The following is a 72,089-nucleotide window of genomic DNA, read 5'->3' on the forward strand; positions in this document are numbered from 1 at the left end:
AGTGTTAGTTGGGTACCTAGGCTTTGTTGGACTTACGAACAAATTGGACCTATGAACACGGTCTCAGAATGGAACTCATTCGTATGTAGGGGACTTACTGTACCCATAACCTCCTAAGAGAGCTGTTAAGAATTAGTGCCTTACTGCAGTTTACAGAGCTCTCTCTCCAGAATTCTGCCGAGTCTGGCTATTGCTGCAAGTGCAAAGTGTCTATTCTAAGAGCTCATATGCAGGTAGTTGAAATTTCCAAAACTTTTAGGAAGGATACTTTGTTATCATTAGTGTTGCCTGGAATTGGACATTGTTTTCCATTGTCAATGCTTTTCAGTGATTCATTATTTTTACTTTTGCCTTTTTTTTGGCCGTGCCACACAGCTTGTGGGATCTTAGTTCCTGGACCAGGGACTGAACCCTGGCTCCGGCAGTGAAAGCACTGAGTCCTAACCACTAGACCGCCAGGGAATTCCCACTTTTGCTTTATTTTTAATTTGTTGTGGGTCATTTGGTTAAGGGCCACAAAGAAATATTAAGTTGAGAACTTCTGATCTCAATTCTGGAGTCTTCATGGGATTATAAAAATGGGAATGAGCTTATAAAATTTAGTTCTACTCTTATTTTCTAGCAAAAAATGAATTTCAAGCTAATAAATTTGTACAGAACATAAATTTTAAGACAAAAAACATGACAAGTGGTTAAATATTTCTCCCTTTACTCCCACTATACATATTAGACTCTTTCCAAGGCTTACTATCTTAAGGAAAATATATGAGTAATTTATTAGTTAACCATCTGTTAGTATGAATACCTATTAAGAGGAAAATAATTCAATAGATTTTTATGATTTGTATTTTGAATCTTAATAGACGTATATGATAGAAAATGTAAAAGGTACAAGAGTATACAGTGAAAAATAAGTCTCCCTCTCACTCCTGTGCTCAACCCATCTTATTCCCTCTCTTCTTAAAGAGAGCCTCTCTTTCCAGTTTCTTATGCATCTTTTCAGGTATATGGGCCTGTGGGATGAAACAAGGCTCCTCTGAACAGGACTCCTCAACATATGGTCAAGACAAAACCACTACAGATACATATCTGGGTCATCCACATCTAAGTTAAAAACAAAAAATTACCCCGTACAATGGCAGCAGGGATCTTAGTAATTTGTGAGAACATAAGCAAAGCTGCAAATGTCAGGGATGCTCATTATAACAGGTAGGATAGTTTCTTGGTAAAAAAAAGTCTATAGATATATCAATTCAATAAATATTTATTAAGAGCTATTATGTATCAATATAAATTTCCAGTGAATGACACTTATGGAGTCTAGGTTTTATGGATAATTTGTCAGATTTAAAATAGCCACACAATTTCATAAGTGATTATTATCATTTTCACCTTATGTGAACATGATCTAGTAGCTTTTAGTTCATTTTCAATTATTTTTCACCATTCAAAATAAAACAAACTCAAATTTTATTTTAAAATAGAATTTATTGAATACCATAGTGAATTCAATACATTAAAAAAACCTGTTTTTCTTGTCAGTATTGGCACATAATGAAGAGTTTTAAAGCACTGCCAAATTAACACTTCAAAAAATTTTAAATCATGTTCCATAAAAAAATAAAGCCTAGTAGTGCTATAAAAGTACTAATTTACACTAACATATCAAAGTGTTAAAAGAAAAGAATTTCATACTCAAACCTCCATCTAAGAAGTAAAAATTCAATCATGTACTTTAAAAAAGGTTCTCATATGATCAAAAGACAACAGAAGGTATAAAACAAGCAAAACCCACCTAATTTACATTGACTTGTCTGATTGGGAAATCTCAAGGCTAACCAGATAAACTTTAGACACTGAAAAAAAAAATCCATATTCCAAAGGAAAATAAGTTGTTTACTTTTTATGCCTAACCAAAGAAACAAATAATGACATTAAATATTTCACATTTTTTTCTTTTAGTTGCCCCTTAATTGCAAATAATGTAGGACTATTCTAAAAAATTTAGTTAAAAAAATTTTCCCCAATGAACATTTTCTTAGATACAAAAGCTGTCCTTATGGAAACATTAAACAAGAAAATTTACATATATGATTTTCACTGTAATATGGCCTGTATATTACTCTTATAAATCATTTTCTTTACTCTGAAAATTCAGTAATCCAAATTGTGAGTACTACATAATTTCTTTCAAATTCCAAAAGGTTAAGTCATTTGATTCAGATCTCTTGAATTTATAGAGTATCTTTCTTCCAGAAAGCATAAACTGATTTTTATTCAGTATTTTGATTTTATTTTCATTACCCTCCCCTACCTCCTTTAGAATTACCTCTGAGGTAAATAGAGCACTGAAAATAAATTTTTTAAACTGTAAAACGGGTTGTTTGGCATAACAACTTTTTTCCTTGTTAATGGGAAAATATAAAGCCTTTCAAACTAGTACAATCCACTAGTCTGAAAAGCAATTCCTGTTTGTGAAGTCTCATTAGCTGAGATCAAGTTGACATTTTAGAGACCAAACTTAAATAAATTAGTTTTTGCTTATATCTAAGGCAGAAATTTAAAAAATAAAGGAAAACTGGAAAGCTCATTTGTATTTACTCTAAATGTACCATTTCATCAAAATCTCTATGAACATGTAACTAAAATCAATGAATGCCAACAGCAGATGGGTTAAAATTTTCTTCCTTCAAAAGAGAAATAAATTGCCGAGTCTACTAATAAGGTATTGCTAATCTAAAAAAAAAAATCTACAAGCTAGAAGGAAACATAACGTAGTAAAATATCAAAGTCCTTTCCCACAAACCTCATATTTATCTTTGTCAAACTAAACTGAAGTAAAAATCATTGACTTTACAATTTGAGGTATTTAATAATTTCTGTTTGATAAACTACAAAAATGTACATAGGGAATTTCTCAGACTTTTTTTTTTTTTGCAGTAAGTAATCTCCTACAATATATCTTATTGTTTTAAAGACATGTTTAGGAAATAAACTTCTCTTCCCCTTAAAGTTATTGGTGATGGGAGGGCAAGAGAGGACGAAATGATACAGTCTTCTAAAGCCAAATTTCCATCTCCACTATCTTTTGCTTATATTTTGATTCCCCAAATAAAATATTTCTGCACTTTATTGTAATTTCTATAAATATTTTCAGTTCAGTTGCTAGAAGGACTAAGTATAATATAAAGTTGATATTGAAGATGGAGAAACTTAAGAAATTTCACTTTTTATGTTATTTCTATTTAATCTGTAAGATTTAAATAGCAAACTAGAACAAGGTTTTACCTTCTTGATAACTAATGGTTGGATAAAGTAGAATTTGCATCAAAGAATTAAGATTCCAGATTTCTAGATGTAAAATTTTCTCTTAACATTCTTCATAAAATGTGGTTGAGGCTTTTGAATATTCTAAAGCTGGGATAAGGGTGCAGATAATTTTACTTAAAAGAGCTGTATTTTGGCAAACATTTTATTGATATTATAAATGAAAATATAGTTGGAGCTTTAACATGGCACTTAATCTGTTCTCTCTATCAGAGTCTGCCAAATAAATTAAATTCTTTGGAAAAAATTCAAGCTTTATATTATAGAGGCAAAATTAACATGAACTCTTACTTGTCAGATACTTATTTGTCATTTGCCATAAACCAAATGACCCATAAGTGCATTAAGTAGAAAGAAGGGCTGACTGTCAAGGGAGCTTCTACATCTATAAATTACTCAGCAACTTAACAATTAATCAAAAGCATCTAATTCCCTCAAATACTAAATTTAGTTCAAACATCAAAGGTCTGATCCATTTTTAAAGGCATTAGCTTTATCTTTTAATCAGTTAAACTGGCCTTAGGATGAAAAATCATGGATTTGTTCACATATCTTGTACATTATTCACAGAGAAATACAAAATCCTGCTGTCTTTGCAATCACTTTTCATTTGGGAATTTCTTAGAGAAAATAAAAGAAAATGGAAAGATAATGTGACCTGTGACTCCCAGGATAATGTTCAAGTCCACATCTGAGATTTAGCAAAGAATGAGAAAGATTTTTTCAAGCTGGAAGATACCAAAGTGATTAGTTGGTCTAACACACTCATTTTGCAGATGAGAAAGCTGAGATACAGTTTTATTGAGCTAATAAAATTTACTCAAATTCTTGTAATTAAATTGAGACTAACACCCAGTCTCCTGTCTTCTGTCTCCAATTCTTTTCTCTGAAGCACACTTTGTATATTAGTAAACCATTCTCCATCCAAATTTTAAAAAGTTAACAGTGGTTTCCTATGGGGAAAGGAGTAGGGATCAGGGGAAAAAAAGGTAGGGGAGAGGATTATTAGGGATGTTAACACTCAAACAATGAGTCATATGTATTAATACATAATTTAATAAGAAAAATAATTTTTACAAAATATTATGTCTTAACATTAGCAGAACCAAACTTCAGAGATCAGAAATACCATAGTGGAATTAAATGTTAGTTTAGAAATTTAAGCTACATCTTCAAGGAAACAGCAGAACTGAAAACTGTGGATTTCAGTTTTTGTTTCCTTTTAATGACTAGTTCTATATATTATGTTTCTCTATATCTGGAAAAATATTCTAATATAATACATATGCAGTCTGAAGTAATTTAGGTTCTCAAGTTTAAAAAAGGATTGGGATTTTTTTAAACTTATGCTACAAAAATACACATTTATATATATTCCCAAATTATATATTTCTAACCTCTGCAGTGATAAAAGGTCTAAAATTCCATTGCTGAACTGCCTTCTTACATGGTCTTAAACAGTTATTTCTATAGAGCATAAAATTTGCATAATTCTTTACAGTAAAATCTGTTCAGAAACTCACTTTGACAAATACTTTTAACTATCATTAAAGTTGAAAGAAAGAGATTTCAGTAAGAAAAGTACAGGGGTGGATGAAGACTTTTTTTTAGAAAAATATACTGTATATATTGCATCTTGAAAATTACACAGACCATATGCTTTTATTTAATGTGAAGGCACAACTTTAACATAGTTAAAAGCAAATGTATTTTAATTACTTATCATGTAGTCGTCAGTACCAGCTCTTAAAAATACATATTTGCAAGCACATCATTGAAGTTTCTTTCAGATTGTCAATTCAAAAGCCAATTTAAAACGGCCAACTCTATTTGTAGAAAATCAATTGACACATTATTGCAAGTCCACATAATATTATTATTGGACAATCTGTTCACCAGCAGTCACAGGGTTTTCTTCATTTGTTGCATAGTCCAGATGGTCCATCATCTAGGCATAAATAAAAGATGTTAGGAAATGCAAATTTTCAACTTGCCCCCAGTATTCACTAATTTGGCAAAAGGAGTCCCAGTTTTTAAGAGACACAGAGTGCTCCATGGAACCGAGCACTCCTTTTGGAGCAATGTACTGTTTCAACATCCACACTCCTAAGGAAGGACATGCTCAGGGTGACAATGACTCTTTCAGGAAGCTTAATCATTAGACTAGGGCCAATCTGATAAGTGCTTTCTCTGGATCTTCCACTATTTCCATCTCCCAATATGAATACTGCCCTGCATGGCAGTGGGAATATCCATCACAAGATATTCCTGATGCTTATTCCAGGACACTATTCCAAGCAGTGTCCACTCCTACAGGTGGAAAAACTAAAAATGGCACCACAAACCACTGTGAGAATACCTGCTGGTTCAGGGACAGTATAAACTGGTTGACACCTTGAATTGACCTTAGGATAATTTTTAAATGATACATGAAATATTAAAAAGACTGTATGACAAAAACTTCTACTAAGGGCAAAGAAATTAAAGGTACTTAAAAGTCAAATGATATCTGAAAACAAAAACAAGAATATACTTTCCATAGACTATTTTAGGGGAATTACCATGAACTTCTCTCAAATGATCACTTCAGTTCCTCCCATATTCTCATAAAAATCTTTGCATGTTTGGGAATGAAGGAAGAAACACTTAAATGTTTTCAGTGTTTTTACCCTGTTCTTCAGATAAAACTAATTAAAAATAGGAAAAAAGGGACTTCCCTGGTGATGCAGTGGTTAAAAATCCACCTGCCAACGCAGGGGACATGGGTTCGAGCCCCGGTCCAGGATGATCCCACATGCCACGGAGCAACTAAGCCCGTGCACCACAAATACTGAGCCTGCGCTCTAGAGCCCATGAGTCACAACTACTGAGCCCACGTGCCGCAACTACTGAAGCCTGTGCACCAAGAGCCGGTGCTCCGCAACAAAGAGAAGCCACCACAATGAGAAGCCCGCGCACCACAACGAAGAGTAGCCCCTGCTCGCCGCAACTAGAGAAAGCCCACGTGCAGCAACAACCCAATGCAGCCAAAAATAAATAAATTAATTAATTTAAAAAAGTAAAGTGTGACCTATAAAAAAAATAGGAAAAGAAAAAGTACTTAATGTCTTTCTGAAGATTGTCAAAGATTTTTAGATTGGTGATTAAATTTAAGTATTGTGATGTAGTTTTTCCCTTCTCCTTTACTAAGAAGTAGAAGACAAGCAAGATAAATGTTCCCATTTTTATAAACTGATTCTAAAAGCTTTAGTGTTTTTTGGAAGAGGAAGCAGAGAGAGGAATAATTTCCAGATGGGGTCTCTGGACGTGCCAGACAAAGAAGACTACAAACATGAGCTGAGGCTTTCAGCTGACAACTGTCTCAAGTGATGGAGACAGCTTATAAAACCCAAACCTGCTGATACTCTATGAGTCATTTCAAGCCCCTAAACAATCAGTTTTGAGGTCCTCTATTTGCCAAAGATATCCCCTGGATTAATGTAGTTGCATATTTATAGCACTTCTGTGGCAGGTGGGGGGGGCGCATAAATGCCAAATCAAGATAGGTAACACAAAAGACGAAGTTGTTGAAGAGTTGATTTTAGTCACAATTTAAATGAGAGAGGGAAAGAAGAAGCACGTAAGATATATTTAGCCCCCCTTTTTTTCTAGCAATTTATAGACACTCCGGTGTAAGAGGCTGGAGCTGTGGGGACAGAGAACTGCCGAATGGATGTTGGGGAAAAACCCTCTTTCTTCCCCAAGACCTGCTGACCCTGGTAACTGTAACCTAATGAAATAATAGCCTACATAACTCTAAGTTATAATGTGCCTCTTCTTTCCTAATCCTCTGGTACCTCATTGGCACTGTAATCTAATGTCTAAATATAGAAATATATTAGTTAAAAAGAAAAAAACTTGCAAAATCAACTTATTGAGAAATGACATCTCTACTCTGTATTTACTTTTCTTTACTGACTTTTCAAAAAAAACAACACAAAAATAAAGAGCACACTTGAAATAGGATTTTAAAAACACAACAAAATTTAACATAGATAATAAAATTAACCAGAAAATTCATGTAAATTTTTTTCTTAATATTTGTAAATAGGCAAGCTCAATTTAGAAAAGATGTTCTCTGAAACTGGGTCGACTAACCTGGCAGTTATTGATAGCTCTGAACCAATCGCCAGAAACAGCCTAATAAAATGCTCATTAAAGTGCAGTAACTAGAGAGTTGTTGATACTACAGCAGAGTTGTTCTAAGTATCTCTGTATTCTGACTTGTCAGTTACAGCTTGTGACTTCTAAAAATAATTAGAAGCACTAGTGACATTTAACAGAGACAAACCCACTGTTTACTGGATATTAACAAATTGAAAACTTACTTCCCACCCAGAGTAAAACAGCCCATTGGAGGTTGCTGCATAAATCTAACTCCACTGATTTAGGATTAGAAGCAAAAAATTCTCCCCAAAAGATGATTTCTATTAATTGTTCTATATGCCAAAGTAATTATGCCACCACTTAATTTTTCTCCTTAGAGAAAAAACACCTTAACTTTCTCTACACTCATTATAAAACAAGGGAAACTGAATATTGTAGCTCTTAAAGCACTCCAGAAAAATAGTTCATAAAAAATATAGTGTAAGTAGCTTTGAGCTATAGAAAATATACAATTAAGATTTCCAAACTGGTATCATTTAATGAAATCCTATAGAAAACTTTACTTTTTTGATTAGAGAAATTCATGGAAGGGCTGAATGACTCCAAGTAAAACACTAAAGTATTTCTATGAAGTCTCTAAGTTTCAGCAAAAAACAAGGTATAATTTGCCCTTCGAAAACAGTATAAAAAGGCTATCAGGGCTACCCATGACTTTAAAAAATCTCCAGTGGAAAAGTCCTGCTTTCTACTACGCTTACACTCAATGCTAAAATCAGGCATTAGAATGAATCAAATGATAACAGCATAAACAAATGTGCTGTTAGATTCTGATTTTAATTTATATTACTTGCTTTACATTTGATTTTTTTTCAAAACAGTAGCAAAAACTTTTGGCACTTGCAAAAAATGGTTATATATAAAGACTGTAGAGATATGTCTAGTTTAATGTTTCAAAAGTGCCACACTTTTACAATACCTTATTAACATTTTTGGTAATTTTATGAAGGCTGCTAAAACACAACTCAGAAGCTTACACACACACACACAAAAGTGATTAAAGGTCAGTGCCTTAAGGACTGAACATTATAATTGCTTTGCATGAAGAATTTCAATAACATAGACTGAGAATTTACAGTGTATAAAACACTGTTATCAGCACTGTGGGTTCCTAACACCTAGGAGCTAATAACTTAAGTGAGGGAAGCATACACAATATCTACACTACAAGGCAGGTGTCAATAAGTATTTAAAGTCAAAGTCTAAAAAAAATATGGGGAAAGGTGAACCTGATTTCAACTGGAGAACTCTTGGATATCTGCTTGGAGAAGGCAGATTTTGAGTTGGGAGTTATATAAGGGATATTCTGGAAACAGATAATGGAGGTAGGGGGAGAAGAGGGAAAGGATTATTATACTGTTAGCCAAAGAGATGAACCAGTAATGGCCTGAGGGTTGTCTTCAGGGCTGATTCTCAGGCCTTTCCTACACTAAGTCCATACCTAGTCTCCCTTTATTTTCCCAGGCTTGTTGAGGTTCCCTGTTCTACTTCCAAAGCCTCTGCTAGCCTTATCTGATTTCAACATCCACTTGCCTCACTAAGTTTTGGACTAACCTACCTCTATAGATTAGATTCTCCTACTTCCCTATGAATCCAACCTCATTTTATGAACGAGGAGTCTTCAGAGATTAAATAATTTGCCAGAACTGATGCCAAAGCTATAATATACTGTCTTCCACAAATGACAACATTTGAGCTAAATTAAGTTGGACTTTAAAGGTTGGACAAAAGGAATGAGAGATTTTCTTTTTCACATTAACAGAAGGCATTACATTCTATAATTTTTTAAAAGGCTAGTTTTATGGAAAAATAGACTCTCTCCTGGCAGCAGTTTATAATATTCTGCAACTAGCTTGCCTAAAATTTCAGGAAATGTCCATGCTTAATATTTTCTGTGAGAAAATGACCATGTTTAACAAAATCTTTTCTCTGAGGCTTGTGATGGCCTTTTACAAATAAGTTAAAAGGAAGCAGATTTAACAAAGACCCAAAGTTTTAATATCCAAACCAGGAAAGTAGAAATCAGTTAATGAATTGAAAAATAACCACCAAACCAAACAAATAAACCAGAACAAAAAAACTCAATTCCTACAAATAATAATAGCAAATACATTTATAGTGCTAACAACGTGCCAGGTACTGTACTAAGCAATTTGCATCTATTACAGCAAACTTCTGAAGTAGGCTGATTATTATCCCATCTTACACTGGAGGAAACTGAGGCACCGAGAAGCTAAGTAACTTGCCTAAGGTCACATGGCTAATAATTAACAAAATCAGAATTCAAACTTAGGCAGTCTGGCACCAGAATCCATGCTTTTTATTACTATGTGGTATTTTATATTCTGAATGTCTTATGTAATAAAATTATGATACCACACTACAAAAGTGAGAAGTGTATAACCAAAATTGTCCTATTTTTTGACACTTTAAAATGGATTTTCCTACAATCAACTGTCTTATTTAGCATCTATGTCTTAGAGTGAAGGCCCTGGAGTCCATCCTTCTGTAACTATTTACTATGGCTTTGTGTCCAGCTGCAATGATCTTTAACTTTATATGTAGCTGTTGTGAATCAGAATCATCATTTCTTTCAAGGTCACAATTTTTAAGAATGAAACTTGAATGGTCCAGGGCAGAGCACTTATTCATAGGGAATATAAATGCATCCCTTGGTTGAAGTCCATTCTTACCTACCATCCCCATTCTCCTCAATAAAAAGCATGGAGAGAGAAAGGAGGAAAGGTGCTATAATAAACCACCTGACCCTTAAAGCTGCATTAAAGGGGAAGGAAAAATTTACAAGTAAAAATAAAATGCTGCTGATGAAAATAACAACAAACATACTTAATTCTGTAAGATAGTACCACGTGCTCTCATTAACTGTCCCAAATTTAAACTCTAACCCTAAACAAAGTTTCCCCATGTTGCTCATCCTCTTTGTCCTGATTTGCCTCATAATCAGTTAATAAGATAAGTGCCCCTAAAAGGAGAAACCTCTTGGTCACAGTTCTGTCCTGAGCCTTTTCTTCTCCCTCTACATTCTCACTCACGGAGTATGCTAGTGACACTCCCAAATTTCTGTCTCTAGCTAGGCCTGTCTCCTGCATATCAGGAGATGTTTATTCAACTGCTTACTTCTCTTTTCCTGGTAGTCCCATAGGTATTCTGAAATGTCCAACACTGAATTCATCATCTTGTCTCTCAAATCTGTTGCCCTTCTTAATCTCAGTGAGTGGTGTCACCATCCACCCACTCAGCTACCCAAGCCAAAAATCTTGGACTCCACTTCCTCTCCCTACACTGAATCTATCACCAGATCACATTAATTATGTGAAATTAGGTCAATTTCTCTTGACCTTGTTCACTTCTCTCAATCTCACTACCTTTCTAATTCTGGCTACCACTGCTTCTAATTGTAATAGCTGCCTCAAGTTTTGCTCCCTCCTCCAATCCATTTTCTAGATTTCTTAAAACTCTTAAAATGGTCTCCAATATTCTTAGGATAGAGTCCAAGCTCTTGAACATGGCTTACAAGACCCTACAGACTCTTTCCCTTGCTTCCTTCTCCAGTTTTCATCTCCTACTGCTCCCCTATTCTTACTCAATAGGATAGCCATCCTAAACTTCATTTCGTTCCTAAATCTGTCAATGCTCTTCCCTCCAAGCCTTTGAAGTTATGGTTCTCTCAATATGGAACACATGGCTCAGTCTTAAAGGCTCAACATAAACTTAACATTCTTTTTTTTTTCTTTTTGGCTGCGTTGGGTCTTTGTTGCTGTGCACGGGATTTCTCTAGTTGTGGCGAGCGGGGGCTACTCTTCATTGCGGTGCGCAGCCTTCTCATTGTGGTGGCTTCTCTTGTTGCAGAGCACAGGCTCTAGGCGTGTGGGAGTCAGTAGTTGCAGCACGCGGACTCAGTAGTTGTGGCTCGCGGGCTCTAGAGCGCAGGCTCAGTAGTCGTGGCACACAGGTTTAGTTGCTCCGTGGCATGTGGCATCTTCCCAGACCAGGGCTCGAACCCCTGTCCCCTGCATTGGCAGGCGGATTCTTAACCACTGTGCCACCAGGGAAGTCCCATAAACTTAACATTCTTTAAGAAGCTTCCCTTCCCCAAATCACCTTTGACTGTCTCAAAACCATAAGCACTGGGTGTCCCACTTCTAGTTTTCATGGCACCTGCCATAACTCACATTCATCACACTTTATTGTTAGTGACTCTATTTGTATCCTCCACTAGACTGTAACTTTCAAGAGGCCGTGAGAGTAGGCCTGCTTCTAACTTGTTCATCTTTTATCAACAGCACCTACAACAGTACCTGGCTCAATAGAACTGCTCAATAAACATTTGCTAAGTGAAGAAATAGAAAACTATTTTTAAAAAATGATGACAAAGAGCACTTCTTGGGATGTGACTTTCAAAAACTAGTATTAGGGACTTCCCTGGTGGCACAGTGGTTAAGGCTCCGTGCTCCCAAAGCAGGGGGCCCAGGTTCGATCCCTGGTCAGGGAACTAAATCTCACATGCATGCCACAACTAAGAGTTTGCATGCCACAACTAAGGAGCCCACGAGCCACAACTCAGGAGCCCACCTGTTGCAACTAAGGAACCTGCCTGCCACAACTAAGACCTGGCGCAACCAACCAAATAAATAAATAAATATTAAAAACAAAACAAAATGAAACAAGTATTAGAGTGTGTGTTGTAGGACATACCTTAACTTTTCAAAATCTATAAAACATTCCATGTGGGTGTCCTCTTCATGGAAGTTACAAGCTATCTTACTAGTTTAGTCAAGGACCTTGTGGCCATAAACTAATTCTATGTGTATAAATACAAGTTGAGACAATGGCATTGTGAGGTAGGAAAGGCAGGTATTTATCCTAATCTTAAAGAAATTATAAGACTTACCCCAAAGAATTCTAAGCTGGTGCTTTTTTCAATTATAGTAGTCTAACTTAATGTGCTAATCACCTCTTGTTAAATAAAGATGACACTACAACCACCCACAAGGTGGATATGAACTTTGAACGATTTATCTACTAACAGAATTACAGCCATCTACCCAAAGTATCTCTATTTTTGTTCATATGATCACTGACATGCATGCATGAGGGTGGATGACAGAGGGTAGTTTGTTGTAATAGGGCAAAGAAGAGCTAACTGCCTCATGAAGGGATCAATGCCATGACCATGACCTCAACAGGCAAGGGTTTCCCAACCCTCTTTAATTTCGAAGCAAACAAACAAACTTTACAGGAATACCAAGAACATTTAGGAAAAGAAGAAAGGGGTTTAACTTCAATGAAGAAATAATTCAAACATGATAGATTCTGGTATCTGATATTCTCTGTTCTAGGAATTTTACAGAAAGGTTAATCTTGATCCATTTAAATCTGAAATGAGTGCCCTCTTTCATTTCGTTAGGCCCATTTATATGCTGGAGAGAGTACTTTTTATCTGCAAAATCTCAGGACTCTTACTATAAATAGCTAATGTCAGTATCAAAATCTAGTACTTAAACAAGGGTTTTATCTTTCATGAAGGCGACTTTTGTGTAGATTTTGAAAACTCATGTTGAAATGCCGTTTTGATTTTCCCTGATGCCCTCCCATGCTTCTTGGTAGTTTTATCTTGAGTCACCAGAATTTTGGCATCAGATTGCAGTGGGGATGAGAACTGATGATGCAGCAGGTGAATAGTAAGAGGGTAGTAGTGGAAAAAACTTAGGACATCCTGACAAATTCAAGGCAACTTTTTGGCATGTAAAAGCTTTGATATATACAAGCAGTTCCCATCCAAAGTTAGGCAATGTCATAAGATAACTTGGTAACCAAGATATAAGCACATACCTGATAGCCATTACCTTTCCAGAACTTTTTCATTTCCTTACGTCTCCAAGCAACAACTGAGGCAGTAATAAGTGTGCAAGGTACTAAATAGAGGAGAGCAGGTTGCCCCTTTTTCATCAGCACCAGAACAACAAAGGTAAGTATCATACCGACGGCATAGGCTGCAAGAAGAATATCAAGTATCAGCAATTTCTATATGCTATCAAAGGTGGATTTTAACTCTGTCACTAAAGTACTGGTTTTCGAATATTTCTAAGGACGTTTTTGCCCTATGACTTCTTTTCATAATTTCATTATTTTCCTAGACAGTAGTTAGGAGACACATTCTACAGAGCTTTTGAAAACTTTGGAAACTGGTCAGTATTTTCATTATAATTATCCTAATCATTAATCATTGATAAAGATAATAATTCAAGGAAGCCTCAATTATCTGCCACTATTAAGGATGCTGAGTTGTTCCACATTTTAGGTAACTAAAATCTGTGCCTGTAGGTACTAAAGGTTGCTTTGAAAAATCTTCCTAATATTGATTATATACTTCCTGGTCTTCTTCAACAAGCACATACCAAATGTCATTTGATCTTTTATTAATGATTCAGGGTCTCATTATGAACACAGGATCTCAGAATATTGGAGCTAGAAGGGCATTTATGGACAATGCAGTCCACCTTCTTGCTTTAGAGATGAGATAATGGAGGACCAGTGAAGTTAAGTGAGTTGCCCAAAGTTACACAGCAGAGTTGACAGACCTATTATCTGTCTTTTCATTGAGTTATTTTATTCTATCACACTGATTGGTGCTGGACTCTAATATGTTAATGCCTTTTGGGAGTACTATACTTAATGGCCTCAGACTGCTTTTCTTATTTCTTTATAATTTCCCCTTTTTCATCCTTTCACTTACTTAGCTGTTCTTTCTTACTGTCAGGGTAACTATTTCTAGCAACACCGTTTTCTACCACTAATGTACACTTTTAATTTACTAGATTTAATTCCACTGTGGAATTGAAAACCTTGCTAGAACAGTATCTAAATGGCTCTAGTGCAGGCCATTTACCTAAGAATAAAGAACTTTGGTGTACAGACTTTGAGATATCTATTTGATATGTTCAGAAGCAGAAAAGTATTTTTTGGCTTACAGCCTGTTCCTGTCTGTTTTCGATAATAGAAATAAAAGGATGAGTGACAACTACCGCTGCTGTCCCAGGTGAAATGTTATTGTGCCATAAATTTATTTATATTAATATGTAATTATTATACCGTATTTTTAAAGATTTATTATTTATTTATTTATTTATTTAATTTATTTTTGGCTGCATCGGATCTCAGTTGGGGCACGTGGGATCTTCGTTGAGGCATGCAGGATCTTTCGTTGCAGCGTACGGGCTTCTCTCTAGCTGTGGTGTACGGGTTCTCTCTCTCTAGTTGTGGCACACGTGCTCCAGGGTACATGGGCTCTGTAGTTGTGGCATGTGGGCTCTGTAGTTTGCTGTATGCAGGCTCTCTAGCTGAGGTGAGTGAGCTCAGTAGTTGCGGCACGTGGGCTTAGTTGCCCCACAGCATGTGGGATCCTAGTTCCCTGACCAGGGATCGAACCCATGTCCCCTGCATTGGAAGGTGGATTCTTTAACAGTATAGGGACCACCAGGGAAGTCCCTATACTGTATTTTTAAAAAATCTAGTATTATAGAATTTATTGACTACTTACGTGCCATGTACTTTAATAAGCATTTTATGTGTAGAACCTAAAGTTTTTCTTTCACATATAATTTCCTTTTTAAACCTCAAAAACCTTGTGATATAGGTAGTAAAGTATAATTATCTTTTTGATGGAAAAAAACATGTCTGATTCATTAATGGTGAAGAATTAGAATCCAGGACTCCTTATTTTTAGACCTTTTCCTACAGACAGTACAATTCAATATAATAAAAAGAAAAAACAAAAACTTACCAACTGTGGAGGAAACATAGTATATAGAAGAACCAGCCTGAACATCAAATCTTCTACAGTATGCAATCAACAGGCCTAAAAAAACACTCTACATTATTTTCTTAAAACAACAACAGCAACACAAATTCAACTGTTAACTATGGCAATAGAACATGTTGTATTGTATCTAACCTTCATTTTTGCATCATTAGAACATTAAACTACCTCAAATTCTGGACAAAATTTTACATGCTGATGTTTTTAAACTTAATGCCATATATTAAACATTTTCCTAGGCCATTAAACAGTCTTTAAAGATATGATTTTTATTAGCTGCTTAATATTCCATGTCATGGAGAAATTTTTCTAGTATTTCTGTGGTATCAGTTGTAATGTCTCTTCTTTCACTTATAACTTTATTGATTTGGACCCTCTCTCTTTTTTTCTTCGTTAGTCTAGCTAAAGGTTTGTCAATGTTGTTTATCTTTTTAAAGATTCAACTCTTAGTTATGTTAATCTTTCCTATTATTTTCCTGTTCTCTATTTATTTTTGCTCTAATCTTTATTATTTTCTTCATTCTGCTAACTTTGGGCTTAGTTTGTTCTTCTTTTTCTAGTTCTTGTAGGTGTAAAGAAAGGTTGTTTATTTGAGATCTTTCTATTTTCTTGATGTATATGCTTATCAGTATAAACTTCTTAGAACTGCTTTTGCTGCATCCCATAAGTTTTGAAATGTTGTGCTTCTCTTTTCATTTGTCTCACAACACATTTTTACTTCTCTTTTAATATTTTCTTTGATCCACTGGTTGTTCAGGAGTGTGTGTTAATATCTATGTGTTTGTGAATTTTCCAGTTATCCTCCTGTTACTGATTTCTAGTTTCATACCACTGTGGTCAGAAAATATACTTGGTATGATTTCAATCTTCTTAAATTTGCTAAGATTTGTTCTGTGGCCTAACATATGATCTATCCTAGAAAACGTTCCCTGTGTGCTTCGGAAATATGTGTATTCTGCTGTTGTTGGATGGAATATTCTGTATATGTCTCTAGTCTATTTGGTCTCTAGTGTTGACAAAAATTTTTACATGTATCATCAAAAAAAAATGTATTGAAAGAGCATCAAGGAAGACAATTTCAAATTGTGAGCAAAGAATCTCTTTTCCAAGGAGAATAAAATAATTTGGAATTTTAATACAGAGAGTTCAAATGGCAATGAAATATAAGCTCTAATTTGTAAGCATGCAAGTATACAGGAAAAAAAACATTTTATTACCTATTTAAGAAATGTGTTGAACCTCTCCAAAGAAGAAATCTCAGACTGTATTTATTTGCTAAACACTATTATGAAACAGTAAGAATGACATTCAACTGCTTAAAAAAATCAGAAAATAATTTTACTATCTTTATTAGTTGTTTCCGTTAATTAGTTTTGGTCCTTACATAATTAATCAAATACGTTTCTTGGTAGTTCCTTGTTATTTTTTACTATATTTGCTGTTTAATCAATATTTCCATACATTAAAAACAGTGATACCCATCCCCCCAAATTAGAATTTAGCGTTTAGAATTAAGTCACATATTATCAAAAACTCTTCTTTTTCTGGGAAATATTTGTTAGTGACCTTCGACATTTACTTCAAGAATGCAGTATTTACATACGATCACACTATTTTCACCAATTCTATGCTATGTGCTTTTTATAGCACATGGTGTGGGATTGGTAAAGTTGGGGATAAGTTTAAAGATATTCAAGAAACCTTAAGTTTACTCAACAGAATGCTTTCCCTACTTTATCAATTATGTGAACAGAGACTCACTGAGCTAAGAGAGCGGCTACACTTGTCTTTGCCATCCAGCTCACACGGCAACACTTTTTGCTTATCTCTCTATCCAGCTTTACTATGTCAATGAAAGGGCTTTTTCAGAAGAGCCAGTACCCTTTACCCAGCCACAGGCAGTTAGTACATAAGGAGACTATAAGAAAAGTGAGGAAGGAAAAACTCTCAGCTGATTGAGAAACATTATTAATTATTTCTACACTATATTATTCCTGGGCTGGGATTAACTTTATTCTACAGGTAGCCCAGTGAGGAAAATAATGCAGAACTGCAATAACTGTCAGTGAAGACATGCTAGGAGAAGGTGATCAGTTTCCACCACATGCTGTATTTTTTTTGCATTATAGGGCCCTACAAGCTGTTGTTGTTCTACTATGTTTTCCTCTTGGTCATGACCTTGTTTAGTATTCCTAAACCACTTTTCCTAGAATATAACTATTATTTTATTATGATACATTTGGTAATATTAAATTCAACTTTTAAAAGGGGATTTGTTATATACTTTCTTGGGAAAGAAGGTCAAACTGATACTAGTTACTTCTTCTAAGACACTTTTTGAGCCATGGAAAATATACTTTGGTTGTTACTATTTGGGCTTTATCTTCTACCCCCCAGAACACTTTTTCTCCGTCTCTGTCTCTGTGGCTGATCCCAGCTCTAGCTATAGCCAGAAATACTTAATACAGAGTAGGTAACTTTTAACATTTGACATTTGATACTATAGATTTGACAATGTTAAACCATCGGTATATTTCCACTCAAATTGTTACAATCACTTACCTGGTACAATAATGTCTCCAAAACCCAATATTGAAACTGGCATGAGGCACACACTCATTACTGAGAAATAGGCCAGCTTTGGTACTCTGATGACTACTGGTAACTGTAATTACAAAAAAAAAAAAGAGGCCACCAATAAACCTCTTAGGAATCTTTACCTATATCATTAGAAATGGAAGGATTGATATTAGAATAATTGTTTTAACATTTGAGAATTAACATTTTAGAAAAGCTTAGAATCAGAGAACATAAATTAGGCATATATATACTCTGAATTTATAGAAAGCTTGAAAGAAATAGATATGTAGTTTTGGAAAAACAAAACCCAACACACATGTAGGGTTAACAGTATTAATCCAGTATCCATATCTAACCTTTTTCTCTTTCCTTTTTACCAAATATAGGACTCAGGCCTTGAAACTTTTTTTTTTTTTTTTTTGGCAATCTGGATTTTTTTTCCCCAAAGAAGAGTCTTGTCTCAGAGGGTATGATTTAAAGTCCAATGAACATATCTGAAATACAATCCTTACTTTCTCATGGGGAGCTGAGGGTTGAGCAGTGGCTTCCACCAAGTTTCCATCATTCTAGGATGAAACCCAAGTCAATAGGTATTTAATAATTTAGAATAACTAATAAAAGGGCTATATTTTGTGAGAAATAAAGTTTTACAATACCTTAACATGCACTACGTGACCAATGAATTACACAAGAAGGCAAAATTATTAACTGGATACACACACATACACTGGCAGCCATTTGTATTTAATTGCCATCCCTACCTTTTCATTATTTCCAAAAGGTCCGGCTGCAAGTTCAACCATGATACTCTCACCATTCTAAAATTGAGAAGAAAGGTGAAAGAAATTGTTCAATCACTTAAAGGGAACAATCTGCCAGTGTTCAAGAAAGATTTGACCCCATGGCTTATGGCCTACTGTAAGCTGATGAAAAATGGGTTGTAGACTGATTTTTTCCTAAAACGGTCTCTGTAGATAGCAAAAATTGGAGTCATCTAAAACAAATTTCATCTAGCATGCTGTTCCACTTTATCAGAGCTCAACAATTATCAGAAACTTACAGATAAGCCACACAAAGATTATTCAATTGAGTTTAGCACTGATTTATGCTGACAACTAATATCTAGCATTTCTAATGGGTTATAAATTTTAAGCGCTTTTAATTACATGATGTCATATACTATGTGCCCTTAGTCATTCTTAGCAATAACAATGAACAGAGACACAAGAAATATTGCAATTTTTTATATTTAGATTTGTAATAAATATTGGTAACTTTATTTACATTGGACCTTCCGACTACTCACCACAATAACAATGAAGCCAAACTTGAAAAGACCCAGCCCTAAAGAACTTGAGAACATTTCTCTATCCTGACTCCTGTCCAGTTTCGGCCCTGCCTACTTTTTATGCACCAATCAAAACATTAACCTTAGCCGAAGTTTTTCTTTGTGTATGCCTAAGGTCTTTTTATGTGGGCTGTGTTTATTAAAAAGTTATTTCCTGACAGCCAAATCTACTGGGGGGAGGGAAAACATTTAGATGTAGCTAAGACTGCATGAGCACCCATCTTACACTTCACATTATGATAAATACATGCCCCAAATAGGTAGTGGGAAGATAAATAAATGCTGAATTTTAGGAAAATTTGATTGATTAGCTATACTATTTGCCATGTGGGTGGGGTGCATAGGAGAAATTACTTGAGTATTTTTAAGAAGACTTAAAAATATGTTTAAGACTCACTGATACCTGAGCTGAGTAGAAAGAAGGATAAAATCCTTAGCTATAGAAATCTTTTCCTCATGTTAAGCTTCGGGTTACAGAAGGGTTAAATCACAGGAGTTTATGAAAATAAACTAATATTAAATACAGTTCTTTACAGCAAACTCCCATGATATGATTCAATTTCCAGATAGAGTTCACGTTGGTTCATTTTTGAATTGTTATTTAAAACATTTAACTGAAGACCATTATTGACATCCTCTTATACATTCAAAGATATCTATCTGAGTAACTACTATTTGCAAGATACTATACCTAGTATGGTGGTAGATGAAAAAAAAAATGAAGACAAGCTCTTATTACCTGTACTTCTATGGCTACCTGCCCTGCCAACTCATTAGCAGTCTACTAATACCAGGGTCAAGAACATGTTTAGAATGTCTAATATTTAATCCTTGAAATTTTCAGTGATAACCACAAAAATCAGAAATCACGTATCTAATTTTCATTTTGAGTTGCCTAACAAACAATCCAGACTGAGAAGAAGGTGTTAAGGTAAATCTACAACAGTGAACGCTAAAGAGCACTTCAATCTTTTCCAGTGGATCAGATTACTAGAAATCACATTCCTAGTCACTGGGAACAAAGAAGGAAAAAAAGAAGATGAAAAATTCCCTACGCACAGAAGAAAGAAGACTCAAAGACATCTTTATTATTACCATATACCTTTTTTTTTATGGATGTTTGCAGTTTTTTTTTTAACATCTTTATTGGAGTATAATTGCTTTACAATGGTGTGTTAGTTTCCGCTTTATAACAAAGTGAATCAGTTATACATATACATATGTTCCCATATCTCTTTCCTCTTGCATCTCCCTCCCTCCTACCCTCCCTATCCCACCCCTCTAGGTGGTCACAAAGCACCGAGCTGATCTCCCTGTGCTATGCGGCTGCTTCCCACTAGCTATCTATTTTACGTTTGATAGCGTATATATGTCCATGCCACTCTCTCACTTTGTCACAGCTTACCTTTCCCCCTCCCCATATCCTCAAGTCCATTCTCTAGTAGGTCTGTGTCTTTATTCCCGTCTTGCCCCTAGGTTCTTCATGACCTTTTTTTTTTTCTTCTTAGACTCCATATATATGTGTTAGCATACGGTATTTGTTTTTCTCTTTCTGACTTACTTCACTCTGTATGACAGACTCTAGGTCCATCCACCTCACTACAAATAACTCAATTTCGTTTCTTTTTATGGCTGAGTAATGTTCCATTATATATGTGCCACATCTTCTTTATCCATTCATCTGCTGATGGACACTTAGGTTGAACAGTATGGAGGTTCATTAAAAAACTAAAAATAGAACTACCATATGACCCAGCAATCCCACTACTGGGCATATACCCTGAGAAAACCAGAACTCAAAAAGAGTCATGTACCAAAATGTTCATTGCAGCTCTATTTACAATAGCCAGGACATGGAACCATATACCCTTAAAATACTAAAACTTTTTATGTGTAGCGAATGGACATAGTTTGCTGGCAGACATGTTTGGCATTTATAAAGTGATACTAGTGTTAAAACAGAATGGAAAAATTATTTGTTAAAGAGTTTAGTTAGGGGCTTCCCTGGTGATGCAGTGGTTAAGAATCTGCCTGCCAATGCAGGGGACACGGGTTCGAGCCCTGGTCCGGGAAGATCCCACATGCCGTGGAGCAACTAAGCCTGTGTGCCACAACTACTGAGCCTGCGCTCTAGAGCCTGCGTGCCACAACTAGTAAGCCCACGTGCTGCATCTACTGAAGCCTGCACGCTCTAGAGCCTGTGCTCTCCAACAAGAGAAGATACCGCAATAAGAAGCCCGTGCACCACAATGAACAGTAGCCCCCACTCGCCGCATCTACAGAAAGCCCGCGCACAGCAACGAAGACCCAATGCAGCCAAAAATAAATAAAGAGAGAGTTTAGTTATAGTTTATAGCTATGCCCACTGTGCAATATATGTATCATATGGTATGACTACGCATTGACTTATGGAAATGGCTTTGTAGAGAGAGTGCTTTACTTTCATTATGAGATCTCTGATGGAGTGACTTATAGAAACATTTTTTTTTAACCAAATAAATTGACACAAGCTAGAACAGCTTTGGATAGAACTTTAAAATATGCGTTAGTAAATTAACAATTTTTGTTATAATCCATAATACTAGTGCTATGCTTTTTTAGGTTACTATTGCAAATGAAGTCAGTGAGCCAGATGGCTCATCATTAAAGCATGGAAATGTGCTAATGTTTTGGGACAGTTAACTACATTCGTTACCTAGTTGCAATTTTAGCTCCCCAATGGAGCACATGTTTGTCTTATGCCATTATAGCAAATATCAGAAATGCAGAGATTTCACAGATAGTAGGGGCTAAAGAATAAAGAACTACTAGGGAAAAAATCAGTGATTATAATATCAAACACTAAATATATGAGAGTGACAAAGGATAATGAAATGATATAAAGTTACAAAGCAAGACTCAAAGTGGGGAAAGTGGAAGAATTAAGCAATAATTAATAATATGTTCATGAGACAGGAATAGGCACAAGGTAGAAAAACTGGGCAACGAAGGACTACCACACTCATCCAACACCTCTCCCTTATTCTAAGAACAGCACCAGGATTTTATTGAGGAGCTAGTGGTAAAGCTGGGAAGAGATGACCTATTTTTTTTTTTAATTTACTTTCATTTATTCCAAGGATATTTATTGATCACTTATGAGGGTCAAAACACATGAGAAAAGTAAAAATACAAATATGAGGACAAATATAATTTATAAGTGAAGGGACTATTATTTGTGTTACAATAATTACTTTCAAATTCATTCATAGCAGAATTTATTAAGATTTAAAACGTGACAAGTGATTCCAGATTTTTGATCAGTCAACATTCGACAGATATTTGAGTGCTATGATTCTAACCTCATGGGAAAAGCCAGTCTGAGATAATGAACAGATGGACAGAAGCAGAAAGGAAGAGCATGTGCCCCTGAGTCTAGTTTCTCCTGAGGCCAGGCCCACCCTGGCCTTTGCACATGTCCTGGGTAGATGGGACCTCTTTCATATAGAAAGGTTAGGTCACATGTCCTGGGTAGATGGGACCTCTTTCATATAGAAAGGTTAGGTTGGGTTCTGGCGGTGGCAACCAAAAGAATCCTACTGATGGAAAGAGAGGATGGAATGCTAGCAATACTCCCTCACCTAACTGATTAGGAAACTGAGGGCTAAGTGACTAGCAGCCCAGGGTTATAAAGTTACAGACCTACACTTTAGGTCTTCAGACTTTCAGTGTGGTGCTCTTTCTTAGTCTCACACTAGGGTTACAGAAATGAAAGTAGCAATGACACTTTTTTATTCTTTTTGCTGTCTGTATTCTCTATAGCATATATTTATTGGTTTACAATAAGAAGAAAAGTTACTTTAAAATGGGTAGGAAGAAAATTTATAGATATTCTCATGTTTACATCAATCAGGACAGACTTTTTTATTTAGCAGAATGGCTTAAAGGCTTAAAAATATCCTCTATTAAAAGGCCAATTTCAATGATAATTCTCTTAAGAGAATTAAAACTCAGTCAGTGGTAAACATCTGCAAAATCAATACGCTAAGAGCATGTTTAAGACTCTCATCTTTTAGCATGTTTCTCATGGATTTCAAAAATATCATACCTTTGTGATGAATGGTGTTATGAAAACAAAAAATACATCATAGAGGAGAAGAAGGCTTAGAAGTATCACACATGACTGTTGAAGAAAGAGACAAATTTAAAGGTCAAACTTCCCATATCTAAATTAAGAGATATTATTTTACAAATACAAATAAACATGTAACATACATTTGAACACTTTTTAAAGGCATTTAATGTTATTACTATTTGTAGTTTTATTCTACAAATCACATTCAAACTTTTATCTGCTTTAAGTCATTCTTTAAAAAAAAAATCACTGAAGGACTTCCCTGGTGGTCCAGTGGTTAAGACTCCGCGCTCCCAATGCAGCGGGCCTGGGTTCAACCCCTGGTCAGGGAACTAGATCCCACATGCATGCCGCAACTAAGAGTTTGCATGCCACAACTAAGGAGCTGGTGAGCCGCAGCTAAGGAGCCCGCCGGCCGCAACTAAGGAGCACACATGCCGCAACCAAGGAGCAGGCAAGCTGCAACTAAGGAGCCCATGAGCTGCAACTAAGGAGCTGCCTGCCGCAACTAAGGAGCCCACACACAAAAAAATCACTGAATCGAAGAAATGTTCTTCCCTGATATTTAGTCTTGCACAGATTATATGAATTTGGCATATTATATGAATGATTAAAAATATTTTACCTAGCAAATCAGTGGTTGCTTGGGGTTGGGGATTAGGATTGACTGCTAAAGGGCATGATAGAGCTTTTGAAAAGATAAGGAATATTCTCTAATTGATTGGGATGGTGGTTACAAAGTTACATATTTGTAAAATTTCAACAATCTGTACACTTGAAATGGGTGCATTTAATTATATGTAAATTATACCTTAATAAAGTTGTTTTAAAAAGAAAAAAATTATTTTAGCTAGCAAAGTAGTATACTTTACCTTGAAGTTGGGTAGCTTCAGTGTTTTAATTAAATTCAGACAGAAAGCAATCCCTAAGATATCCTGTAAAATCCAAGCCCACCTAAAATCAAAAGAAATTACTCTATTGTTTTACTCAGTTATTTTTAAATGGAACATTTCAAAAGAAACAGATCACTAAAGTAATACTGTTCAATTGCTATGATATGAGTATTCAATTATTAAGCAGCAATTATAACAACAGAAAAACCTCTTATATTCTCCATATTTAGTAATTTACTGTCCTAGTAGAATAATGAATACTACTACTACACTAAGAAAAAGTTGAAAGGCTACCTCAGAAGAATGTATATCAGACATAAGTGCATATTTATCCTTAATCTTTGAATTTATACATGTCTCTTTTAAGAAAGGTAGCTCATAACAAAGGACATTGATGTTAATATACATCCAGATAGCTAAAACATAAAAGAAATGAGAGCTATACAACATACTCTAGCAGAAACTGACAACTGACATGAATAATTATCAATTGATTATCATATCTGAAGCTGCTTAAAATTGTATGAGCTTTGCTCCCAAACTTTAGGCTGTTAAATCCTTTTGGGTATTAATAATTTTATTAATAAACTGTTAAATTTTTTTTTCTGGTTATTCTTCCTGCAAATGGACAGATACCTGTATATTTTCTGATATTTCCTTTCTCACATGAAAGGCAGCATACTCTAGATATTCTTTCATATTTTGCTTTTTTCACTTAAAAATATATCCTGGAAATCACTGCATATTAATTCAGAGAGATCTTCATTCTTTACAGCTGCATTGCACTCCATTGTGTGGCTATACCATAATTAAGTACATTTTTGAAGCGTATTTCAGCTTAGATGTTTAAATCCTAATTCATTATTTCCTTCTCTAGACAACCTCAAATCCATTAGCACAAGATCTGTTTATTTAAGAATATATTTAGCATGTTTCAAGACTATGATGTTCTGGGATAAAAGCCAAAAAAATCCATAATAATCATAATGAACAATTATCAAGGCAAGATATAAAATAATCCATCCTTAGACTAATCTAAAAGCAAAACAATGAGTATTCATACCTATCTTCATTTCGAAATACAGCCCAAACAACAGCTATTGCTATGCACAGTCCAGAGAGAAAAATAAGTCTCACTTCAATGCTTTTGCCACGACACATAATCCTAAAAGAGAGATTGAAATAGGTTAATTTACCCTGTAGATGAAACACAATGTTCAGTTAATGTGACAAATCAATGTTAGCCACAGTGACAAGAAAACTTTTTAAATATCAATTTAAAAGTCTTGATTTTAAGTACAACAAATGATACATAATAAAATATTTATCAGTTCAGTAGAACTATGATGATGAAAATGCTTTATATCTGTGCTGTCCAATACTGTAGCCACTAGCAACATGTGGTTATTTAGCACTTGAAATGTGGATAATGGGCAACTGAATTTTTAATTTTATTATTTTAATTATTTTAAATTAAAATAGCGACATGCATATTGGACTGCACAGGTTTAAAATAACGCTCCTATTTTTCCTTGCATTATTTTAAATTACAAAAACCAACATTATAGGCTTCCTCATAAGAGATACATACATGCATTGTCCACATGGTATCTTCTGAATTAGTGCAGCAAGACAGTTGTACAGACTCATCGCTGATGCTATGCAGAAAATTGCTATCATAACATAAACTAGAAAAAAAAAGACACTAAATTATATGAGAACAGAAAGAAACATGATAAGAAAATATTTATACAATCAATATTAATTCTTTAGCTTTTTTACTGGATCATAATACTTTCAATGCAGAGACCATACCATAATCTGAATTGGTTACTAAACTGAAAATATTTAGATCTTGAGCTTTAAGGGTGGGTATTTTATGTGTTGTTTTAGTTCCATTACACACTGGTAGGATTTCTTTAGGGGCTGAAGCTGGCTCCACATTTTCTTTCTTTTTTAAAAAATTTACTATTTTTTTTTTTTATTGAACTATAGTTGATTTACAATATTGTATTAGTTTCAGGTGTGCAGCTTCAGATTCTTTTCCATTATAGGTTATTACAAGATATTAAATATAGTTCCCTGTGCTATACAGTAAATCCTTGTTTATCTTTTTAATATATAGTGGTGTGTATCTGTTAATCCCATACTCCTAATTTATCCCTCCCCCTTCCCTTTCCCCTTTGGTAACCATAAGTTTCTTTTCTATGTCTGTGAGCCTGTTTCTGATTTGTAAATAAGTTGATTTGTATTATGCTTTAGATTCCACATATGTGATATCATATAATATTAGTCTTTCTGTCTTACTTCACTTAGCATGACAATCTCTAGGTCCATCCATGTTACTGCAAATGGCATTATTTCATTCTTTTTAATGGCTGAATAATATTACACTGTGTGTGTGTGTGTGTGTGTGTGTGTGTGTGTGTGTGTGTGTGTGTGTATACATATATATACCACATCTTCTTTATCTATTCATCTATAGATGGGTACTTAGGTTGCTTTCATAATTTGGCTATCGTAAATAATGCTGCAATGAACATAGGGGTGCATATATCTTTTCTAATTAGGTTTTTGTTCTCTTAGAATAAATACCCAGAAGTGGAATTGCTGGATCATATGGTAGCTCTAATTTTAGTTTTTAAGGAACCTCCATACTGTTTTCATAGTGGCTGCACCAATTTACATTCCCACCAACAGTGTAGGAGGGTTTCCTTTTCTCCACACCCTCTCCAACATTTATTTGTAGACTTTTTGAAGATGGCCACTCTGACAGGTGTGAGATGAAACCTCATTGTAGTTTTGATTTGCATTTTTCTAATAATTAGCGATGTTGAGCATCTTCTCAAGTGCCTATTGACCATCTGTATGTCTTCTTTGGAGAAATGTCTATTTAGGTCTTCTGCCCATTTTTGGATTGGGTTGTCTGTTTTTTTGATATTGAGTTGTATGAGCTGTTTGTGTATTTTGGATATTAACCCCTTGTTGGTTGCATCTTTTGCAAATATTTTCTCCCAGTCCATAGGTTGTCTTTTCATTTTGTTTATGGTTTCCTTTGCTGTGCAAAAGCTTGTAAGTTTGATTAGGTCCCATTTGTTTATTTTTGCTTTTATTTCTTTTGCGCTCGGAGACTGATTTAAGAAAATATTGCTACGATTTATGTCAGTGGCTCTGCATTTTCTATCATTCAATGATTCAAACTCACATGTTTGTTAAAGACATCTATAAAGTGAGTTGTAGACATTTGTGAGTATTTAATTTAAATGTAACGAATGGAGCAATTAATAAAACATTATAAATGCTTTTTAAATTGCAGCTTAAGGATGAGAACTGACACCTACCTTAGACGTTAATCATGATGTCTATATTTTCCTATGGTGGAATTTATCTCTAACAACTTTATATGTGGTAAAACTAAATCCACTTAAACAAACCTCTTTGTCTAGATACCATACTAAGGTAGTTAAAATTCACAAATGTTTTTTTATATTAGCTATACTTATTTGAGAATTATTTAAAATTAAAAACATTTGATCTCACTATTGTTAAAAAGGGGGAGAAATTATTGTACTCTAAAAGTGTTCGTTTTCTGAACTTTCTCAAAATTTCACAATGGAAATACAAATTTTAACTGAATTTTGCAAATTCCACTAGATTTCAGAAAACTATAACTCTGTTTTGTATGTGAGAAAAGAGAGTAAACTAGAGACAGTAAATAAGGGATAGACACTTTCTAATTGGTGATCTTGGACAAATTATTTTTTCGTTTCCTTATTATTCGTTATTGTTATTATTGGATATATATGGTAATCTGAGTAGTAAGATTGACAGTCAAAGATTGCCAAGTTGAGTTTGGTTAGTCATCCACCAAAGGTCTCCAACCCAACATTTAAAACTCTGGTGGAAATCATGCTCTGGAGGCCCTAAGAGAGTTTTAAGGTGTCGCATTCAATGTCATACTATACCTAAGAAAATGATTTGACATGAGAAAGAATTTGGTTAATATAACTATCTTTAGCTACTTTCTTGAGTATGACAACATAAAATGGTAAGGAGAACCTTAGCAATTTAGTACATTGAACATATTAAGAAATGGCAGCAATTTTAGCCATAACAAACCATTTGAAAGTATATTAAATCTTGCAATATCACACACCCTTGTCAGAGTCATAATTAAATCCCATGTCCTAGGATAACCATGAGGTTAAATTGATCTTCCTCCTACATTGAAAATTACAGTTATAAGCAGGGTTAACTTTTTAAATAAGGATGAGTTTAAGGAAATTCCTTACCAAAAATGAACACATGCTTTAGGGTGAGGTAGAAAAATCTCTTTTTTCTGTCATAGACCACTATATATATCAACTGAGGATCAGACACAAACAATTGAAAGTTGAGAATTAAATCAGAAAAATTAGCTGTACAATGACGACCTAATACAAATATCACCCTGGTATCCACTCTCCCAGCAACATATTGAAATATGAGTGATATTCAAAGAAAAAATTTTCTAATTGGAAATATATGTCCTAAGTATAGTTTTAAAACTGCTGCCATAGGACAGGAGAAATTGAACAATAAGCTGAAACTAACCTTGGGGCCTCAGTTTTCTAGTCCAGAAACTTACACTAATATTCTCTAAATAAGCATTGTAGCCTGTGGTGGTTTTTACAAAGGTTTTAAATTCTCATCAGGCACACTCTCTTTTTCCCTGGGCTCCCTCCTCTATTTGCTATATGTTGGCCACAAATAGCAAATTTCCATCCTATCAGACCACTAAGAAGACTGGCCAGGGGATGGGCAAGCCATTATCCTACCTTCTTAAAGGAAAAAGTATAATTTATTCTCTAGACCACAGGCAAGTACCTGTGTGTTTTTAGATGTAGTATGATCTTAAATGTTTATATAAGTAAAACAAAACTGGAGCAATACAACATCTTGGTTTGCAAAATGACAAAAAGAACAAACCACACTTTGGGGGTAAGCACAAGCAATAAATTCGTAATTTGAATAATCTTCTATTTCATATAACTATGTATAGCCACCAAGAAATCCTTAGTCTGCTGCTTAGATACTGGCCTATTATGCTTTAACTGCAGAGAGGGAAACTTAGGGGCCATAGCAATTCTTTCAAGTCATCCATGAAGAAGTGTTCTTATTTCAAGACACAGTATATTTTTTTCCTTTTTTTTTTTTTTAAATTGGGGTATAGTTGCTTTACAATGTTGTGCTAGCTTCTGCTGTACAGTGAAGTGAATCGGCTATACGTATACATACATCCCCTCTTTTTTGGATTTCTTTCCTATCTAGGTCACCACAGAGCATTAGTAGAGTTCTCTGTGCTATACAGTAGGTTCTCATTAGTTATCTATTTTATACATATTAGTGTATATATGTCAATCCCAATCTCCCAATTCATCCCATCCTCCCTTCCCACCTTGGTGTCCATACGTTTGTTCTCTACATCTGTAGGACACACTACTTTTTAATTTTTACTATTTAAAAATTGTTTTCTTTTTAAAAAAATTTTTTATTGGGGTATAGTTGTTTTAAAATGTTGTGTTAGTTTCTACTGTACAGCAAAGTGAGGTAGAGTTCCCTGTGCTATACAGCAGGTTCTTATTAGTCATCTATTTTATACATACTAGTGCATATATGTCAATCCCAATCTCCCAATTCACCCCATCCTCCCTTCCCACTTTGGTGTCCATACGTTTGTTCTCTACATCTGTAGGACACACTATTTTTAAATTTTCACTATTTTTAAAATTTTTTTCTTTTCTTTTTTTAAAATTTTTTTATTGGGGTATAGTTGTTTTAAAATGTTGTGTTAGTTTCTACTGCACAGCAAAGTGAAGTAGAGTTCCCTGTGCTATACAGCAGGTTCTTACTAGTTATCTATTTTATACATATTAGTGCATATATGTCAATCCCAATCTCCCAATTCATCCCATCCTCCCTTCCCACCTTGGTGTCCATACGTTTGTTCTCTACATCTGTAGGACACACTATTTTTTAATTTTTACTATTTAAAAATTTTTTTTCTTTTCTTTTTTTAAAATTTTTTTATTGGGGTATAGTTGTTTTAAAATGTTGTGTTAGTTTCTACTGCACAGCAAAGTGAAGTAGAGTTCCCTGTGCTATACAGCAGGTTCTTATTAGTCATCTATTTTATACATAGTAGTGCATACATGTCAATCCCAACCTCCCAGTTCATCCCACCACTACCCCCACACCGGACACAGTATTTTTTTAATTGGAATATTTTTTTCTTATCCCAAAGTAATAGGGGCCTAACACTTCTGACAGTTTAAAAAGTTCATATCACTCTTTAACTATTCACTTAAGTTCTCCAGGTAGAATGCCTTAAAGGAAAAGATGAATCTGGCAAAGTAAATAAAAAGATGTATGCTAAAAGTAGTAAATATAAAATATGATTTCTTACCCAACCATTTGTAGAAGAAATAAAGTAAGACCATCATAATACAGCAGATGACCACAAATATTACAACTGTTAGAGGACTAAAAGTAAAATATTCTTCCTTCTTTTTCCTCATTTCTCTATCTTCAGTGTTTGTCACTGCCTTCATGCTTTCCCTGCATAAACATAAACAGGAACTTCAGCAAATCTCTGCCAAGTATAGCTATTTTAAAAATCTATCTCTAACACCAACTTAGATTTGTTTCTGATTACAAAGTAATATACTTAAAAATTACACACCGAAAAGAAATATTTAATCTAGAAAGTAAAAACTCCCTATAATTCTACCCTCAAGAGTTGATCTGTTATTAACCACTAACTTTTGAAATAAAATTTTTTTCTGGAGGCATAATTGTTGAAACAGATGACATTTATTACATAAACAAATTAATGTTTATATTATCTAATTTGGAAACTACATTGACATAATAAGTTTCAAATGATAACCAATTCTTTTTATACACTTAATATTACCAACTTGTAGATAGGAAAGTACTTTTAAAATTAGCTTCTCGTCAATGTAAAACACTAAATTCTTCTCTCAGTCAACTCAGTATTTTCTATATGTCTGTTCAGTGCTCACTGACATATTATGAAGGATTCAAAAGGAGTTCAAGACATAGCTTTGTCCTACCTTGATATAAGATAGCAAAATAGTTTCTAATTCTCCCAACAACCTTGCTGGGTCACACAGCTAATAAAAGGCAGACACAGGAGTTGAAGAGGAAAGGGTCACAAGCTTCTTCTGTTGAGCAGTCAGTCTCTGTTCTGTCACCTAATTGTCTCTTCCCAGTTATATGGAACCCACTACGTACTTTTCCAGCTCCAGTTCCTTCAACTCTGGTCTACTAAATTCTGTTCCCTTTTCGTATATCCTGACCCTTTTCATCAGGTCCGGGCTCAATACAAACTTTAGGTTAAAAAAAGATTTATCTCTATGAAACTGTACATTTGCCAAACTGCTTATTTACCAACATGCCACTTTCTTATTAGAAAACTGTAGATTGGGATGGTTACTATTCTAAGCATCTGTGACTCTAGGGAGGCTGCCTGGGAAAAGAGCTGGGAGAGGGTTTGGGGAGAGACACACAGTACCTCCCTGAAACTGTAGAGCTGGATGACAGGGTATTAACAAAAGTTTCAATGAAAGTAGTATCTGAGTGGGAAAACATGCCAACCTTTGGTATCTATCATTGCAAACAGATTCATTTAAAGACATTTCTATCACAAAACATATATAAGCCATAATAATCAAAGAGTCATATATTCATAGTCAGTGTACTAAAAAGCACCAGGCAATTTCTTGAAGGAAAACATATACTAGATTTATATCATGTTAAAATAATACAATTCACCTTTTTAAAAAATTGTACTCTTAAATCAGCTCAAGAGCCACATGCAATGGGAAGCTAAGCTTTCTTTCCTGCCATCTTGAGTTTATGATGAGAACCAGTTATAAGAAGGACTCATTATAATAGACTTTAACTCTCTACTGAAAAGTCTTTATACAGAATCAAGGCATTTTTCCCTTTTGCAAAAAGTACCTCTTTCATTTGGCAGGGTAATTCTGGGTTATGAGATCCTGTTCTGATAAATTTTCCATTCCCTAAGCCTTATTCTCTTTTCCCTTTTCTTTCAGGCTAACTCTCTTTACTTGCTAAATAACAGTCCTTGTGTTATTTTTTAAATTAAGATATAATTGACATAACATCATATTAGTTTCAGATGTATGACACGATTTGATATTTGTATACACTGCAAAATGATCACCACATTAAGTCTAGTTCACATCCATCACCACACAGTTAAAACATTTTTTTTTCTTGTGATGAGAACTTTTAAGAACTACTTTCTTAGTAACTTTCAAATATGCAGTACAGTATTATTAACTATAGTCACCATGCTGTACATTACATCCCCAGGACTTATTTATTTTATAACTGGATGTTTGTACCTTTTAAGCACCTTCACCCATTTTGCCCCCTCCCCACCTCCCCACCTCTGGTAACCACCAATCTGTTCTCTGCTCTATGAGTTCTTTTTTTTTTTTTTTAAGATTCCACACATAAATGAGATCATTTGGTATTTCTTTGTCTGACTTATTTCACTTAGCATAATGCCATCAAAATCCAGCCATGTTGTTGCGAACAGTCCTTATGTCCTCAATAATTCTACTTTTTAAGAAACTTTCTCCATTTTATTACTGATTCATACTCTCTTTCTCTATACTGTCACCCCACCACCACCAACACACACACTTAGTTCTTTCTATCTTTATCCTGCTCTTAGAATCAGCCTCCTCAATTTCACAATCCATAATCCTGCAGGTAAAGGACATCTCCTCTCCCAACCTGGCTACTGAAGGCAACACATTCTTTGTTTTTGCCCATCATGTTTTATGAATAAAACAACTTATACGTGCTGCTCTCCCACCTCCAATTTTCTTGAGGAGGAACCTGCCCTGACATGTATATGAAGCTTGCCTTGTTAACTCAAAGTGTGGTCCATGGGCCAGTTTGTCAAAAATGCAGAGTCTCAGCACGCATCCCAAGCCTACTAAATCTGAATTTTTAAAAATTTTAATGAGCTCTCAAGACAGTTTGTATGCACATTACAGTTTGAGAAGCACTACTCTAGAGAAGAAACAATTTACATAATAATGTAAGTATAGTGAAGATGTATATTAAATGGAAAAACATTTTCAATGAATCAGTAGCTTTTGGGAAATTATTTATAAAGTTTCACCATATGATCTAGAAAATGATTTTGGAGATCTTACATACTATGCTTTATAAAGATTAATAATGAAGAAAAATAATGCTTACTCATGTGAAATCATGTGACTAATACATGCTGAAATGTGTTTTCCAAATATGTAAAATATTTTAAGCTCAATACTCTAGGAATCTACACTTGTTAAACCCTAGACTTCTCTCTTGATGAAAGTCAATCAAATTTTAGTACTTTAAGAAATTACAAATAAGCTTATTAACTTCGGCTAGCATCAAGTAAGCCCTTTTTAATGGAATCTATAGATCAATTCCCAAGTGAATATATCGTCCTTTATGCATAAAATAATATGCTCCGAGCACAATTTTTTACTCAGAGTTATAAATATGAACTGATCCTTCTAAACTACATTGCTGGGACTTTCCTGGTGGTCCAGTGGTAAAGAATCTGCCTTATAATGCAGGGAATGCGGGTTCGATCCCTGGTCAGGGAACTAAGATCCCAAATGCCGCGGGGCAACTAAGCCTGTGTGCCACAACTACTGAGCTCACGCACCACAACTAGAGCCCGCATGCCGCAAACTACAGAGCCCATGTGCTCTGGAGCCTCTGTGCCACAACTAGAGAGAAGCCTGTGCCCCAACAAGAGATCCCGCATGGCTCAACGAAGATCCCACGTGCCACAACTAAGACCCGATGCAGCCAAAAATAAATTAAATAAATAAATAATAAATAAATCTTTAAAAAAATAAACTACATTGCTTGTTTTAGTCTATAGCCAAAGGTACGTAACTGTAAGAAGACTGGGCCTAGGTTGTTATTAAATAGAGAAATCTAAATTTCACATACATTTGGCATTTCTGTATTTAAATTAAAATATGGACATGTTTAATTAATATCCTTAGAATTCCTAAAGCATTAAATAGAATGATGAGGTCACATTGTAATGACTCAACTCAGGAGGAGCTGAAAAACTTCCCACCTTCTCTGTTTATTTTCTTCCAGTCTAAATAAATAGGCACATTAGAATGTTAACTATCTCCACCTTTTCTGGGAGAGGTAATTAAACATTTTAATTTAAGAGTCTTTGGTGAAATTTCAATGTTTCCTTGCCAGCAGAAGAACAAGAGGAACCTATGACTCCCTTCTTCTCAGTGAAAAGTTAAAGACCTGTATGAGGACAAACCTGCAATCTAATCGTCAGCACTATATTCTAAGAACAAGCAGAACTTTAAGTGTTGTTACACGATAAAATGATTAACAAACAATTTTTAACCATTTATCTTAAAAACAATGAAGTTTAATTAAGCTTACAATTCAATTAGCCCACTCCAGTATCCTCCTAATGCCACAGTGAACACAGCAATTACAAAAATAACCACCATAGTATAGTCAAAGTTAGGCCACGATGGAGAATACATTTTCACAGTAATGTTATCTCCGAGAGTCTGAAAGGCAAAATAACAGTTAATACACTGGAATTAGTTTTCTTTTTACTATAGCATATGGCAGCAATATTCCAATTTCATTCTGGAATGGACACTATACATAAGATAGCCAAGAATAACAGAACTGTTTTGACAACATGATATATAGTCTCTTGTCAAAATTATGAGGCTATGCTTTGGTTTATTAAATCTTGAAAGTGCAATGTTCTACACAATCACATTTTGTTCAAGGATTTAAAGTTAAATGATACAACACAAAGATTTTTAAAGAGGTCAAAGTAAAGAAATATCCCTTCTAAAGTCAGGACTCTGAAACACCTTGTGCTCAATGGGGGGTGAATACTTTCCAAATAAAAACTTGATAGGCCTTTATAACTTCTTGTTAGCAAATGGAACATATATAATAATTTAAATTAAATATCATGGTTAAAAGTAAAAAGTTGTACTATTTATAAACTTTATCTAATATATAATTACTAATTTACCTGCTTCATATCTTTAAAGTCTTTGTGGTTTATAAATGCAATCAGTATTTTCACATCATGAAATTCAGATTTGTTCCCTGAGGGAGGAAACTAAAAGAAAAAAACATACTGTGAAGACTTATGAACTACTAGTGTATTTACAGAATAAAATACAAGTTATTCATTAAATACAAACATTACATCTTTTTAAAGTTATAAAACGAAGTTTCATGTGTTCTTAATGTTATAGTAAGAGTTCTCAAACTGGAATCCTTTTAGCATAAACTTAAACTGATACTTTACACACACATACACACACACACATTCCTAACATAGTCTTGTCTACTTTAGGAATGGAAAAGAAACAAAATTTTCCAATTAAACACCTATCATAACCAGAATGTTTATTTAAAAAGAATCCTACCATCAGATTATTCAAAACTCAGCCCCTATACCACACACAAAGAAGATAGTTCAATTCCTGTGAAATTTGATATCATGAACTCAAAAGAAGTTATTATAGTTTTATAACTTACGAGGACACTGTTATTGGCAACCAACAATGCTTCAGCACCTCCTGTTTGTGCAATTCTGGCTTTTTCAAGAAAATGGCAGGTTCCCCACTGTACCACAACTGCTTTGTTCTTTATTCCATCAGGAGGAATATCAGAAAGGTTGCACAGTGGTGTGGTAGTCAGATTCATCAAACTAATGGAAGTCTGGAAAGAAGAAATGTCTTTAATATTATAAATATCATATTTCCCCCTAAAAGCATTCAATGGCAAAGTGTCAACATTGGTTTAATACAAGATTCTTTTTTTTTTTTTAATTTTATTTATTTATTTATTTTTGGCTGTGTTGGGTCTTCATTGCTGCAAGTGGGCTTTCTCTAGTTGTGGTGAGCGGGGGCTACTCTTCATTGCGGTGCGTGGGCTTCTCATTATGGTGGCTTCTCTTGTTGCGGAGCACAGGCTCTAGTCACGCGGGCTTCAGTAGTTGTGGCACGTGGGCTCAGTAGTTGTGGCTCGCGTGGCTCGCGTGGCTCGCGGGCTCTAGAGCGCAGGCTCAGTAGTTGTGGAGCACAGGCTTAGGTGCTCTGTGGCATGCGGGATCTTCCCAGACCAGGGCTCGAACCCGTGTCCTCTGCATTGGCAGGTGGATTCTTAACCACTGTGCCACCAGGGAAGTCCCAAGGTTCTTTTAAATTAGAAATATTTGATGACAATCAGGCTTTGAGGCAAGTATTTTTAAATTCTCTAACTTGCTTTTCTCACACAGAGAAATACTTAAGCAAAAGCAATAAATATTTATTAATCATAATATAACTAGTTTACATGCTAAAACATAATAATCACTCATTCTTACCATTCAATATTTTTATGTTTATAAATAAACAGAAGCTGTGATTTACTTACTGCATTTTCTAGGGTACTTGGAAGAGCTGTCCAATAAGGGTTATATAGCATGCAGTAGTCCTTAGATGGTGAAGGCATGTCATTTCCAGATGCATGCAGGATTGCTTCCTGAGCAGCTGTCTAGGACACAAACAATAATTTTCACGGTGGCAATAATTCGGCTTGCCAAGAACTAAGGATTTTAATAAAGCTATTTATATACAGGTTTGACCACATTTCCTTAAGGGGGAAGGTCCTCCAATAAATTGATTTCTTCTTATTTGAGGAAATGGTAAAACTGTACATGGTTGCCCAGAACACATTCTTTAAGGAAGGTAAGTCACTTTCTTACAGGCCCTTGTTATAAGGGCCATATCCCAGGGAGGAATCTTGTTATGATTTTATAAGTTCAATACTCCCTTTACAGTCTGAAACTTTATTTCCCAATCTCTTATGAGTTATTATTCCATTGTTCATATTCTATAAAAGAAAATGCACTTGAAGTCCCTCAACCTATATTACCTTCCATATTCTACGAGTAACTAGAGCAAAAAAAAAAAAAGGTATCATTATTTCTAAGTTCTATCTTTGGAAGAGAACCAGAGAAACTGGAAATCTCAAGTTTTCAAGACCCTGCAACTGCCTATTCCAAAAGACCAGTCTAGAGTTTAGAGTGGAAAAAGAAGATATAGAAAAATGTTCTTTCCTTTTGCCTCATTTCTCACTACCTAGAAAAGAGAGACAAGAGGTAAGAAGTGACTAAAAAGAATATCCATTGTACATGGGGGTGGGGAGTGGGAGTGGAGCCTATGATATGAAGAAACAGCCTCAGATAACTAGAATACCACTCCACATCCCAATTCCCTTCAAACTTCGATCAGTCCAGATCCTTCCTCTCTCCTCCTTTGAGAAAATCTTACTCTACAACATAAGGGAGAAAAATAATTGTTTGGCAGATAAAGATGTTGTTCTACTAAGTCTCTGCCACTAAAGCATACATTAGATCGAGCTACAGGAAACTGCTGATATTTGACCATTTTTGATCTATAAAATTGTTTATTACCTAGAAGTCAATCTAAATGTCTAAGAAGTACAGAAATGCTCTAATCCATGCTCTCCTACAAGAAATCTCCCTTGAACATTTGAGATTAGAAAACTTTCTAGCATACTTGGGACTTTATTAGCTTATGGATCTAAGCAAGTATAGGGAATTCTTGAAACATGCCATCAGATATTTACATAAAGTAATTACATAAGGAAACTACTTCTGGAAAAAAGAAATGTAGTTTTCATTCAGCTATATACTTGGTGGCTATGAATGGATTCTGACAGGAGAGGTAAACTGATATGTTAAATTCTTACTGTACACAAACTATTTTTAGGTTGTAAACAAACTACACAAATTCAACAAAGTATATTTAGGTTATTGTCATACATTTACTTGATTCAGTGTCACTGTTTTATAAATGATGGCTCTGAGACTCAGAGTAGTTACTAACAACCTACGTAAGGTCACACTAACATCATCTACAGTTCTAACTATTGCTGGTAATTCTACAGATAATCATAAGGGTTGATTAGACTTAGGTTAAACGTTTTTTAAAGAATACTATGTAAGTGAATTGGGTACTTCTTATTGCACCCAACAAAATGGGTACTTCTTATTGCACCCAACAAAATGGCGCATGATATCAGGATGTCCCGCCATTAGCAATGCTGAGTTTGATTATTTGGTTAACATAGTAACTGCAGGGTTTCTCCAGTGTAAAGTTAAATATTTTTTTCCCCTTGTGATTAGTAAGTAATCTGTAGCACAATGTGAACAGTTCAGCAACTTCTCACCTAGTGTTTTAGCCTCCATGCCTGATTTAATTTTACATATTATGTTTGGGGTTGTGAAATGGTGAATGTCAATCCTCTACATTTATTAGCTTGTACTCTTCTTTCCTTTTTTTTTAATAAATTTATTTATTTTATTTATTTATTTTTGGCTGCGTTGGGGTCTTCATTGCTGTGCGCGGGCTTTCTCTAGTTGCGGCAAGCGGGGGCTACTCTTCGTTGCGGTGCGCGGGCTTCTCATTGCAGCGGCTTCTCTTGTTGCAGAGCACGGGCTCTAGGCACGTAGGCTTCAGGAGTTGTGGCACACGGGCTCTAGAGCACAGGCTCGGTAGTTGTGGCACGTGTCCTCAGTAGTTGTGGCTCGCAGGCTCAGTAGTTGTGGCACGCGGGCCCTAGAGTACAGGCTCAGTAGTTGTGGAGCACGGGCTTAGTTGCTCTGCGGCATGTGGGATCATCCCGGACCAGGGCTCAAACCCGTGCCCCTGCATTGGCAGGCGGATTCTTAACCACTGCACCACCACGGAAGCCCTTGTACTCTTCTTTTCTAAAAAAAAAAAGGGCTTTACTCTCTCTCTCTACCACCTTTTGCTTACTATCACTAGAGATTAATTGATTTTTTAAAATTCAATGTAGTGCAATTACAATTATTCGTTTGATGTTCAAATTATCCCAAATTTGGCCAATAGAGCCTCTTCCACCTTGCTCTTTGTATCCTTTTGGCAAGACCCCATTAGTCTTTGAGGACTTCCTTGTTTTAGGCTGACTTTATCCTTTACCTGCCATAGATTGGAACCAGTCATTCTATTAAGCTCCTTTTAGAGAGAACTGTATTTAAATTAGGATTTGGGTTTTAACAATGTACACTGCTGAAGTGGTATAACATTTACAATAGACAATTGGCAATATCAATCAAACTTTTTTAATACTTATAATTCTCTGATTCATATCCTACAGATGTATTACATAATGCACAAAGATTATACAAAGATAAATGTACAAGGATATTCACTGCAATATGTTATAGCAAAAACAAAAAACATCTTCCACAGATAAGAATCCATTACATTATGGTATGCATAGTACACAGCTATTAAAAAGAAAGAACTAGAGGACTTCCCAGGTGGCACAGTGGTTAAGAGTCTGCCTGCCAATGCAGGGGACACAGGTCCGAGCCCTGGTCTGGGAATATCCCACATGCCGTGGAGCAACTAAGCCCGTGCGCCACAACTACTGAGCCTGAGCTCTAGAGCCCGCATGCCACAACTACTGAAGCCTGAGCACCTAGAGTCCATGCTCCACAGCAAAGAGAAGTCACCGCAATGAGAAGCCCACGCACCGCAACAAAAAGTAGCCCCACTCGCCGCAACTAGAGAAAGCCAGTGTGCAGCAATGAAGACCCAACACAGCCAAAAATAAATGAATAAATATATTAAAAAATTTAAAAATTAAAAAAAAAAGAAATAACTAGATCTACCTGTAGAAATAGATGTCCATGGTGAGAAAAGCAAGTTCCAGAAAGATATTTATAGTGTTTTCTATTTTTATAAAAATGACCCCCCCTCAGAGCTCCCTATATGTATTTGTACTGTTATGTGAACTTAAAGAATGATGTGGAGAGAGACCAGGCTATTAAAAAAAAGGAGAGGAAAACAAAAGCAAAGATGAGGGTGTAAAAAGATTGGAAGGAGAAAATTTAAAAAGGAAAAAACAATCAAAACAAAAAAGGTATGAAGTCCCTCTCCTCTCATCCTGGTTCTCACAGTCACCCCTTAGGGGCTTCTTTTATGTCTTTCCAGATACTATCTATGAATATTTAAGATAGATAGATATTGGGTTGGCCAAAAAGTTCCTTCAGTTTTTAAGTAAAAATAAAAGACACATTTTTCATTTTCACCAAGAACTTCATTGAACAACGTATTCACCCTTTTGTTCCACTACCTTCTGACATTTTTCAGGCAACTTCATAATTCCCTCTTCCCAAAATTTTTTCTATTTTTGAGCAAAGAACTGTTCCAGGTGCCTTTTACAGTCTTCCAGGGAATGGAAATGTTTTCCATTAAGAGAATTTTGTAAAGACCAAAATAAATGGAAATCCAAAGGTGTAATGTCTGGTGAATATGGCAGATGAATCAGAACTTCCAGCCAAGCTGTACAATTTTTGCCTGGTCATCAAAGAAACATGAGGTCTTGCATTACCCTGATGGAAGATTATGCATTTTCTCTTGACTGATTCCAGACACTTTTCATCAAGTGCTGCTTTCAGTTGGTCTAACTGGGAGCAGTACTTGTTGGGATTAATCGTTTGGTTTTCTGGAAGGAGCTCATCATAGAGGACTCCTTTCCAATCCCACCATATACACAACATCACCTACTTTGGTTGAAGACCGGCCTTTGGTGTGGTTGGTGGTGGTTCATTTCACTTGCCCCACTATCTCATCCATACCACATTATTGTACAGCATTCACTTTTCATCACCCATTACAATTTGTTTTAAAAATAGAAACTTCATTACATTTCAGTAGAGAATCGCGTGCGGAAATATGGTCAAGGAGGTTTTTCTCACTTAACTTATGTGGAACCCAAACTTCAAAGTGATTAACATAACCAAGCTATTGCAAATGATTTTCAACGTTTGACTTGGATATTTTGAGTATGTGGGCTATCTCCTGCACGGTATAACGTTGATTGTTCTCAATTAATGTCTCGGTTTGATCGCTATCAACTTCAACTGGTCTACCCGACCATGGAGCATCATCCAGTGAGAAATCTCCAGCATGAAACTTTGCAAACCACTTTTGACATGTTCGATCAGTCACAGAACCTTCTCCATACACTGCACAACTCTCTTTTTGCGTTTCAGTTGCATTTTTACCTTTCTTGAAATAACAAAGCATAATATGCCGAAAACGTTGCTTTTTTCTTCCATCTTCAATTTAATAATGGCTACACAAAAATTCACCAATTTTGATTTTTTTTTTAATGCACGCTGATATGACAGCTGTCACATTACAATCTAACAAAATTGTTTTGAATGAAGTTAAAGACAACTAAGTCCTACCAGAGCCATCTTATGGAAAAACCGAATGAACCTTTTGGCCAACCTGACAGATAGATAGATAGACAGACAGACAGACAGACAGACAGATAGATCTCAAACATATACATTGTTGTCTGTTTTACACATATGGGATCATACTATATATACTACTGTGTAGCTTTTCTAAAATTTTATTTTTTAAAGTTTATTTCTTTGAAGTATAATCAATTTACAATGTTAGTTTCTACTGTATAGCAAAGTGATTCGGTCATATATATATTCTTTTCCATTATGGTTTATTACAGGATATTGAATATAGTTCCCTGTGCTATACAATAGGACCTTGTAGTCCATCCTATATATAATAGTTTGCATCTGCTAATCCCAAACTCCCAGTCCTTCCCTCCCCCACGTCCCTCCCCCTTGGCAACCACAAGTCTGTTCTCTATGTCTGTGAGTCTGTTTCTGTTTCACAGATAAGTTCGTGTCATATTTTAGATTCCACATATAAGTGATATCATATGGTATTTGTCTCTTTCTGACTTACTTCACTTAGTATGATAATCTCTAGGTCCGTCCATGTTGCTGCAAATGGCATTATTTCATTCTTTTTTATGGCTGAGTAGTATTCCATTGTATATGTGTACCACATCTTCTTTATCCATTCATCTGTTGATGGACATTTAGGCTGCTTCTATGTCTCTGCTACTGTAAATAGCGTTACTATGAACACTGGGGTGCATGTAACTTCTTGCATTATAGTTTTCTCTGGATATATGCCCAGAAGTGGGATTGCAGGATCATATGGCAACTCTATTTTTAGCTTTTTGAGGAACCTCCATACTGTTTTCCATAGTGGCTGCATCAATTTACATTCCCACCAACAGTGTAGGAGGTTTTCCTTTTCTCCACACCCTCTCCAGTATTTGTTATTTGTAGTCTTTTTAATGCTGGCCATTCTGACTGGTGTGAGGTGGTACCTCATTATAGTTTTGATTTGCATTCCTCTAATAATTAGCGATGTTGAACATCTTTTCATGTGCCTGTTGGCCATCTGTATGTCTTTTTGGAGAAATGTCTATTTAGCTCATTTGTCCATTTTTCAATTGGGTTGTTTTTTTGTTGTTGACTTGTATGAGCTGTTTGAATATTTTGGAAATTAAGCCCTTGCGGGTTGCCTCATTTGCAAATACTTTCTCCCAGTCTGTAGGTTTGTCTTTTCATTTTGTTTATGATTTCCTTTGCCGTACAAAAGCTTGTAAGTTTGATTAGGTCCCATTTGTTTATTTTTGCTTTTATTTCTATTGCGCTGGGAGACTGACCAAAGAAAACACTGGTATGATTTATGTCAGAGAATGTTTTGCCTACGTTCTCTTGTAAGAGTATTATGGTGTCATGTCTTATATTTAAGTCTTTAAGCCCTAAAATTTAAATTTTATACGTTAGATTTTCCATATTGATACATATACACTACCTCCTTTTACACAACTGTATAATAGTCAGTGTTACTTTTATAATTACAAAAGCTAACGGATTTTTTAAAAAGCTTAAAAGTACAAGGAAGTACAAAGATATCCAACTATGAGTAACATTTATTGCTATAGACAGATTACAGACTTTTCCACAGTGGTAGAAAATTTATCATTGCTATAAGCAAAATTCTTTGATATGGGAATTACTAAGGCAAAACACAAATTTTAGTGGAAGATTACTATGAGAGAGGAAAGTATAACCATACATAATTGTAGAATAGTTTGTATTGGATGTGGAACATGCAGCAAATTTCATGAGCAAGCTAACAAAGCCAAATAACTTAAGCATTTCCACTACATTTTAATATCTTAGTAAAATTTCTCATAGAGATTATATAGCTTTGAAAATTCAGTTTATCAACAATAGATATCGTATGTTCTGGAACTAGAGACCTGGGACAGAATGGCAGTTTCACCATTTATTGGCTATGTTACAAGTCATTTAAACTGTTTAAGCGTCAACATCTTATTTTTTGTTTGTTTGTTTTTGACCCCGCCTCGAGGCTTGCAGGATCTTAGTTCCCCAACCAGGGATTAAACCTGGGCCCTGGCAGTGAAAGCACAGAGTCCTAACCACTGGACCTCCAGGGGATTCCCTCCTCAGCTTCGAGATGACAAAAAATGTCCAGACCTCACAGAGTTGTCATGATGATTAAGTTAGATGATGCAAATGTTTACCCATATTAAGCTCTTAATAAATGGTAACTATTATTATTATTAATAATACATCTAGCACCTTGCCAAGTACTTGCACCATGCAGAAGAAATACAAGATGATTAGTGGTTGCTTAGGGTTTGGTAGGATGTAGGGATGGGGGTGATAGCTACAGAATATGAGGTTTCTTTCTTTCTTTTTTTAAAATGGACTTTATGTTTTAGATCACCTTTAGGGTCAGAGCAAAACTGAGCATGAAGTACAGTGTTCCTACATATTCCCTTACCACACACACGCATAGCCTCCCTCCAACCTCCATTATTAACATTTGTTACCATCTATGAACCTACACTGACAATTCATTACCACCCAAAGTCCACAGTTTACATTTAGGGTCTCTCCTGGTGTTTTACATTCTATAGGTTTTGACAAATATGTAATGACATGTATCCACCATTACAGTATCATATGGAATATGAAGTAGTTTTATTGCCCTAAAAATCCTCTGTGCTCTACCTATTTGGTTTCTTTTTGAGGTGATGTAGATGTTTTAAAATTGACTATAGTAACGGTTGTACATATCTGTAAATATACTAAAAGCCACTGAATTGTACACTTTAAATGGGTGAATTTTATGGTATATGAACTATATCTCAATAAAGCTGCCCCCAACAAGAAACACTAAACAAGAAATTATAGTCTTACTGGGAAGATTAAAAAGAAACCTGAAAAAGATAATCACAAACAGAATGTGATTTAAGTCAGTCTCTAGTAAAAGCTTTAGTAGTTCTTAGGGTGTTGGAAATGCAAATTCTTGGACCCTATTCCAGACCTACTGAATCAGAAACTCTGAGAAGTTTATTTTTAACAAGGCCTTATGGAGATTTTGATGCTTGTTAAGGTTTGAGTACCATAGCTATAGGAGCAGTGTTTCTCAAGATTTAACGTGCATACAAATCACTTAGTGATCATATTAAAACGGAGATTTTGATTCAGTTGGCCTGGGTGGAATGTGGGATTCTGCATGTCTAACAAGCTCCCAGGTGATCCTGATGCTGCTGCTCTATGGGCCCAACCTTGAGCAGCAAAAGCTATGCAGGAACAAGAGCACAGTCACCCCTCGGGATCTGAGGGAGACTGGTTCCAGGACAGATAACAAAATCCAGGTATGCTCAAATCCCATAGATTTGATTCCACACAAATTCAACAAACTGTAGATCATAAACAAAGTGTATGTATCGAAAAAAATCCAAGTATAAGTGGACCCGCGCAGTTTAAACCCATGTTGTTCAAGGGCCAACTGTAGTAGAAACCACATCACTGTGGGCCAGTTAGATTGGGAAGCACAGAGGCCTGAAGCTCAGTGTCCCTTCAAACATTACAAGTACCAAATCAGGTGAGACTTGTGGTCTACCTGTGTTAGTATTAGATCATCTGACAAAGACCCCATGGTGGAAGGACAGGATATCTTCCTTTACATTTTTCAAGTTAGAAACATGCTTCAAGACATCTGAATTTTCCTCTGTAATCAACTGTGGTCTGGCCTTCTATGACTTTACTCAACCCTTAAAAAATATCTGTTTATATTTTCAACCAATAATGAAAATATTCTCTTAGTAAAAAGCTTAGTATCAAGAGCTTGAAGGGATTTAGGGATAACATAATCTAGTCCCTTCATTTCATAGCTCAAACAGGTCCAAAATGATCAAAATGAAGTCTCAGGGGCCAGATTAGAATTGAGCTCTCTAAAACCCAGACCAGTGGTCTTTCAGCTCTGCTATCACTTCAAGTTCCCTTATGCAGCTAGATCTGCCAGCACCTCTTAGTACCCAATCATCACTCTCCAGTTTTAATACTGGTCATATATGTCTCTGCATTAGCTGTTAACTCCCTCTCTGCTGTGATTCTGGGCATGGGTCTCCTACCACCACTCAAATTCCTCTAATACCCAATTAGTTCCTCCCACACCCTAAACATCCCAAACTCTAACTCCTTTCCTTATACTCTTCCAAGTACCCCCACTTCTAGGACTCTAGAGTTTCATGGAATTCCTTTCCCTATGACAAGTGCTCCTTACTGCTCACCCCAAATCCTGCCTCTTAATGGCAGTTCCTACAACCACTGGCGGTGGAATCAAGTGTTCTTCATGGCCATCAAATCATGAATCTCACACCCGTGTCTTTATATTCCACATCTTGCTTGATCCTCACACGCAAGGGAAGCAAGTTTACCAGCCCACAGTGTGAAGTAGTACTTCCTGTTTTTCTGATTCAAATTTACCTCCCATAAAACTTCATCGGATGCCTGTTGTTTGTGAACATTTCCAAATTTACTTTACCCAGATCACTTGACTTCAGTCTTATTCCATGTCATCTTCTTTTTAAATCAATGTTTAAGTCTATCTTAATGTCAGAGTTGCCCATTCTTTTGATCATTTTTCTCCTAAATAATTTTTGGTATGATAAGTGCCAAATGATTACTCAAAGTCTAAAAACACCTCAACTGTAATGGAGTACACTATACTCACATCCTTGCAAGTGTCCTATTTCCTCATTTTCCCAGACCAATCAGAGCTTAAACAATGGGACATATATAAGGAGCTGTATTTCATCAGTGTACTTACACTGAGTCAGTCTTGCACTGACCTTCACGTCCCTATCTCTTGAGGCTATATCTATGCTTTATACTCCAGTCTCTTGGTAGTCCCAAGCATGGGCATTTGTATTCCTGGCCTCTGTTCAAACGGCCTCCTGATGCTGACTCACCAGCCCAATATTAACCTAGGAAACAGGCCTTTCTACTCCTGTTCAAGCTAATAGCACAGTTCGATTCTTCTGTGACTTTGTTTCACAGGTTTAGTTTGCCTTCTACTCTTCTTTCTCCTTCAAAAGGTATCTACCAGCACTGGATCTACTTTCCAAATTTAAGTCTTCACACATTCCTTTTGAAAATAAAAATTATTTAGCTAAAAATTTATCTAATATACTACCCCTACCCTGAATCCACGCCATACTTTGGGTCTGCCAGGACTCTGTATCTTGGCCCATTTTCACCTGATCACGATGGAGCTCTGACTAATACAATGCTAACTTTTACCCATGTATATATTTAATTCCCTTTAAAGGCCTTAACAGATTAGTCAAGCATGGTTCTTCTTTTTTCTTAGAGATTATGGTGGGTAATCTGGGCAACAATTTCTTACCCTTTATTATAGATCAGTGCTTCTTGAATTTAATGTTCTGTTAAAATCAGATTTTGATCCAGCAGGCCTTAGGAGGAGCCCATGATTATACATTTCTAACCAGTTTCCAAGTGATGCTCTGATGTTGGTCTGCAGAGTACATGGTTATAGACTTCATCATGAATAGCAGTGAAACTCATCAGATTTCCAGACATTACTGGGGTTCTCCTAGGAATTTTCTTAAGAGGTGAAAGTCACACTGTACCTGCAGTATGCTGGTATAGCCAACGTTCATGTATTGGCCAGCAGTTCCCCCATTTCACCCATAAGTTCACTCAAAACTCTTCAGCATTTGTATCACTGGGTCCCAGCTTCCCCACCCACCTCCACAGTCTGTCAATTAAACCTGGTTCACATTATTCGTATTGTTATCCATTAGATATACTTAATCCTTTGGTTTCAAGGGACAATGTGTGAATATGATGAACTCTCTCCAATTAACCCCCCCTGTAATCTTTCTTCATAAAATCTACAAATTAAACTACTCCTCTATCTTTAGATACCGAATATGAGGGCTGGGGGTTTGGGGTAAGTTTTGCTAATAAACAGAATTTATTTAAAATGAGAACTAGCAATTAAAAAAAAAATCTTTGTTTCTAAACCAGAAGATAAAAAGTTAAAATGTAATCACTGAGTGCTAAATGCCAAAGAGTAATAGTCATCTACCCATTACCCTTATATCATAGCAATGTAGGAGATATCCTTTCCTTTACAAACATCTTTCTCTTTACACAGATTGAGTTTTAAGTCAATAGCAATACATTGAGTTGAAAGCAGCCTCTACAGGAAAGGCAGAATTGGGGTTATATGTCTGAATGACACATGTTCCAAAGTCAGGTCTAAATAACTTCCTGATTCACTATTCACTATTCACTATTATATTTTCTACGCCTCTTTCCTCACTAATAAGTTATATAATCAAGACAATCTATGTTCTTTCTACTCCTACTTCCAATATTCAAGGTTTATGGAAACCATGCACTGAAACTGACTAGACTCAGACCCTCAGAGATGAAGTGAAATCTTAATTACTTAATTAGTCGCTCAGTGGGAGCTAGGGCACCAAACAGGGATTTATAGAGAATCAGAGGAGTCTGTGGGACATGGGGAGAGTAGATCCCCAGGATCATTCCTTACACTTGGAGAATCTGGGGGCGTGTAACAGGCTAAGATGTACTAGGGTGGAGGGAAGAGACAAGGTAACCACTGATTCATTCAATACTCTGCAAACTATGAGGTGCTAGAGGAGACAGCAGAGAATGAGTCAGGTAGCTTCTCCGTCATGGGGCTTATATTCTATGTTACCTAGATCCAGCCTTCTCCCTTGTTTTCCTTAAGTAATCTTACTATTTAACTATTATAGAATTTATGATTTACACTAGAATTCATAAACTCAAATGCCTAAAAGGCCAGGCAGGTAAATCAGAGTTGATTTAAGACCATAGGACGTGGTAACATTTGGCAAATTCTGGCCTAAAGGCAATGAAATTTTTGAAAAAAAATTTAGTATCTTGGGGTAAGAGTCCATACCTGGAGACTTTATGGTCTAGATTTCTGTAAACAGATCCAATTTCAGGTAAATTTTTAACAAAGACAAATTATTAAATATATTATAAATATGACTTCTATCTTTAAAACTTTTTTCATGAAAATAAATTCACAAATTTATCCAATCAGTCTTGTGATCTATTTTTGATCCAAAAAAAAAAAAAAAAACTTAGTGGTAAAGTATAAAGAAATGTCTAGAAACTCTGGGTTCTAGTCCTCTTTTTCATGACTTTCTATCTGGTCTAGGACAAATTGTAATCTTCCTGAAACTTCTCTCAGGATCATTTTGAGATGTATGTTTAGGTGTTGTATTTTGGGAACGAGATAACACAGCAATTAGTGACTTAAAAATTGGACAACGGGATGCAGAATCCACAGAGACAGCTCTGATTGTGAAGAATCTGACAGTTAAAGGAGGAATGTGACATAACCAGCATGTCTAAGCTTGGGCTTAGACATGTACCACAGACTAGGTGGTTTAAACAACAGAAATTTATTTTTCACAGCCTGGAGCCTAGAAGTTTCAAGGTGCCAGCATGGTCCAGTTCTGGTAAGGGCTTTCTTCCTGGCTTGTAGATGGCCACCTTTTCACTGTGTCCTCACATGGTGGGGCGGGGGGAGAGAAAGAGAGCAAGGCAATAATCCCATTGTAAGGGTCCCACCCTGATAACCTTATCTAAACCTAATTATCCTCAAAGGCCCAATCAATCTCCAAATACCATCACACTGGGAGTTAGGGCTTCAACATGAGAATTTAGAGGCACACAATTCAGTCCACAGCATTTCTCCCCTGGCTCCCAAAATTCATATCCTTCTCACATGCAAAATATTTACATTCATTCCATCCCACAGCCCTAAAAGTCTTAATTCATTCCAGCATCAACTCTAAAACGTCCAAAAGCTCATCTAAATGTCATCTAAATCTGATATGGGTGAGACGCAAGATTCTTCATGAGGTAAGATTCCTCTCCAGCTGTGAACCTGCAAAACCAGACAAGTTATGTGCTTCCAAAATATAATGGTGGGACAGGCATAGGATAGACATTCCTATTCCAAAAGAAGAAATCAGAAGGAAGAAAGGGGTGAGGGGACCCAAGGAAGTCCAAAACCTAGTAAGACATAGATCTTAAGGCTCAAGAAGTATCCTTTTTGGCTCTATGTCCCACTTTCCAGGCCCACTGGGGTGGAAGTGTCACCCCCATGGCTCTGTGGGGTAGCCTTTGGCTCTGTGGGATACCACCCCCCAAGGCTCCTGGTGGAGGCCAAAAGGCTTGTTGAAACTGAAGTTGTAGCCCTGATGATCTCTGAATCACCTTGGGGGTCATTTCTCCCTCTTCTTGAAGAATAATGCACGTTCACAGCCAAATAGCTCTATCATCCCATCCTGTCAGATCCAAAAAGTCCAACAGCCTTTCTTCATTTCATCCTGTCTCCTTCCCCCAGAGTTAAAAGTGGCAGTGCTTTTGCTCATAGAATCCCATAAGCTACTTATCAAGTGATTGTTCAGCCACACTCTTAGCGTTCTTTCCAGAACAAACTTTCTCTTTTTTTTTTTTTTTACAACATGGATAGGCTGAGAATTTTCCAAATCTTCAAATTCTGGTTCCTTTTAGCTTAACAATTCCTTCTTCAATTCCTCTCTCTCCTTTGCATTTCACTAAAAGCAGTTAGAAAGAACCAAGCTGCTCCACCAACGCTTTGCTTAGAAATCTCCTCAGCTAAATATTTGATTTCACTGCTTACAATTCTTCCTTCCACACAACATTAGAACATAGTTCAGCCAGGTTCTTTACCATTTTATGACAAGAATTGCCTTTCCTCTAGTTTCCAATAAACTGTTCCTCATTTCCATCTGCGATCTCACCAGAATCACCTTTAATGTTCATATTTCTAGCCTCTACCCATTACCCAGTTACAAAGCTGCTTCCACATGTTTAGGTATTTGTTACCACAGAACCCCACTCCCGGTACCAAAATCTTAGTCAGCTTGGGCTGCCATAAAAAAATACGATAGGGAGAGGGGGAAGGGGCAGGGAGAGCAAGCTCTCTGTCTGGTGTCTTTTCTCATAAGGGTACCAATCCCATCACAAGGGACCTACTCTCTGACCTCATCTAAACCTAATTATCAATATCTCCCAAAGGCCCCATCTCCAAATACCATCAATACTGGGGGTTAGTGCTTCAAGATATGGATTTTGGGAGGACACGATTCAGTCCATAGTACAGTAGCTCAGCATGTCTCTGATAGGTTGGGTAGCAGAACACAACTAGTTTCCCCAGGAGGCTGAGGGAGGAGGGCAGAAGAGAAGGAATTAAAGAAGACTTTGAGTTGGTGTAGTATACCAAAGGAATGCAGATTTCAGCAAGAGATTTCTCTGTTGGGGATTCTGATCACCACTTCATTTTCATAAGCTCAAGATGTGGCTATATGACACTTCAAATTCTTTGAAGTAATGAAAACATGAGTACAACTTTTATAAAAACATTATGAGAAAGACTCAGGATTCTTCAGAGAACTTTGAAGCAATTTTAGAAAACAGATCCAGGCTAAATTTCACTCATTCTCTTTGAAACAGAACCCTGTGACTGGGTCCGAATAACACTAAAATAAAGGTCTAACAGTTGGGGCTAGCGGTGGGAGTCGGACTAGGGAAGGACAAGTGTGATATGGAAATATGGCAAAGCCAAGAGAGAATAAATTACCTGCCAGGCACTCTTTTCATGTCTAGACTTAAATGTTTAATGGGTTTAGAAGTCATTAAAACAGCCAGATGTGCTGTAGCTTGTGTTCAAGATACACGGTAAGGTCACTCTGATGTGATGAGGACAAACAGAGTAGGGTAGGCTACATGATGTTGAAGGGGCTTTCCAATGTTAAATACTCTGCCTCTTCTACAAGGATGTGACACTTTCTGGAGATTAAATGCTGCTTCTAGATGAGGATGATGACCCTTTTTTTTTTTTTTTAATTTTTGGCTGCGTTGGGTCTTCGTTGCTGCTCGTGGGCTTTCTTTACTTGGGGCGAGTGGGGGCTACTCTTCGTTGCGGTGTGAGGGCTTCTCATTGCAGTAGTTTCTCTTTTTGTGGAGCACGGGCTCTAGGTGCGCGGGCTTCAGTAGTTGCAGCATGCAGGCTCAGTAGTTGTGGCTCACGGGCTCTAGAGTGCAGGCTCAGTAGTTGTGGTGCACGGGCTTAGTTGCTCCACGGCATGTGGGATATTACCGGACCAGGGCTCGAACGCTTGTCCCCTGCATTGGCAGGCGGATTCTTAACCACTGCACCACCAGGGAAGCCCATGATGACCCTTTTCTAACATGACCAAGGGGAAAGAGGCTCAGTAGGGCCAGCTTCCAGAGACCAGAAAGAAGAAATGAAATGATTAAGCTGGCATCATTCATTCAAATGAACTCAGAGAGGCCACCCAGGGCTGTAAGAGTAGGGAAGAGGAGTAAACAAGGGCTTCAGGGAGAAAATGGTTAAAATTACAAAAAACTTAAAATAGTGGAGGAAAGGAACTAGGTATCTGGTAAAGAGAAGGAAAGAGAAAGCTCCTGCTGAGAAAAAGGATACCAGATTTATTTGAGTTCCTCAGAAAAGGAAAGGAATGAGAAAGAGACCCTTTCAGGAATTTAAAGGAAGAAAGAGTGGAGAAGAAAAAAATCCACTGAGAAATCACTAAGAAATAGAAAATCAATAATACTAGTTAGCACTGAAAAAGATCTTCCCAGTTTCAAAACATCTTGTCAGTGTATTCACAGTTACCCGCACAGCTCCTGGCACATAAGAGATAGCACACTAAATATTTGTGGAGTGAAAGACTGTTACTGAGTCCTCACAACAACCCTGCAAGCGGGGAATAAAGAACTCAAGATTAACATGGTGAAATATGACAAAATATATATGTACAATATAAAAAGAATACAATCTAGAATATAGGAGACAGACTAGCTACAATTTAGAACACGGACAAACTTTAGACTTGTGAAGCACTTGAAATTACATGAAAATTTTGCTTCCATTTTTCTAGTGAGAGGCTTCAGAGCTTTTATTAAGAATTTCAATATGAGTTTATGAGCAATTGATGTATTATTAGGTTAATTATTAACTTGTGTTGAGAAAGGACAGGTGGGAATTTATACACACATGTATATATTCTTACAATTAGCTTAAGAAGTTCAAATGAAAATGAGTGCAAAAACACTCAAAAAATTTCATACCTAGGTTATAGTTTTATGTGTATTTACATACTACCTGAATTATCTTTTGGACATGTCTGATTACAAGGTAAACAACACCTCAAAGATTCAGACCAACACTGCCACTTTGCTATTCTCTTTATATCCTACTCCTCCCCCTGACCCACCTCAAGCAATTTTTAGATACATTCTTCCTAATGCTGCCTAGCAAAGTTATGAATACAATAAAGGCACTTAACCACTTCAGGCTTTGAGTTTGGTTTCTCAATAAATGTTAAAAACACTTTCATATTGAATATATTCACTGGTAGTAATCCTTTAAACTGGAGAGTAAGCAAAATATACTCTTTCAGAGAAGTTACACATTCTAATGGAAAGAGCTAGACAGGCATACACCATACCAATTCTGTATAAAGCTCATGAAAGTTTCCAACCTGAAACTCCCTAAGTGAAATTTACAAGAAACAAAAAATGAAACACTGAACACTGGCGTCCTTACCACCCATTCACTGAAGCTTCTGCTTGGTGTTGGATTTTAAGACATTATTGCTTTTTTCTAATTACGAAAGCAAACTTGTGTACACATATTTGTTACTGTTACTTAACCGGCTCTCCTCCCCTTTAAACTAGGCAGAGAATTGAAACCCACTGAAACCCACTAAATGAATTACACTTTGGTATGTTCTTTAAAAAATTATTTTAAATTATTACTGTTACCAGAAAGCCCCAGAATGAAATCAAATGAGCCCTAAGGCGAAGCAGAAACTACAGCGGAGGAAGAAAAAAATCTGTATGAGAGCAATTAAACTAAAGCGCAGTCCTTGAACCGCTAAACATCCAGGGATCGGGTATACGTTTTTTCCTTCTTTCGGGGTTGGGGTTGGGGGGACTGCGGGTTAAGCAGCGGTAAGAAAGGCTGGACAATAAAATTCAGAGGTCAATTCAAAACGCCTGGAACAGTGAAAAACTATAGAGGAGAAGCACCGAAGTCCGAGTCGTATTAGGGGCTCGGCAGGTAGCTTTCTCGGGGGTAGGTACCGGGACTTCAAAGGACGGGAATGGGGGCTGGACGGAAAGGGAGTAGTGGGACAGGGAGGGGGATGAAAGCAAAAAACCAGAGCAGGCCGCGTAGGCGCGGGAGAGGGCAGGCCGGCAGGGAGCCCGGGGTGGGGGTGACGGGGGGGGGCCGGGGGGGGCGGCGGCGGCGACGGAGGGGGGGGGCCCGGCCCCGCCCCGGGGAGGCCCAAGAGCCCGCCCGTCCCCCTTACCAGAGGGAGCAGGAAGCCCCACAGCAGGGCGGCCGCGGCGGGGGTCAGCGGGTGCTGCAGTCCCATCGGACTGCCTGGTGAGCGCCCGGTGGCGCGGCGCGGCGCGAGGCGGGGCGGGCTCCGGGTCCCCTCGCGGCGCTGCTTCGGTGGCTAGGCCGGACAGGGGCGGCCGGCAGGGTTAGGCTGGAGCCGCCGCGGCTGCTGGAGCCGCCACTGCAGCGCCGACTTCCTCTTCCGGCCCCGCCCGGAGGCCGCGGAAACCCCCACGGGGCACGTGGAGTCCGGGTCCGCGCGCGCCGCCCGCCGGGCTCTCTGAGGTTCCCGGCGCTGGCCGGCACCGGCAGCGGGTCTGGGCGTGTCTCTTTCCAGCTGCGTGACCTGAACTGTTCCCGGGTCCGGGCAGGCGAAGGGACTTTTTCAAGGCCTTCTTCTTCCTAGAAGAGGCGGAGCGCCTGTTCAGTTCCCCACTAACCACCCAGGTGCTCGAGCCAAAAACCTACATGCTCTGAGTCTTAATTCACCTGCTCATCAGCAGTCCTAGGCTCTCTCACACGTATGTCCCCCAAACGCCCACCTTCTCCTAAACCGCAGTGACCACCCCCAGACCATTGTTGTTTTTCTCCTCCAAACTGGTTTCCGTTTCCACTCCCCACAGCCCATTATCCACACAGCTGTCCTGGAGAGATCTTTTTGAAAGTGTAAATCAGATCATGTCACTCCCAACCACACTTAGAATAAAATCAAAGATCTACTCTGGGACTTCCCTGGTGGCCCAGTGGTTAAAAATCCACCTGCCAATGCAGGGGACAGGGGTTCGAGCCCTGGTCCCAGAAGATCCCACATGCCATGGAGCAACTAAGCCGTGTGCCACAACTTCTGAAGCCCACGCGCCTAGAACCTGAGCTCTGCAACAAGAGAAGCCACCGCAATGAGAAGCCTGACACTGCAACGAAGACCCAACACAGCCATAAATAAATAAATTTATTTTTTTAAAAAACGGAAACACTCTACTCTGGAGGATAAAGTTTATATAACATGGTCCGTGCCTGCTTCTCTGACCCCATCTTCACTGTTTTCCCACGCTCGCTTCAAGCCACATGGGCCGCCTTCGGTTCTTCCGGCCTTTGTACTGGTAGTCCTCCCTGCTGGAATGCTCCTCTCTCTGAATACCTGGCACGCTGGCATTCACTTATCAGCTTAAATGTCACTTCCTCAGAGGGAACTTATTTATTTACTTTTTTAGTTAATTTATTTATTTTTGGCTGCATTGGGTCTTCGTTGCTGCATGTGGGCTTTCTCTAGTTGCGGTGAGCGGGGGTTCCTCTTCGTTGTGGTGTGTGGGCTTCTCATTGCGGTGGCATCTCGTTGCGGAGCTCGGGCTCTAGGCGCGCGGGCTTCAGTAGTTGTGGCACGTGGACTCAGTAGTTGTGGCTCGCGGGCTCTAGAGCGCAGGCCCAGTAGTTGTGGCACACAGGATTAGTTGCTCCACAGCATGTGGGGTCTTCCAGGACCAGGGCTCGAACCCGTGCACCCTGCATTTGCAGGCGGATTCTCAACCACTGTGCCACCAGGGAAGTCCCGAGGGAACTTATTGACATACCCAATCTAAAGTAGCCACCCAGTCACTTTCATATCACATGATTTATGTTAATTCTCTGCACAGCACTTTTCACTCTCATATTCTCTTACTTATTTATCTCATTGTTATTTATGATGTAGATTCCCACTTGATAGAAAGGTGTATCTTTGCTTTGGTCACTGCTGTATCCATTACAACATTTGGCTTAAAGTTGGTCCTCAAATATTTGTTGGATGAATATTCAATACCAAACACTGAATAGAATGCTGTCCCTGCCATCCCACAGCTCATGGTTTAGTGAAGGACATAGATGTGTGAGCAAACAGTTCAGGGTGAGTAGTGACCCTTTTGTTTGCATAAGATGCTATGGGAGTATCAAAGGGACATTTTAAAGGGGTGCCAGGAAAAATTTCAACCTAAGCTGAGTCTAGAAGGCTGAGTTAATTTTAGCCAGGCAATGGGTAGGAGAAGGGGGAGACTTCCAGGAAGAATGAACCATTAGTGTCAAAGCCAAAGGTGACATTGGAGGAACTGCAAAACTTGGGCTTGGCTGAAGTTTTGAGTGATGATAGATGAAATGAGAGAAGAAGGCAGAGGCCAAATCACAAATAGAGTGGGGCATCCTGCTTGGAACTTTAGGCTTCGTCTAGTTGGTGATGGAAAGCACAGTGACAGACAATTTTTGTTTTAGAAAGCTCTCTGTAATGGCAGGCAGGGTGGCAGATGGATTGAAACAGGGCAAGAGTAGAAGCCAGGAGACCTGTTGGACAACAGTAGTAACCTAACCCAGGCAGGGATAGTGAGGGCCTGAACTGAGACAGTGGCAGAAGAAATGGAAAGGAGGAGGAGGTGGTGGATCTGAAAATTCGTAGCAGAATTTGGTATAACTGAGGGTACATGAGAGATGAAGGAGAGGGATGATTTCCAGGATCCTTCCCTGGGCCCTTTATTGAGATGATCATCACAGGAGATGGAGGAGGTGCGGGATGGGTGAGGAAGAGGAAATAATTTTGGACTTGAGTTTGAAATGTTTGTGGGACATCCAATTGTAAATGTCTGTAGGTTGATGGCTAAGTGGGTTGGTCTGAAACTTAGTGGCACAATGAGGCCAGAACTCAGGTCTCCTGCCTGTCAATCCAAGACTCTTTTCACATTTTCTAGCTGCCTAGGGCAAGCCAGATTTCTCTTTTGTAAAATGACTGTGATTAGATGACTTCATCTCTAAATATTCCCTTCTGTCCATAATGGCCCTTTGTCTAGTGAATCTCCAAGGTGGCTCCTGAGGCTGAAGATCTCTGGTTTTCCAGTCTAGAGTTATGCCCATTTTTTCTTCCCCTCAGTAGGAGAAAATTTTGTACCTGCAGTCAAAGAACCTGTGTTATAGGCTAGTTCCTTGTGCAATCTCTCTTTGCCTGCTTTAGTTTTCTCAGCTGAAAAATATGGACAGTAACACCTGTTCTGCCTGTCTCAGATGAGTATTGTAAAAATTACATGACTTGTAATTTGGGTAAAATTACTCTGAAAATTTTTAAAAAAAGAAAAAGAGGGAGAGGAGAGGAAAAACAGAAGGCTGTGTTATTGTTGCAGTCCAGTGTCAGCACTGTTTGCCATAAATCTTCTGCCAGAATTTTTTCTTCTTGGTCAAAGTCCCTGCGCATGATGAAGGAAAATGGGAGGGTTAATGGAATATTGAAAAGATTCTTATTTCTTGACTTTACTGTTGGAATGGCTGTTAAAGGATATTTGGAGCATACCTCTATTACACATGAATTTCCCTGGAAGTATTAGGCAGGATAAAATTTGCCTGCATAATTTTTAGTCAATATTTTTCTTCTCTAAATAAGCTATGTATAAAAACCCAATTATGGAAAATAACTATCATTAAAGATTGTTTTAGTTTCTAAATATATTTAGTTAATGGAATTTTTTCCCCAATGATAAAAGATAGAATGTTATTGGTTGTCAGAACCTTTCTATAGTCTAAGAAATGGTCAGGAACTATTGGCTTCATTTTACAAATGTGCTAGATGACAGCAGAGGAGGAGGAGCTAAAACTCAGTCTCCTACCCTAGTACACTAACAGTAAGTAACCTGTTGTTTGCTGGTACTTCCACAGTGTTTTTTACTCAGAGGACATTGATGAAGTGTTGGTAATGAGCCCCAAAGACTTTCCTGGGCAATCTAGATCATTACTTTAGTATAGAGCAGTGATTCTCAGTCTTGATTATTTATTAGAATCACATAGGAGAGCTTTAAAGGCTACTGATGCCTGGGTCCCACTACTCGCCTTTCCCAATGCAGATCCTAAATTTAATTGGTCTGGATGTAGCCTGTGCATCATAATTTTTAAGGCTCCTCAGGTGATTCTAATATGCAACCGAGGTTGAGAAACTGGCTTAATCAGTGATTTTTAAAATGTGGCCTCATGGACCAGCAGTATTGACACCACCTGGGAACTGTGAGAAGTGCAAATTCCTCCAGACCTATAGAATCAGAAACTGGTTCTTCTGACTATAGAATCAGAAACAAAAGCAATTTGTGTTTTAATAAGCCCCCTAAGCAATTCTGATGCATGTTAAAGTTTGAGAACTATTGGTTTCAGAGCAACATTCCTTAATTCTGCCTGCATATTAGAATCAGATGCGAAGTTAAAATGAAAAGCAAACCCTTTGCTCCAACACTAATCAAATGAAAGGAAAAATAGACAAATCCACAATTACAGTTAAAGATTTCAACTCTCCTCTTTCAATAATTGAAAGAATGAGTAGGCAGAAAATCAGTAAATACAGAAGACTTGATCAACATTATCAACCAATTTGACCTAATTGGCATTTATAGAACACACCACCCAACTTATGCATGATACACATGATTTTCAAGTGTACATGGGACCTTGACCAAAATAAACCATTTGGCCATAAAACAAGTCTCAATAAATTTAAAGTTTCCAAATCATACCAAGTATGTTCTTTGCCTGCAACATAATTCAATTAGAAATTAATAACAGAAGGATACCTTGAAGATCTTCAAATAATTAGAAACCCAACACACTTTTCTAAATTACCCATGAACCAAAGAAGTCACAGGAATTAAGAAAATATTTTGAATTGAAGGAAAATGCAAACGTGACATGCCAAAAGTTGTGGGGTGCTTAAAAGAAATTTGTACCACTTAACAATAGAAAGGTATAAACATTTAAAATCAATGACCGGGACTTCTCTGGTGGCGCAGTGGTTAAGAACTCATCTGCCAATGCAGGGGACGCAGGTTCGAGCCCTGGTTGGGGAAGATCCCACATGCTGCAGAGCAACTAAGCCTGTGCGCCACAACTAATGAGCCTGTGCTCTAGAGCCCGCGAGCCACAACTACTGAGCCCACGTGCCACAACTACTGAAGCCCACGTGCCTAGAGCCCATGCTCTGCAGCAAGAGAAGCCACTGCAATGAGAAGCCAGCACACCACAACAAAGAGTAGCCCCCACTCGCCACGACTAGAGAAAGCCTGCGTGCAGCAACGAAGACCCAGTGCAGCCAAAAATAAATAAATAAGTTTTAAAAATAAATAAATTTATTTATAAATAAAATCAATGACCTAAGCTTCTATCTTAAGAAACTAGAAAAGAAGAGCAAATTAAATCCAAAGGTGAGCAGAAGGAAATTAAAATATCTGAGCAAAAATCAACAAAATAGAAAACAAACAAACAAAAAACAATAGGAGAATTGGTGAAGCCGAAGAATGGCTTTTTGAGAAAATTGATAAGTGTTGGGAAAACTCTAGTCAAACTGATTAGAGGAAAAAGAGAAGATCCAAATTACTAATATCAGGAACAATAAAAGGAATATTACTAAACATCCTAAAGACATTAAAAGGATAACATGTAAGTATTATGAACAACTTTATGCCAATAAATTTGACAATCTAAGTGAAATGAAGAAAGTCCTTGAAAGACAAACTACTCAAAAAGAAATAGATATTAGTGATAGATTATCTATTTAAAAATTTGAACTTGGGGAATTCCCTGGTGGTCCAGTGGTTAGGACTCCATGCTTTCACTGCTGAGGGCCTGGGTTCTATCCCTGGTTGGGGAACTAAACTCCCATAAGCTGCATGGTGCAGCAAAAAAAAAAAAAAAAAAAAAAAAAATTAATTTGTCATCAAAAACCTTCCCACAGAGAAAACTCCAGGCTCATGTGGCTTCAAGAGTGAATTTTACCAAATATTTGAGGAAGAAATAATATCAATTCTACACAAACACTTTCAAAAACTTGAAGAGGGGGTAATACTTCCCAATTCATATTTTGAATCCAGCAAAATATAAAAATGATATATCAGTTCTAATTAAGATTCATCCAAAAAATGCAAGATTATTCAACATTTGTAAAGTAATCAATGTACCTCACTATCTCCACACTACAGGGTCAATAATAAAAGAATCAACTGTATTTCTCTACACTAGAAACAAACATTTGGAAATTGAAATAGAAAATACCATTTACTATAACATCAAATACTTAGGGATAAATTTGGCAAAGATGTGCAAGATTGAAACATCAAATACTACAAGACATTACTGTGATCTCTTGATTATTAAGTAGTGTATTGTTTAGCCTCCATGTGTTTGTATTTTTACAGATTTTTTCCTATGTTCATTGCAGCTCTGTTTACAATAGCTAGGACATGGAAGCAACCTAGGTGTCCATCAACAGATGAATGGATAAAGAAGATGTGGCACATATATACAAGGGAATATTACTCAGCCATAAAAAGAAATGAAATTGAGTTATTTGTAGTGAGGTGAATGGACCTAGAGTCTGTCATACAGAGTTAAGTAAGTCAGAAAGAGAAAAACAAATACCGTATGCTAACACATATATATGGAATCTAAAAAAAAAAAAAAGGTTATGAAGAACCTAGGGGCAGGACAGGAATAAAGACACAGACATAGAGAATGGACTTGAGGACACGGGGAGGGAGAAGGGTAAGCTGGGACGAAGTGAGAGAGTGGCATGGACTTATATATACTTCCAAATGTAAAATAGATAGCTAGTGGGAAGCAGCCGCATAGCACAGGGAGATCAGCTTGGTGCTTTGTGACCACCTAGAGGGGTGGGATAGGGAGGGTGGGAGGGAAATGCAAGAGAGAGGAGATATGGGAGAGAGGAGAGAGGAGCAATGAAGACCCAACACAGCCAAAAATAAATAAATAAATTTATTTTTTTTAAAAAGTCAGTTCTAAAAAAAATAAATAAATAAATAAAAATAAAAATAAAAAAGTCAGTTCTTTCTAAATTGATCTTTAGAAATAATGCAATTCCAATCAAAATCACAGCCAGATTTTTGTTGTTTTTGAAACTAGGATGCCACTTACAAATTTATATGGAAATATAGAAGAGCTAGAGTAGCGAAAATAATTTTGAGGATAAAAAAGAACCAAATTGAGGACTTAAATACATGATTTCAAGACTGTATAAAAGCTCGACAGTAATCGAGTGTGGTAGTGGATATATATATGTATGTATATATATATATATATATATATATATATATATATATATATATATATATATACAGACACACACATATATACATATAGATCAATGAAAGAGGATAGAGAGTCTGTAATTAGACCTACACATATATAGCCAATTGATTATTGATAAAGATGCTAAGGCAATTCAATGGGGTAAGGATAATCTTTTCAACAAATAACTGAGTTATTGGGTACATGCCTCCCAAAACAAAACTTCTCCCAAAATGAAACTCAGTTCTTACCTCATGACATATTCTAAATTTAACTTGAAATAGATCATAGACCTAAATGCAAAGGCTAAAACCAAAAAATTTCCAAGAGAAAACATAGGAGAAAATCTTTTTCTCTGCTACCTTTTGTTAGGCCAAGATTTCTTAAATAAAACACAAAAACCAGAAACTATAAAAGAATAAAAATTGATAAACTGGACTTCATCAAAATGAAAATTTTCTTTTCTTTGAAAGATAATGTTAAGAGAAGTAAAGGCTAGCCACAGACTGGGAGCAAATAGTTGCAAAACATCCAACAAAGACTTGTATCCAGGATATATAAGGAACTCTCATATCTCAATAATTAGAAGACAAAAAACCCAATTGAAAAAATGAAGAAAATATTTGAAAAATATAATCTTACAAATAGTCACCAAAAGCAGATTCATCGTTCCCTGGGGAGGGTGTGGATGGAGGGATGGGATATGAGAGTACATAAAGAAATTTTGGAAGATGATAGAAATATTTGTTATCTTGATTGTGGTGACGGATTCACAAATGTATATTTACATCAAAACTCATCACACTTTCAATATGTACAGTTTATTGTAGCCATATATACCTCAAAAAAGCTGTAAACACACACACACACACACACACACACACACACACACACACTAATAAACGACACCAAAAAAGATTCTATGCCCAAACCTCATCCCCAAGAAATTCTGATTTATTTGGTCTGGGGTAGGGCCAGTCGTCGATGTATTTTAAAAGCTCCCTAGGTGATTCTACTGTGCAGCCAGAGCTGGGAATTACTGGTAGAGAGAAATCAACTCGTTATTACTAGTAAACTCAGACTTTCTAGGCGTTTCCAATCGAGGAGGCTATAGGCCAGATCTCATTACTTCCTTCTTCTCTAAGAGTGGGAAAAAGTATCCCACGAGTTTTCATTTAGTGTTTGTGTTGTTGAGGCTGGGTACATGTGTTGGTATCTATCTCTGAGCACAACTTATAGGAGACAATCTTTTTTTTTTTAATTTTCTTTTTTGTTTATTTTTGGCTGCGTTGGGTCTTCGTTGCTGCGTGTGGGCTTTCTCTAGTTGTGGTGAGCGTGGGCTACTCTTCGTTGCGGTGTGCAGGCTTCTCACTACGGTGGCTTCTCTTGTTGCAGAGCTCGGGCTCTAGGCACACGGGCTTCAGTAGTTGTGGTGCATGGGCTTCAGTAGTTGTGGCTCGCGGGCTCTAGAGCACAGGCTCAGTAGTTGTGGTGCACGGGCTTAGTTGCTCCGGGGCATGTGGGATCTTCAGGACCAGGGGTCGAACCCCTGTCCCCTACCTTGGCAGGTGGATTCGTAACCACCGCGCTACCAGGAAGCCCAATCTCTTTTTTTTTAAAACAGCTCTTTTGAGGTGTAATTGACATATAAGCATTGTATATGTTTAAGGTGTACAACTTAGTGCTTTGATACGTATACATTGTGAAATGATCACTACAACAAGCTAATTAATATATCTATCACCTCCACATAGTTACCATTTGTGTGTGTGTGTGTGTGTGTGTGATGAAAAAACTTCATTTAAGATCTACCCTCGTAGCAAATTTCAAGTATACAATACAGTGTTGTTAACTGTCATTACCATGCTGTATGTTAAATCTCAAGAATTTATTCTTCCTGCATAATTGAAACTTTGTACCCTTTGACCAACTTCACCCCATTTCCCCCTTCCCCCAGTCCCTGGCAACCACCATTCTATTTTCTGCTTCTATGAGTTTGACTAATTGGATTCACATATAAGTGAAAGCATGCAGTATTTGTCTTTCTGAGTCTGACTTATTTCACTTAATATAATGTCCTCTAGGTTCATCCATGTTTTTGCAAATGGCAGGATTTCCTTCCTTTTAAAGGCTAAATAATATTCCATTGTGTGTGTATCTATTTTATCTATCTACCTATCTATTTAAATGTGTATGTGTGTGTGTATCACATTTTAAAATCCATTCATTCATTGAAGGACATCTGAGTTACTTCCATGTCTTGGCTATTGTGAATAGTGCTGCAATGAACGTGCGAATGCAGGTATCTCTGTGAGATCCTGATTTCAATTTTTTTGGAAATATACCCAAAAGGTGATTGCTGGTACATATAGTAGTCCTAATTTTAATTTTTTTTCAAGAATCTCCATAGTGTTTTTCATAGTGGCTTCATCATTTTACATTCTCACTAACAGTGTGCAACTGTTCCAGTTTCTCCACACTTGTTATCTTTTGGGGTTTTTTGATAATGGCCATCCTAACAGATATAAAGTGATACATCAATGTGGTTTTGAGTTGTATCTCCCTGATGATTAATGATGTTGAGCATCTTTTCATATACTTGTTGGCCATTTGTATGTCTTCTTTGGAGAAATGTCTGTTCAAGTCCTTTGCCCATTTTTAAATTAGCTTTTTAACTATATAGAGTTTTAGAAGTTCTTTACACATTTTGGAGATTAACCCTTTATCAGATATATAGTTAGCAAATATTTTCTCCCATTCCATAGGTTGCTTTTCATCTCGTTGTTTGTTTCCTTTGCTGTGCAGAAATTTTTTAGTTTGATGTAGTCCCACTTGTTTGTTTTTGTTGCCTGTGCTTTTGGTGTCATTATCTACTAAATCATTACCAAGCCCGAAGTCATGAAGTTTTTCCCCTATATTTTCTTCTAAGAGTTTTATAGTTTCAGGTCTTATGTTTAAGTCTTTAACCCATTTTGAGTTTATGTTTGTGCTTATAACACTTTGGTAGGAATAATCAGTGTTGCCACCTCAGCCTCAGTAATTATCCTGTCCGCAGATTAAAAAGCTGCTTAGTGGGGAGGGTGGGAGGGAGGGAGATGCAAGAGGGAAGAGATATGGGAACATATTGTATATGTATAACTGATTCACTTTGTTATAAAGCAGAAGCTAACACACCATTGTAAGGCAATTATACTTCAATAAAGATGTTTAAAAAAAAAAAAAAAAAAAAAGCTGCTTAGTTTCCTGGTATTGTTTTTCTGTAGCAACTACGTGGCTTTGGTTAAACACTTTCCTCCTCTAATACCTGTTTCTGAGGTATTTATCCTTGAGCAGAACATGTGATTTGAATGCTTCCTGGGTCATAGGAGGTGACTAGGAGCAGAGACGCAAGCTGACAGCTGTGGTTTCATCACCAGATCTTCTGTTTACCTGTGCAACATATATACTGTTCTTGACAGAGCTCCCTGTCAGTTGGAATTTTGTCAGTAAGTGAAACATAGTAGACACTTCCTACTGAGAGGCGAATTTACATATTAACTTGAATCTCAGGGCATGCAGAAGAGAAATATGCAATGGATGGAAATACTCTGAGAAAAAATTCATGAAGCTCACAGTTGTCGGGGAGCAGGTGACCCAAGGTGACAGGACCAAAATGCAGGCTCTGGTCACCTTCTCTTGGGAAATCTTTGTAAGCTCTTAGCAAGGGAACTTTTTGAATGCAAAGCCATGCAAAGTTTAATAATAATGTCTTATAAACTACTTTATTATCATTTTAAAGCTCCTATTTACTTCTGGGTTAGATGCTTTGTATACATTATCTAATTTAATTCATTTGAAGCAATTTTATGAGATAAATTATTGCTCCCATTTTACAGATGAGGAAATTTAGATATCAAATTATGCATATGAAATCTCCCAGCAAGATACGGAGCAGGAATTGAAACCCAATCAGAGAGGATTCTGGAAAGATAGCAGAGTAGGAAGCACCGGGAATCTACCAGTTGGATTCCTATGTGTATCATTGTAGGTGCTCAATAAATGTTTCCTAAATTAGTAAAATTTGTCAATAATTAAGAAGCCTGTATTCTGGTTTTGAATATTTTTGGGTTCAACTAAAGCATCATCTCAAGCTTACAGAAATCTAGTCTTTTGAGGAATAGCCAGATCTAATTTTTCAAACAAAATCAGTTCTTTGGATTTTGATTTGCCTGGAAAATCTGAAAGTCTCCTCACTGACTGGTAACAAGGAGGAAGAAACTTAAGTTGCATATTCAATATTAAGATGAATCATTTTGACCATTAAGACTTATTAAATCCCAGAAATTTTTTTAAAGTTTTGCAACTTTCTGAACAGTTTAAATATACCAAGTGAGTCCCTAATAATAGCTTTGATTTTTTTCCTTCCAGGACATATTTCCACACTAAAAATGAAAAGATAACCTGATATATACATAAGATAATCTTAAAGATTATATATATTATATATATAATTTATTCATATAAAAGAATACCCATATGTGTATATATACTTTTGTACGTATTTGTATGAATGAATTTTTTAAAGTAAACTTTCTGAAAGTGATAACCTATTGTTTTGTAAACTAGAGTTATATTGTTCTTGGTGTTGAGGCATAACAAGAGGTGCTATTGTCTGTATAAATCAGTGTGAGGAGCAGTGGTTGATTTTAGATGTTTCTGGGAAAGACAAAGCCTATCTCTTTTCCAAGCTTCCCAGGCAGAGCAGATTGACTCACATGTTGCTAAAATCCCCCTCTGGCTCCAGATGAATGAATGAATCGACACGGTATTCTTGCTTGGGCACTACAGTATTATCTATTGACATGTTGAGACTACTCTGGGCTTTTAAAACCAAAGAAGCTTATTTATAGGAGCCTCCAGATTAATAACCTATCACCCTCAGCAAGTAAATGCAACTAGATGCTCTTTGATACACAAGGATGCTTTCAAGCCTCTAAGGTGCCATACATTATACAAGAGAGTACTTTCCACATGACTTTTCTGGCTCTATTTTGCTGTGATTCTATGAACTATTACCTGCTCAGAAGAAAACAGACTCAGGACTTTTTGGCTAATAGTGCAATTCAACAACAAAACTGTATTCAGCCTCTATTATGTGCAAGATGAATAAGAGATATTTTTGGTCATAAACCAGTGCCCTCCCCACTGCCAGATAAAGGATGACACAAATTCACAAAAAGAAATTAACATTTTAAGTCAATGTTTTACCAACTGTCTGATTTAGTAGGAAGATTATTACATTCATCCCAATGTGTAGGCTGACCTCCATGAGTTATTTGCTGAAAATGCAAAGTATATAATTATATTTTCTCATTAACAAGCCTTGACAGTATTGAGCTTTCCCCCCGCCTTTCCTTGTTTTTCATTAACCTACACCTGGCATTCTGTGCCAGGTGTACATGCCAGAGATCCCGAAGATAGGGCCATGTGATATTGACAGCCCAGTCTAGGCATTAGTGTGCAACCCAGTCAGCAACTGCAGCTGGTCATTTCCAGCCACTTGGATCAGCTGAGATGAGAACATCAATTTAAGTGAAAGTGTAATTAGGGTGGTGACCCACTGTCACGAGATACAGACTTAAGGCCAGGAGTTTACAATTCAATAACGAAAGGGTGGAGCACAGGAAATAGGAAAGAGTGAGAGAAGTATTTTACAACTTATGAAGATAAAAGAGCTCTCTATACATTTAAATTAACTTTTTCTTCAAGTACAATACACAGACAGGAAAGCACACATATTGTAAGGGTACACCTCAGTTCTACACATCTGTGTATCCAGCACCTAATCAAGAAACTGAACATAACTAACTCCTGAGAAATCCCTGTTGTATTTCCTTCTAGCTAGTATTCGCTCCCAAGAGTAACTGCTTTCTGACTTCTTTATTTCCCCAGTGTTATTGAGATATAATTGATATACAGCATTGTTTACCTTTAAGGTGTACAACATGACGGCTTGATATTTCTCTATATTGTGAAATAATTACCACAATAAGTTTAATTAACACATACATTTCCTTACATAGTTACCTTGGGGTTTTTTGTTTGTTTGTTTGTTTGTTGTTTTGGTGGTGAGAACATTTAAGATCTTCTCTCTTAGCAACTTTCAAGTATACAATACAGTATTGTTAACTATAGTTACTATGCTGAATATTAAATCCCCAGAACGAATTCATTTTATAACTGGAGGTTTGAATCTTTTGACCAACATCACGTTTCCGCCACCCTCCAGCCTCTACTGTTTCTATGAGTTCAACTCTTTTAGATTCTACATATAAGTTAAATCATACAGTATATGTATTTCTCTGCCTGACTTATTTCACTTAACATAATGCCCTCAAAATTCATGTTATCACAAATGGCAGGATTTCCTTCTTTTTTTATGGTATTGTATCATATTCCATTGTATATATATGCCATATTTTCTTTATTCATTCATGTTTTTCTTTTTCTTTTTTCTTTTTGGCTGCGCTGGGTCTTCATTGCGGCACACAGGCTTATCTAGTTGTGGTGAGTGGGCTCCAGAGCGTGGGCTCAGTAGTTGGGGGGCTCGGGCTCTCTAGTTCTGGCACGCGGGCTACAGAGCACGCTGCTAGCATGGGCTTAGTTGCCCCGAGGCATGTGGGATCTTAGTTCCCCGACCAGGGATTGAACCTGTGTCCCCTGCGTTGAAAGGTGGATTCTTAACCACTGGACCACCAGGGAAGTCCCTATTCATTCATCTGTTGATGGACACTTAGATTGTTTCCATGTCTTGGCAATTGTGAATAGTGCTGCAGTGAACGTAGGAGTGCAGATATCTCTTCAAGATCCTGATTTCATTTTCTTCAGATATATATCCGTAAGTGGGATTGCTAGGTCATATGGTAGTTCAATTTTTAATTTTTTGATGACCCTCCATACTATTTTGCATAATGGCTCTATGAATTTATATTCCCACCAGCAGTGCACAAGGGTTCCCTTTTTTCCACATCCTTGCAAACAGTTGTGATCATTTGGGGTTTTTTGGTAATAACCATGCTAACAAGTGTGAGGTGATATTTCACTGTGGTTTTGATTTGCATTTCCCTGATGATTAGTGATGTTGTACACCTTTTCATGTACCTGTTGGAATTGCTTTCTGATTTCTATCACCCCATATTTAGTTTTGTCTCTTCTTAAACTTCAAATAATTGAAATCATACAATTTTTACTCTTTTGTGTTTTGCTTTTCTCTCAACATTGTTTGTGAAATTCATCCACATTGTTGCATATGGTTGTAGTTTAGTCATTTGCGCTGCTGTATAGTATTCCATTTTATAAATGTACTACAATTTTTTATCCATTCTTTGCTCATGAGTATTTGGGTAGTTCTCTACATTTGGTTAATACAAAAAGGAAAAGTACATATCTTAAACAATGAAAAACTTGATTTTACAAGGTCCTGGTGACCTGGCCTGAACTCATTCCTCCAGCCTCAGGTCTTGTCATTTCCCTGGTCTCATTGAAGTTCCAGTTATACTGAACTTTATGTTGTAGAATCCATCTCTTGCTCATTTCCTGGCCTTTGAACATTCGGTTCTCTCTTCCTGGAATACGTGTTTCCCACCACCTATGCCTTAACCTGGATAACACCCACTCCTCCACTGGGTCTCAGTTTGGATGCCTCTTCCTCTAGAAAACAACCACCTCCCTCTAAACGACTAATTAGGTTATTCTTCTGCATTGCCAGTTTACTCGAATGTGGCCCCAGGAGACTGCGGAGAGAGGCTGCCTTAGTCTCTGTGTATTCTATCTCTGGTGCTTAGTGTAGAGTGGGCACAGGTTTTGCTGAATACATTTATTTTTTACAATCTAATAAGTAATTAATCCAGTGATACACACTCATCATTTTAAGACCTCGTAAACTTTCATAGAAACAGGACATGATCTGGTTATTTTGTAATTTCTCCTCAGTTTTGATGAATACAGAAATTGAATATGCACATTTTCAAAAGGAAAATATGTTTCTTTTCAAACATCATTCTTGAAACACAGCCTTCTACATATCCTGCTGTTTCAATGGTATTTTATACTTGTTGGTTAGAGAACTGGGACCATTGTGAAGCTAGATTCAAAACATGTCTGGAGTACTCTCAAGTCTCCACGTTCTCTGGAAAAAGTGGTGTGTTGAAGGGTTGTCAGGAGTTTTCCCACCCGAGTCTCTGTATTTCTGTTTGGATGATAGGCTGGTTTGTCCAAATTCTCTGGCCAAAGGCTAGTTTTCAGCTTTGGAGGGAATAACCTGAGTTGGAAGGTGAATGTGGATTGGGCTACCTTGACGATAAGAAGCACATAGGGTATTTGTTAAAAATATAAATTCCCGGGACTTCCCTGGTGGTGCGGTGGTTAAGAATCAGCCTGCCAATGCAAGGGACATGAGATTGAGTCCTGGTCCAGGAAGATCCCACATGCTGCGGAGCAACTAACCGCGCATGCCACAACTATGGAGCCCGAGTGCCTAGAGCCTGTGCTCTGCAACAAAGAGAAGCCGCCGCAAGGAGAAGGCTGCACCGCAATGAAGAGTAGCCCCACTCGCCGCAACTAGAGAAAGCCCGTGCGCAACAACGAAGACCCAACGCAGCCTTCTCTTTGTTGCGGTGTGTGGGCTTCTCATTGCGGTGGCTTCTCTCTGTTGCACAGCACAGGCTCTAGACACGTGGGCAAATTTATTTATTTATTTATTTTTGGCTGCATTGCATCTTCATTGCTGCACACGGGCTTTCTCTAGTTGCGGCGAGTGGGGGCTACTCTTTGTTGCGGTGTGCGGGCTTCTCATTGTGGTGGCTTCTCTTTGTTGCAGAGCACAGGCTCTAGGCACATGGGCTTCAGTAGGTGTGGCACGCAGGCTAATTTATTTATTTATTTATTTTTGGCTGCATTGGGTCTTTGTCGCTGCGCGGGCTTTCTCTAGTTGCGGCGAGCGGGGGCTACTCTTTGTTGCGGTGTGCAGGCTTCTCATTGTGTGGCTTGTTTGTTGCGGAGCACAGGCTCCAGGCACACGGTCTCAGTAGTTGTGGCACGTGGGCTCAGTAGTTGTGGCACACGGGCTTAGTTGCTCCCTGGCATGTGGGATCTTCCTGCACCAGGGCTCGAACCTGTGTCCCCAGCATTGGCAGGTGGATTCTTAACCACTGAGCTACCAGGGAAGTCCTAAAATACTGACTCTTCAATTCCATTGACATATAATGCCATGATCAAATTAAATTTATATATATATATATGTGTGTGTGTATATGTGTATATATATATATATATATATATATATGTATATATATATATATTTTTTTTTTTTTTGGTTTTTTAAGGAACCTCCAAACTATAGTGCTTGCATCAATTTACATTGGGAGTTTATATATATATATATATATATATATATATATATATAAACTCCCAATGTAAATTGATGCAAGCACTATAGTTTGGAGGTTCCTTAAAAAACCAAAAATAGAGCTAGCATGATCCACTCCTGGGTATATAGCCAGAAAAAAATGAAAACACTTTTTTGAAAAGATACATGTACCCCAGTGTTCATAGCAGCAGTGTTTAGAATAGCCAAGATATGGAAGCAACCCAAGTGCCCATCAACAGATGGTTGGATTAAGATATACACATATCTATCTATCTATGTATACACAATGGGATATTGTACTTAGTGAAATAAGTCAGTCAGAGAAAGACAAATACTATATGATATCACTTACATGTGGAATCTAAAAATAAAATAGAAATGAATGTATATGCAAAGCATAAACAGACTCTTAGACATAGAAAACAAATGTGTGATTACCAAAGGGGAGAAGAAAGTGGAGGTGGGACAAATTAGGGGTATAGGATTAACAGATACAAACCACTACAATAAAATAGATAAATAACAAAGATATACTGTTACAGCACAGGAAATTATACCCATGATCTTTTGAAAACCTATAATGGAGTGTAATCTACAAAAATACTGAATCACTATGCTATACACCTGAAACTAACACAACTATACTTCAGTTTAAAAAATCAAATTCCCAGTTCCCATCAGCGCCTCTTAATCAGAATCCCCAGGGGAGGGGATTACTTAGGTTTTAGCCTGTTTTAAGAGCCTCTGGTAATTCTTATCAAGAGCAAAGTATAGGAAATGCTGTTTGAGAAATTCCAAGTGTTTTAGGAATTGTGGTATAGTTAGTAGTGTGCTGGAGCTGGCTTGATTTGCAAGCTGATTGTGCATATCTCTTCCCAGATCCACGTTGGGTAAATTCTTGTTTGTAAACTGAAATTGTACATAGTAGGAGTACTTATACCACAGAAATTGGCAAATGCTACAAATAAGGGCATTTCCCCCCCCCCCCAAAGAGCCAGTTTTTAAATGTTTATGTGCATACCACTGACTACAGAAGTGAACAAAGGAAAATCGTTGCCCTCGTGGAACTCACATTCCATTCTAACTGGGGAGACGGACAAAATAAGTAAGTGAATTATGTTAGAAGTATGTTAGAAGGAGATAAACACTAAAGAGACAAAGTTGCAGAAAGAGATAAGGAGTATGCGAGATGATGGGCATTGCAATTCTAAATAAAGTGGTCAGGAAAGTCTTCACTGAGAACATAATATTTTAGCATTAATTTGAAGTAGAGGAGGGAGTAAGCCATGCATATAGCTAAGAGAACAGTGGTTGGGACAGAAAGAAGCATCAGGGGAAGGCCCTGAAACAGGAATGCTGCAAGGGGCCCACTAGAGCTGGAGCTAAGTGAGGAAGGGGTAGAGCACTAGGAGCTGAGATCCTACAGGTAATGGATGAAGAAGCAGG

The 72,089-nt window shown here is 37.0% G+C and overlaps 1 protein-coding gene across 6 annotated transcripts; it reads right to left on the reverse strand.

The window, feature by feature from the left end:
- Positions 1 to 1,468: 1,468 nt before the first annotated feature.
- Positions 1,469 to 54,467, reverse strand: SPPL2A (signal peptide peptidase like 2A). Of its 6 annotated transcripts, XM_082387928.1 has the most exons (17): positions 54,138 to 54,409; positions 38,664 to 39,204; positions 36,843 to 36,958; positions 35,964 to 36,146; positions 35,449 to 35,538; positions 34,830 to 34,963; positions 30,751 to 30,902; positions 25,897 to 25,993; positions 25,369 to 25,470; positions 24,285 to 24,366; positions 23,386 to 23,460; positions 18,712 to 18,768; positions 18,463 to 18,516; positions 17,933 to 18,035; positions 15,335 to 15,409; positions 13,384 to 13,544; positions 1,469 to 5,275 (listed from the first exon to the last, which is right to left on the reverse strand). In XM_082387928.1, exons 2-17 carry the CDS (start codon positions 38,680 to 38,682, stop codon positions 5,204 to 5,206), a joined length of 1,572 nt encoding a protein of 523 aa, XP_082244054.1. In that variant the 5' UTR covers positions 38,683 to 39,204; positions 54,138 to 54,409; the 3' UTR covers positions 1,469 to 5,203. The 6 variants fall into 6 exon arrangements, 5 of the variants coding, with proteins under 5 accessions (XP_082244054.1, XP_082244056.1, XP_082244053.1 ...); XM_082387930.1 differs by lacking the exon at positions 38,664 to 39,204 and having other exon boundaries at positions 13,398 to 13,544; positions 36,843 to 36,962; positions 54,138 to 54,462; XM_082387927.1 differs by lacking the exon at positions 38,664 to 39,204 and having other exon boundaries at positions 36,843 to 36,962; positions 54,138 to 54,405.
- Between the last annotated feature and the right edge of the window lie 17,622 nt (positions 54,468 to 72,089).

Source organism: Balaenoptera borealis (genome assembly GCF_965194805.1).
Source record: "Balaenoptera borealis genome assembly, chromosome: 3".
Classification (NCBI taxonomy): domain Eukaryota; kingdom Metazoa; phylum Chordata; class Mammalia; order Artiodactyla; family Balaenopteridae; genus Balaenoptera; species Balaenoptera borealis.

What these genes read in the sequence shown, in the direction of transcription:
- SPPL2A (XM_082387927.1), bottom strand. Translation starts at nt 54,203, where the DNA reads ATGGGACTGCAGCACCCGCTGACCCCCGCCGCGGCCGCCCTGCTGTGG. An exon ending in TTTCTTCTACAAATGGTTGG is followed by an intron (nt 25,994 to 30,750) that starts GTAAGAAATCAT and finishes TTTTTTTTCTAG; the next exon opens with TTTATGTTATGATAGCAATT. An exon ending in CCTCAGCTCCCCATGAGAAA is followed by an intron (nt 18,036 to 18,462) that starts GTAAGGATTGTA and finishes TTGTAATTACAG; the next exon opens with TTACCAGTAGTCATCAGAGT.